Here is a 70,850-nt window from a genome sequence, read left to right as displayed (position 1 = left end):
GCAGTCCTCCCATCTCAGCTTCCTGAGTAGCTGGGACTATAGGTGTGCACCAACACCCAGCTTTGTGTGTGTGCATGTGTGTATGCATGTGTGTGTGTGTGTGTGTGTGTGTGTGTGCAGATACAGGGTTTTGCCATGTTGCTCAGGCTGGGCTGGTCTCTAACTCCTGGGCTCAATGATCTGCCCTCCTCAGCCTCCCAAAGTGCAGGAATTACAGGTGTGGGTCACTGTGCCCAGACATTCTACCCTCCTGACACCCCAAAGCCTACCTCCCACAGCCTCTGCTTATTCACTTGGTTCCCAAGTGCAACCCCCTGTGTGGCCCTGCCCAGGGTGACAATGCCTACAGTTTTGCTTGAACTTTTAAATTGATGTTTTGTTTAAATGTACTATGAAAATATCTCCTCTACACATGGAGACTAAAGGTCTCTGACACACTTAACAATGCAAAAATGACAGGACTGTGCGGGGAATGTACGTAACGTTCCCGCAAGGCAACAGTGAAGGCTTAAGAAGGATCAGCTGGGCCGGCACGGTGGCTCACACTTGTAATCCCAGTCCTTTGGGAGGCGGAGGAAGGAGAATGGTCTTGATCTCAGGAGTGTGAGACCAGCCTGGGCAACAGACGGAGACCTGGTCTCTACAGAATATAAAAATAAATTAACCAGATATGCTGGCTCATACCTGTGGTCCCAGCTACTCAGGAGGCTGAGGTGGGACGATGTCTTGAGCCTGGGAAGTCAGGCCTGCAGTGACCCGTGACCACACCATTGCGCTCCAGCCTGGGTCATAGAGACAGATCCTATCTCAAAAAATGAAAGAAAAAAAAAAAAAAAAAAACACATAAAAGTCAGCTGGATTTCCACCAATAAGGAGAAGATGCTCGTGTAAGTGATGAATGTCCTTCTCCTATGGAAAGACAGTGCAGGAGGCTAACGCACAAGGAGTGACACCCAACCAGCCCCTGAGCAGGTCCCATTAGAGGCCCCAGGAAAGGGGAGCTCTGAACCCGAGACACCATCAGAGCCTTAGCACCTAGAGTCGCTCCTGGCCCAGCCGAGTCCATGGGTGGGAAGGAACCTGCGTCTAGTCTCAGGCTGGGCCCCGGCCACCGCCCCTCCTCTCCTCCGTCACTGGAGGGTTATGCACTTCCGGTTCCTCTGGTCTCTTCCTCCTCGATCTTGGACACTGGGAAAGCTGGCTTCTAGCTTATTATTTCCCCAAAAATGAATTAAAACTCATATAGAAATAGAAAACTTAGAGATGAAACTGGAGAGACAAAACATTTTCCTACACTCAAAACAGGGAGCCTAAAAACGCTGAAGTAAACTACATTTGAGGAGGTCAAGTTTCACAAGCCCTCTTGTTCCACTGGCAATCTCACACTTTCATTCGATCACACGGGTTCCATAGCCATGCAGTCCCAGGGGTTGTCAGCCCAGGATATATACCCAAGGAACACGCCTGGGGGCAGGCACCACGCTGTTTATAAAGTTCTCCACGTGATTCTAATGCCGAGGCAGGGTGAGAACGCTGAGCTACTCTAAGCTTCCGTAATTACAGATGAAGCCAGAAAGACTCAGAGACCCCAATATGGGTGAGGCCGTGGCCCACAGTCATTTAGAATGGCGCTTGCAATGACTTAGATCCGTGTTTTCACTATTGCTCAGCATGCCATGGCTCTGTCACAGGCGGGTCGGAAAGAATGCCGGTACCTTTCATCTTCTCACTCTGCATCTCCTTAGGAGAAGGGCTGAAGCGTCCGTTGCCTAGAAAGGCCCATAAATTTCCAGGGGAAATTTTACCAGACATAAAGTATTTGGCAACAAAGTCACAGGGACAGTAAGAGTCGTTTAAAAGGAACTCAATTCTATCCCACTCCACGTGGATGGCACGGGGACAGAACATGTCGTTTTTTTTCCTTCTCCCCAGTCTACCAGGAATTGAGTTGACCTACAACTAAGACACACACAGAGATGTGATGTAATTTTAGGAAAGACAATATAACAACATAAAAATGAGGAATCAGAAACAGAGAAAACATTTTTAAGAATAAAAAGCAAAAAGATATAGACAGAAACATTGAATGAATCATGAAACATTACTTGTAGATGCTTAGGACTAAAGAAAATAACATCTCAATATTTATTAAAGGGAATTTAATTAAATATATCACGAGATGTCCATACTATGCAGTCATGAAAAATGAGGGGCTCTTATGTAATGACATGAAGTCATCTCCAAGGCAAATGAAGCCAATACACATTCAGACCACAGCCCGCACCCTGCTGCCACTCTTGGGAGAAGAGACCCCAGCAGCAGCGGAGGCTTCTGGGGAGGGAACCAGGGTAGGCAGAGATGCGAAGGAGCTGACACTCATGATACACCCCTTTGTGTGTGTGTGTGTGTGTGTGCGCGCGCGCGCGCGCGTGTGCACGCGTGCGCACGTATATGTCTATATGTATGTATGTATACACACACATACATATGTGTATATATATATAGACATACATATATATGTCTATATATACTAATTTCCAATTTCTAAAATAAAAATAACAATAGGGCTATTGTTTAAAAGAGGTATATATAATTTTTAGAAAAGTAGAAATCCAAGACTAAAAAAAAAACTCAAGTAACCTAGAGACCTTAGGCTCCCAGATAAATAATTTTAAAATTTCCTTCCTGGCCTATGAATATAAGGGTGGGAAAGGAATAGCTGAACTCAGGAAAAGCCATCTGAAGTGAACACTCGGGGGTAATGTCTCCAGCCCTCGTGTCTGGGCTGCTCAGGCAGCGGTGGAAACTGCACAGTTGTGTGAGTGACAGCATTCTCTCTGCACCCCCAGACACTGGCTTCTCCTTCAAGCTGCCATCTCTGGGCACTGCCCAGCTCCAGCGAGCACACTCTCTTAGGGCAAGGTCCACACCCACACAGCCCGCCCAGGAATTCCACCTCCTCCAGTGTCTGCCAGGATAGACTGCCTCCTCTTTGGTCGGGGGCCCACATGGTGGTGACGACAAACAGTACTTTGATGTAAGAGCTATTTCCTGAAGATAAAGAATGTTCTAATGCTGGAGATAAAGTTCTAATGCTGAATATGTTAGGCAGAACGGCACTAAGAATGATTCTAAACTATAGAATCTTCCAGCAGAGACCCTCAAATCATGGCGTCTAAGTAAACTCCGAAGTCTCCCCCTTGGGTTTGTTCGGCCGGCCCTCTGTCATGATCAGTCTGAGACCACTGACTGCTGTGTTTTCCCCTGGCCTGTCTCTCTTTGACTCTCCCTGTTTAAGCCGATAGATGAGCTGCAAGCTTCATTACCTTGGAGGAGGCTGAAGAACTTGTCTGCAACAAACTTCACTTTGTTTGATTTGTGTTTTCCCAAAGCCTGCGCATGTTGAGGATTGCAGCCGGGGGCTGGAAGAGGGTGGGCAGAGCTGTCAGGACAGTGCCCTGAGCGGCTGGAAAGGTGATGGGCAGTGTGAGTCCTGGGGTGGAAGGCCGGTTACATGCTCAAATGTGGGACACCCAGATGGGTGGCAAGCCCTGAGAGGGGAGCTCAAGGCTGGCAGAGATCAGACACCTTCTTCCTGAGGCCCTGAAGGGAGGCACCCCTCCTAATGCTGAAGATGGCAGTTCACAGGAATTTAGTTGGGTGAGGGGAGTTATGGGTCAGAATGACATTGATTTAAGGACACAGAGATAAGTTTATTCCTTGCATACCTGAGTATGTGGGCTGTAAGTCCTGGACAGCCACTCATAACTTCTCGAGAACTGTTTCAGAACAAATCTGATATCCTCTTGTACACTTATGCTCATGAAGCAGAATTAGGGAAAAAAGAGATTTTGGAAGTGAGTCCTCTTCAGCCTCTCAGCAAGTTTCCCAAGGGGGCAGAGCCACAGTCTTTTCTAAGCCCTCACATCTGCTGTTGTCCAGGGTTTGATCACTCTCACTATAACCTTTTGTTTTGATCTGTTTCTTTTTTAATTTCTATTTTTAAATAGAAGAGGCTTGGTCAGGTGTAATCCCAGCACTTTGGGAGGCCAAGGCCAGTGAATTGCTTAAGGCCAGGAGTTCAAGACCAGCCTGGTCAATGTGGCAGAAGCCTCTGTCTACAAAAAGTACAAAAATTAGCTGAGCATGGTGGTGCACTCCTGTAATCACAGCTACTCAGGAGGCTGAGGCAAGAGAATCCCTTGGACCTGAGAAGCAGAGGTTGCTGTGAGCTGAGATCATGCCACTGCACTCCAGCCTGGGCAACAGAGTGAGACCTGGTCTCAAAAAATTTAATAAGTAGGCAGGATTCTGGGGGGAGCTGGATGGGGGAGGAGGTGGGCTCAGAGACAAGGAACTTCGTGCATCTGTCTGCCAGGTTAATGGGATTAACTGTCATCATATTTAACTTTCCCTTCAAGGGAAGTGTGACTAGAAAGCCCTTCCCCAGCTCCATAACCCAGACTCTGCAGAACAAATGGGACAGGCTTGCTACTGAGAACACAGGCACAAACCACTGCCAGGGCCCCTCCCAGGCCCACTCTGCAGCATCCAACCCTCTTCTACAGAGGCTCCGGGTGGAAGAACAAATACCACCATCTCTGGGCTAAATATCATCTAAAAATATGTTTTCTTTAGCCTGGAAGCTTTTTAAAAAAGCAATTGCAAGTAATTTCTCATCAAATAAGAATTTTTTTTAAATGGTAAATTTTGGTAAAACCAGATGTAGCAAAATAGGCCCCATAATCCTACATGCCCATGATACGATAGGGCTAAAGTACAGGTCTTCTTTTAGTTGGGGAATAGCACCCCGCCTGGCCGTGGTCCTCACCACTCCCTATTGCCCCACCACCTTGGTCCACTTTATTAACTTTTATGATTGCCTGGCCCCTATAGGCGATTGGGACTGTGACCTCTGGGGTTCTGGAAGCAGAAAACCTTTCAAGACCCAGCTCTGTTGTGATGTGGCAACACGGCTCTCCAGCAAGCATTTAACCATCAACGGCAGGCTTCCCAGCTCTAACAGCAGCCATGATTTCTCCTGCTGATACCACTCAAGGCAGTAGTGACAGTAACTGGGATGGTGCTTGAAATGGTTTTTGAAGGTCACACACAAGGTGATTCTGGAAGTAGGCAGGCAAGCACCTTCTGCCACCTTCCATTGAGCGTCCTGTGGATGTGGCCCCAGGGCACCTTCTTCTGATGAAAAAGGCTGTTCCATTCCTCCAGATTCACACACAGAATGGCCTGGGACACACGCAGGTAAGTCAGCCCCTCCCTCACAGGCCTTTATGCCAATGGTCTCTGCTCAGAGAATTTAAAGTGCTCATTTGAAGCCTGCTGGGTATGAAATTGATAACTTCCTTTTCTATTTGAGTTCATAGACTATGACTCTTTTATGTGAAACTCTGAAGTGGATTCTGAGAAAGCTTTCCAATTATTTTTTTTTCTCAAAAAAAATTCTGAAACTTACTTTGAAAGGATATAAGTTTCCAAAGACAAGGCAATGATGTTCTGAGAGTAATTGAGGCTGGCAAACATCTCCATTTGAGACAGCTGTCTGCCTCTCACACTCATGTGAGGTATACCAAGCTCCGCTAACCCTCCATTTCATCATCACAAAATCAACACCTTAAGAAATAAATATACAACAGCTCTCCCCTCAAGCCCTCTCCAACAACCATCCTGGTCCAGGGCAAAGGTCAGCAGAAGCTGAGAGTGAAATGATGGCTGATGATAGCAGTTGGGCTGACACTGTCAGTGAAGCTACTAGGTCCTACCCACTAGTTGATGGGCATGGCTTTCATTGCTGATAAGAAGGTTTACTGTAGCTGATGTCTACACCACTCCCATTTGGACTTAACAGTGCTGCTCTTGAAGTGGTACAGCATATAATTAATTGAAAATTCCAGACTGTGGGGTATCAATGTGCCGTATATAAAAATGTATATAACCTGTATATAAACAAAATCTCAGTTTAGCAAACATATCATTTTATTTAAAATTCCAAAATGAGTTAGGAAAACAAGATTCATTTGATCCTTAATTTATGTATCTAGGATTGTTAGCTTTTCCTAGGAATGATTTTAGAGAAGGAGGAGGGAATTAAGAAAATAACAAGGACATTGAAAGCTAGTAGCTGCTCCCTTGCCGACCACATATGTGACAAAGCAGTTTATGTTCATCCCCGGAGACAGAGCAGTGTACAAGTAGAGGAAGTGTCTGCTGTCCCAGAGCCAGAGACAAAAACAGGTCAGTAAATAATTGCACGGCTATTAGTATAGTGCAGAGTCATCCTAATAAAATGACCAAAAGTTGGGTCCAGCCTCGTCTGAAAGGTGGGAAAGGTGGTCAGACCAAGAAACACACTGATGGCTTGTCAAATCAGCAGAAATTGCCAGGTGAAAATCAGGAATTGAGAGTAACACCCAGATGTGAGTTAAAGAAAGTACCGGCCAGGCACGGTTGCTCATGCCTGTAATCCCAGCACTTTGGGAGGGTGAGGCAGGCAGATCACCTGAGGTCAGGAGTTTGAGACCAGCCTGGCCAACATGGTGAAACTCCATCTCTACCAAAAATACAAAAATTAGCCGGGCTGGGTGGCAGGTATCTGTGATCTCCACTACTCGGGAGGCTGAGGCAGGGGAATTGCTTGAACCCAGGAGGCAGAGTTTGCAGTGAGCCAAAATCGTGCCAACGCACTCCATCCTGAGCAGCAGAGTGAAACACCATCAGAAAGAAAGAAAGAAAAAGGAAAGAAGGAAAGAAGGAAAGAAGGAAAGAAAGAAAGAAAGAAGAAAGAAAGAAAGAAAGAAGAAAGAAAGAAAGAAAGAAAGAAAGAAAGAAAGAAAGAAAGAAAGAAAGAAAGAAAGAAAGAAAGAAAGAAAGAAAGACAAACAAACAAACAAACCAGGTATAGGAAACTGTGTGTAAAGGCCCTGAGGTAGGAATTGTGCTGGATTGGTTAGCAGAAACTGCAATTTATCAGTGAGCCTGAGACAGGGCTAGCAAGAGTTCAGTAGGCAAAAGATAAGGCTGAAGAGCTAAGCAAGGTTTCACAGGTCAAGGTGAGGCGCCAGGATGGTGTTGCCTCAGCCTTGAAGAACCCGGAGGCTCTGAGCTAGAGTGGCTTCTCTAATCTCTCTCTCTTCTTTTTTGTTTCGGAGATGGGGTTTTGCTCTTGTCATCTAGGCTGGAGAGCAATGGCATGATCTCAGCTCACTGCAACTTTGCCTCCTCTGTTCAAGCAATTCTCCTGCCTCATCCTCCCAAATAGCTGAGATTACAGGTGCCTGCCACTACACCCAGATAATTTTTGTATTTTTAGCAGAGACAGGGTTTCACCATGTTGGCCTGGCTGGTCTTGAACTCCTGACCTCAGGTGATCCAACTGCCTTGGCCTTTTAAAGTGCTGGGATCACAGGCGTGAGCTACTGCACCCGGCCACTAGTCTCTTCTAAAAGCTGAAATGTTACCACCTGAATATTTTTATTTTGGTCTTTGTTTCTAATTCTTCTGATGTTATGGCAAAAATATTTTAAAAATATGCCTTGCATCCATTACTAACCCTTCTTTCCTGCTCTCTTGCCAGGGACTGGAAAACAGTGGAGAAATAGAAAGGGAGAAAATGTTCCCTTCCCTTCTCCATGGCCCCACCAGCCACGTGGGGCAGCATTCACTCCCAGAGTGGGGAACACAGTGAGCATGACAGGTGGTCCTAAATCTGCAGAGCGTGGAGGTGGCAAGGAGGTACAGCCACCTGGGGGGAGCCATCTGGGCTGCTGTCAGAATACAGAGAAGGTTAATAACCTGCTCTGGTGACACAAGGCAGGCAAGGCCCCAAATTGGGGCTTAGCCTGAGAGGGTTGTTGGCTTCAGCAGGAAAGAATTCAAGGGCCAGCCTATGATGTTAAATGGAAGCTTTTCTTGAAGAGGCTGTGCGTGGCAGCATCAGAGGCTCTGCTGCTCGTGGAGAGGGGCTACCCGCAGGCAGTGTGCCCAGAGCAGCAGCTCAGAGGCAGGTCGACACTCACATTCATACCCACTTTTAATTACATGCATGGCTAGTGCCCTCCCCTTTGTCTGATAAGGTTCATCCTATGAGTGGCCTCTCCAGAATCTGCTGTCAGGCTCCCTTTCCTCAGGCCTCAGGTGTGTGGCCCTCTAGCTGAGGCTGCCCATGGCAAGTCCTGCAAGGTCCTGCCAGGTCCTGGGCTGATCTTGGTGCCCAGCAAAGCACCTCCTGCAAATGGAGGCCTAAAGGTCCCTCCACCCATCAATCTGTGTGTGGTGCTTCTAACTTCCTGTGGAGACCCAGCTGAAGTTCAGCCAGGGGCCGACTACAAAATTCCCAAGGAACTGAGACATTCAGGAAAGTGTTGAATTTGACAGACACAGAGGAGGAGATATGATATACCAGGCTCATACTAGAATAAATGTTCACATTAAATCCTTATAACAAGGCTACAAGCACAGCTTCTAAAATATCTACTTTCTTTTTGTTTGTTTGTTTGTTTGAGATGAAGTCTCACTCTGTTACCCAGGCTGGAGTGCAATGGCACAATCTTGGCTCTGCAACCTCCGCCTCTCGAGTTCAAGTGATTCTCCTGCCTCAGCCTCCCGAGTAGCTGGGACTACAGGCATGCGCCACCATGCCCGGCTACTTTTTGTATTTTTAATAGAGATGGGGTTTCACCATGTTGACCAGGATGGTCTCGATCTCCTGACCTCATGATCTAACCACCTCGGCCTCCCAAAGTGCTGGGATTACAGGCGTGAGCCACCACACCTGGCCTAAAATATCTACATTATAGATTAAAACAAACAATAACAACAACAAAATCACAGGCACAAATATACAGACTGTGTAGGTCAGAGTCATGGAGCTGGTAAAAACACCCAGGATTTGCATCAGCATCACGTTCCATCGCTTCCCAAAGTCTGTGTTCTTTCTCTACCATGCTTCCACAAAACCCACAAACTTTTAGATTAATCACAACCCCCTCCACCCACCCCTACCTAGACCTCCTGTTCAGTGAGGGAGCAGGCTTCAAGTGCAGCTCAGTATGGCTCAATTGCTGAGAGTGTTCTGTCAAAAACAGTTCAGGAGAAACTCAGTTTCACAAAGACAGGCTTCCTCATAATCAATGATGTCTGAATAACTTATTTTTATCCAAAAGTATGCTATATTCTGCTGTAGTTCCCTTCTGATAAAACTGAGCATGTCTTCCATTCTACATTGCTTTGACATCTACCTATTTATTGAGTGCCTGCCATTATTCTAAGAACTTTACTCCAGGCATTGTATTTTTAAATTTCTCCAATTTCCATTTTTTAATAGTTTCTCTCTCTCCACTGAGAATTCCCATCTTTTCATTTATTATAAGCATGTCTTCCTTTACTTCATTGAGCATACAGCCAATAGTTACTTTAAAATCCTCACCTGCTGATTCCAATGTCTGTGTTCGCTCTCCTCTGTTGTCATTTTCCTGGTGCTTCGTGTACTGGGTAATTCCGTATTGTCTCCTGCAACTGTGGTCAGAATGCTGTGGAGTGAATTATCGTCTGAGAATGCTAATGGTTGTTTATTGGCTTGCTTGTTTGTTTCAACTGGGCTCAAACTGGAAACACTCTTTTTCAGGGAAGAGAGCAAATGCAGTCAGCTCCCTGATCTTCAGCCTGGGTGCCTGGCGCCTGATCTGCCCCTGAGTGGCTGAGGGGTAGCAAGGGAGGCGAACAGAGTTTCTGCACCCCCTCTCTGGACTCCCCTTCTCAGGATTCTCCCTCTTTAGCAGCTGCGGTACTCTCAACTTTGACCTCTGGCTCTTCAGGCCAGTGAAGAGGCAAATCATTGATCAGGGTGTTAGCTTCCCAGAGTGGCAGAGACAGCGGCCTGCCCTTGGCTGAAAGCCTGAAAAAACTGAGCAGTTGACAGCAGGCTATTCCAAGTGTTGTCTCTTCCAGAACCAAAAGCTCCTTTCCAGAGCCTTCTGCGGGTTCCTGCTGACCACTTAAACATATCCCTCATTTCTAATTTCAGCCTCATTGCTGCCCTGCAAGGAGGGGCATGCCTTAATGATCATACCCATTTTACTGAAAGGGAAACATAGCTCAGAGAGGAGAAGTTATGACTTCAAGATCAAGATAACAGCTGGCAAATGTCAGCCAGGAATCAGACCTGGGGGAGCTGGACTCACACATCCACATTCTCGTTCTTTCGGCTGTGAAACCATCCTTAGTTGGTATCATAGTTGCCTTTGCCCAGCGATGATTTTGAGCAAGCCATCAACAGCAGCTGTGCTCTGGGCTGCAAAGTTAAGAGAGGTGCTGAGACATGGGGCGGGGGCGGGTGCTCGGAAGGCTGTGAGCTGTCTTCGTTCAGAAGGGAACACGGCTGCAGCTCCAATTAGTTCTAACTGGAGAGCAAGGCAGAGACACTTAGCAGGGGCTGAGAGGGCTGGGAGGGCTGGCCAGGCCACCAGTGACCTTTTTAGACTTGCAGAAAGCAGGAACAGAGAACATTATTCAGAGAGCTTGGAGGAAGAATGCAAACCTCCTTAACCGGTAAGTGTTGAAGGAACCTGGGTCTGAGTACTAGAGACTCCCACACTTCCCTGGCCAGAGCGAGCCTCTTCCAGCACCAGAGGGAAAACCAGCAGCACCTGGAACAAACCCAGAGCCCAGGGAGAGGGCCAGACAGGGAGCCACAGAAGAGGCTGGCCGTACTGGTGCTCATGACGAGCTTAGATTAATTTCCCAAGAGACAATAGAGAGGAGGAGTGCCTGCATTATAAGTGGGTCAGGATTAGGACCAAAAACTGGCCACGCCGCAGACAGAAGGGGTCAACTCCCTGCCCAACCCCATTCACTCCAAAACGCTTCCCAGGCCTTGGTCAGGAAACAATTTCACTTTTCTGGAAAATGCATGCAATCCGACTTTCCTAAGAGACTGCACGAACCCTGGTTTGTCTGAGTTTGAAGCCCACCTGCTATCAGCTGTGTGGCCTTGGAAAAATCACTTCACCTCTTAGGGCTTCCATTGTGTCATCTGTAAAATGTGGATCATAATAGTCCCCACGTCACAGCGGAAGGGGGACGTTGGAGGATTAAATCAGTTAATATGTGTAACACTCTCAGAACACTGCCTGAAATAGAGCATGCACTAAATACATGCTAGCTTCTACGACTGTAAGTACTTAACACTATTACTGCGCTGTTAATACACCTGCTCTTGCTATTACCACGACTGCTGCTGCCATTATTACTGCTACTATTACTACTGCTGCTGTTGCTATTACGATTATCACTATTGCTACTGCTGCTGTTGCTATAATTTTAACTAGTACTATTACTATTGCTGGTATTGCTATTGCTACTACTGTAATTATTATTCATGAGGAGAAGCCGAGTGGCTGCAAATGCTTTCTTAAGCTCTGCATCAATTCAAAATAGACACAGACTCAAAAAGCACAGTGGTACAGTTGTCAGATTTAGCAAATACAAACACAGAATGCCCAGTTAAATTTGAGTTTTATATAAGAAGTGGTTTTTTAGTTTATGCAATAAACTAAAAATAAGTAAGCTCCAAATATTGTCTCATCCAATATTTGGGGCTTATTTATCCTAGAATATTATTCATTGTTTATCTGAAATTTAAATTCAACCAAGTATCTGGTAGTTTGACAACCCCCTACTTGGGAAGCGGGCAGTGACTTGTTCCTTGAATGCCATTGGCCTGGTGTTCTCAGCACACACACACACACGCATGCACGCACGCACGCACACAAGCACACACACACTGGCATGAGGCTTTGCTGGACTCATCTTTATAAGGTCAGCGTTCTGGGCTGGGTTTCTAGAACCATAGAATCAGAACCTGGGCAGCGTTCTTGTTCATTGGACAGTAAGGGAAGAAGGTGGGGAAGGGGAACAGAGCTGAGCCAGGATGAGCCCTACTGCATGACTATAGCATAAATGACACCCAGAGTGGGTCTCTCTAGGAGACAGGAGAAAAGGACTCACTGTGGGTCCACGTCAGTCGTTGCAGGGAGCTGGGGAGTCTCTCTGGGAAGGCGGCTTTCCTTGGTCTGAAGCATTGTGGTACCTGCAAGCTGGCTCCCTCATCTACCCTAGTAACATCCAAAGGGACCCCCAGAGCTGTGGGGTGCTCGGGAGCCAGGAACCACACCATGAGTGCCCCGCAGTGGCTGTGAGTGCAAATACCCAGCAAGACCTTCTGGGACGGGACACAGCAGCTGCAGTCTGGAGCCTGCTTCCTCATGTGACAAGGGGCAGCCTGCATGGAGGAAACAGCCCCAGCGACAGTCAGTCCCCAGAGCTGGCTGAGACAGTCGTTCCATGCAGGGATTTGGCTGAGGCAATGCTGACTCAGGTAAAAGGGCTTCACGCTGTTCAAGGGCTCTTGACAAATCGCCTGTATCTTTTCTAAATTCCTACAATTCATCAGCACAGGTTGTTTTGACAAAATTGTCTTAGTGTCTTGGTTGTCAGATTCAAGAGAAAAAGCACAAAACTAAGGTTTATTGAAATCTGCAGAAAGACACATTGTCCAAGGCCTGATCACTGCCAGCCACAAGATGCCTGTGACAGATGAGAAAGCACCTGGCATTTTATGTTTGATTTTTGAGGGAGGCTTATTTCAATGGGTTAACTCTTTTTTTTTAAAAAAAAAAAAAAAGAAGAAAAAGATGCTTATATTTTGCAGTAAAAAACACTAGACTTTACCTGCAGTAAAACACTAGACTCTAAAGCTTCTCCCTCTCCTGACCCACACCATGGCAGTCAGATGATCAGATGTTCAGAGACAGGTTCCTGCAGTCCCACAGTCCACATCTATTCTATCCACAGCCCTCATGGCACCCTCCTACCCAGGAGCACCTGGAGAATGTCCTGATGCTGTATGGGGCTGAGGGAAGTACCTGCAGAAAAAGAACACATTTCCCCAGAAAGCTGCAGAGGTCTCTGCTATTCCATGAAATCCTGGAACCCCAGCTCTGCGAAAGGAACTGAGGCCTGTGAACAACTCACAGGAGCCAGTTAGGCACACAAGGATTTACTTAAACAGTTATTTAGTGAACAGATGGGCTATTGTCAGAAGCACTCAAACCAGAGTGACTCCATCTTGAATAGGGGCTGGGTAAAAGAAGGCTGAGACCCACTGGGCTGCATTCCCAAGAGTGTTAAGGCATTAATCGTCAGGGGGTGAGATAGGAGGTTGACACGCGATACAGGTCACATAGACCTCGATGATAAAGCAGCATGCGGTAAAGAAGCCGGCCAAATTCCACCAAAGCCAAGATGGTGACAAAAGTGAACTTTGATTGTCCTCACTTCTCATTATGTGCTGATTATAATGTGTTAGCATGGTAACAGACATTCCCACCAGTGCCATGACAGTTTCCTACAGATGCCGTGGCAGTGTCTGGAAGTTGCCCTTTATGATCTAAAAAAGGAGGAACCCTTAGTTCTGGGAATTGCCCACCCCTTTCCAAGAAAACTTATGAATGATCCACCCCTTGTTTAGCATATAATTGAGAAATAACCATAAAAACAACCAACCAGAAGCCTTCGGGGCTGTTCTGCTTATGGAACAGGCATTCTTTATGCCTTCACTTTCCTAATAAACTTGCTTTTACTTTATGGATTCATCTTGAATTCTTTCTTGCATGAGATCCAAGAACCCTCTCTTAGGGTCTGGATCAGGACCCCCTTTCCGGTAACACTATGGGCCAAGCAAGGTTTTAGACATCAAGTCTGTCATTACAGAAAGATCTCGGGTTTATTAAACAGAGTGTGGTTTGCAGTTAGCATTACTGAGAGTCTTCTCTTGAACATGGTCACAGAGTTCTAGAAACTTACCACAGGTGTTTTTAAGAAATTGTGTTATTTCCAGCAACTAGCAAAGAAGTAGTAAACATATTTCAAAAAAAGTAGACATGAGAGAAGTCAAATGCGGACCAGGAGGGCTTCTACTGCGTACTGTGGCCCTTTAAGGCAAGGACAGGGTGTTCTGGCGCAGCAGTAGGCTTTTCTGGAAGCATTTCCTTCAGGCTCACCACCCATTGTTTGGAAGGAAAAGTGAGCACTTTTGCCACCCCTGGCAGAGATCTGAGGTCCTGATTTCAGCCCACAGCACTTCAAGCTAATCAAGAGTCTCTGGTATACTGCACTGTTTACATATCCAAAGCCACACCCATTGTAGTGAGGCCCTCTGTATTATCTTAGTAACTGTATTTGCAGAGGAGAAAGATCCTTAAAATAACAGCCATTATCTTGTGTATTTGGCATCTCCAGAGTATTGTCCAGGTCTGCACATTGTAACAATGCTAAAATTACCAGGAAAACTAGGCCTCTCGGCAACATCTCGGAGTTACTCAGTGAGGCAGGCAAAGAAAAGGAAATTTAGTGCCTCCCCTAAGTCCAGGCAGCCTCACCCACGGCAAGACAGAGGAGAAAGCACCCTGCCTGACAGAAGAAAGAACATCTTTCTGATGGTGTAACTCTACTGGAACATGCTAATTGTACATGTGGATTAGACACTATTGTTACCCCCAGAACAATCCAGGTTTGTTTACCTGGTGAGTAATAAATGAATCTCCTTGAGTGCAGGTTTGATCAATGGGAGTTTTATTACTTAGCACAAATAAAGATGCTGTTAAGAGTATTCTCCAACACAATGTCTCCCTGAGGGGAAGTGACAGGAGGGCTTCATGGGGAGATGGAGAGAGGAGAGGATGCGTCATGGCATGTGGAGGAGGGGCCCCAGTGGCACAGACTTTAGATTTTCCAGGAACTCATTGGGAGTGTCTGTGCTGGCCACAGAGGTTAATATAGAGTCCATGAGGCCGTCAATCAGTCTGAAAGATCTTACAACCAACCAGTTTGAAGACCCCCAAGAGGAACAGGATCAGGATCAGCAAGAAAAACAGTCTCATCATCTCCCCATCCCAAGACTTCACCCTGCGCTTGTCAGCCAACCAACCATCTCCACACTTCAGCCCACTCCAAAACCATTAATACATCCTTAATCCCAAACTCCTTGAGAGATGGAGTTAAGATTCCCTCCCATCTTCTAGATCGGGCGCTAGGATTCCCTCCCATCTTCCAGATCGCGCGCTAGGATTCATCTTCTAGATCGGGCGCTAGGATTCTTCTTCTAGATCGGGCGCTAGGATTCCCTCCCATCTTCTAGATCGGGCGCTAGATCGGGCGCTAGGATTCTCCATTGTGACCTGGCGTCTTGGCGGATTGACGTGCCCTGTGCCTTGGTCATGGACTTATATCAGTTACACTGGCAATGTAAGTGTGCAAACCAGGAAGAGACTGTCTCCAGCATATGCCAATGGTTCTGTCTCTTTGAACAGGGAAAGGGCAGACTGGATTTTATGTCTCACAGAGCCTATCTCACACAATAGAGTTACATGTATTCAGCGGGTTTTGGGGAAAAGCTATACATGTGGAGCGGGGAGGCGAGGATATGCACGGTGAGCACAGATGTATTAACATGCATTCCATGCTCACTTTGGGGTGAGGTTTCAGCATCAAAACAAGATGGAATGTAGCTGTTTCCATCAAAAAGTGAACTACAGGACGCAGTGTGTGAATGTGTGCACAGTATTTGTAAGCTGCTGGAACCAATTCCCCCATCTTCAGCTGCTTATCAGAAAAGAATGTTTCTAAGGTCCTGTCCAACCAGAGTCGTGGTGTTCTGGGTTGTAAATCAGAGGTAGGAATTTGCCTGATAGCTCCTATTGTTAGGGAGTTTAGCAAGAGTGCGCTTTGCTTGTAGCACCAGGAATTTAAGGAGTTGCTCCACCCATAAGTAACTTTTCTGTTTCCTCAACGTTAGGGTCCACCTTATTGATAAAGGGCATCTATCCTGGTCTCTCAGATCTCAGTGTTATATGGAAGTATGTATGAAAAGAAATAATTGTCTTTATCATTTCATTTTTTTTCCTGTTCTGATTTCAGGTATAGTTCATGCTTGTTACAGAATATTTGGGGAAAGCAGATTTTTTTTTCTAGTAGTGAGATGATCTCACTACTAGAAAATAATTATGTTAGTAATGTCAATATTCTTCTTATATGTCTATACACACTTTTGCAAAGTCCACAGAAAAGCTGTAACAATAGGTCAAAGACTTTCATATAATCCTTTCTCAAATTCACTTGTTTACATTTTCCCTTATGTGATTCTACTTCTGTCTAAAATACTTGAGAGTAAGTTACAGACATCCTGCAAACTTACTCTCTGAATATTTCAGTTGGCTTTTCTCAAGAACAAGGGCATCCATAGCACAATAATCAAAATCAGGAAATTTCACGTTGAACGGTACCACTGTGAAATCCGCAGGCCACTTTTGAACGTTGCCAATTGTTCCGACTAGGACCTTCCTAGACTCTCTCCCTTTTGCTCAGCTCCTGTTCCTTGACCTACGTGATTCTGAAGAGTAGAGGTCATTTATTTTGTAGAACATCCCTCAGCTTGGGTTTCCCCGATGTCCCCTAGAGAATCGATTCAGGCATGCATCTGGGGCAGTGATGCCGCAAACAGGACCGGGTGCTCCTGTCAGAGCATCCCATCCACTGTTACTTGATGCAGGTTTGTTCCAATGTTGCTGATTTCGGCTATCATCACTTGGTTTAAAGTGTTGCTCACTAGGTCTCTCCACCAGAACTGTTACTATTTTTCCCTTTAATATACCTATTTTCAAAAATGAAATTCCCAGTCATTTTATCTTGCATTGACTGAGAAGGTACTATGACTTTAGAAAACATCTCTGTCCCATAAAAGACAAAGAACTTCACTTTACTCTTCCAAAGATGGTGACAGGTGGCTGTCAAAGAAATGTGGGCGTGGAGATTGTGAGGTTTGCGCTGGTACCATTGGTGCCAGTAGGAAGGGAAAGAGGGCATGTTGAGTTTCCATCCCAGGGGGCAGCAGTGAGAGAAGGAACATGCCTGGGCGCAGTGGAGACCCTCTTCAGACAGACACCAACTGCCAACCTAAGTCAGGAGCACTGGTTCTCAAACTGGAGCAACAGCAGAATCCTCTGGAGGGTTTGCTAGATGCAGATTCCTGTGACCCAAGATTATTTGATTCAGAGCATGGCAGGTGTTGTACTGGCCTGAGCATAGAAAGTCAACACCAAGACAAAAGTATGCCAAATTGCAAGGTCTTTATTGCCAGCGGCCACAGAGGATTCACATCTCTCCAACCCGTGACCCTGAAAGGAGGCTGTCAAGACCTTTTATGCCTGTAAACCACCTTGGGTGTGAGGGTGAGGGGCGGGGGTGGGGGTGAGGGGCTCCGGACATTCCGAGGGCCAAGGGACTTTGGATATTCTGATTGTTACTTAAGTGGTTTACAGAAGTCAAGATAAGCGTAAGTTTTCACATTGTCTGGGTATGGGTGGAAATTACAGACCTTAGTTACTTATTACAAGTCGCAGGGGCCAAGATGGCGTGGGTTTGGACTGCTTGTCTGTCACATTTAGGGTTACAGAGAGCAGTTTGAACAGAAAGGCGAGGTATGGTTGAGATATGCAGTTTTATGGGGCTTTTACCATGTCACACAGGCCCAGAATGTGCATTTCTAGGCCGACCCAAGAGAACACTGAGGCTTCTGGCCTAAGGATCTCAATGTGAGAACCAGAGGCCTGAAAGAACAACACTTGGGCTGTTCTTGGGTCTCTGCAAGATGAGTCAAATCAGTCACTCAGCAAATAATTAATTTTAGCTTGAATTTTGTTACTAAAACATAAGAGTTGGAACCTGCTGGTGTAATTGCATTTAATGCTGTGAAAACACATCTCCCAGAGCTACTCCAGATTCGGTCTTTGAAGAGGATTGCCCCCCACTCATCTTGCAGTCAAGCTTCCAGGGGGCTGGCTGAGAGCGTGTACATTTAAACCTTAAGCACGCCTTCTTTTACTCAGCACATGGCTCTATCCACAGTTTTCCAGCCGTATTGAACTGTGTGAACAGTGTCAATAAAGATTCTCCAGTCCAGGCGCCCATGCAGAACCCAACTCTTGGTGCCAAGTGAAACTACTGGGGGCTAGAACAGGCAGGAGTGGGGAGGTCAAGAGAAGCAAAGGCAAGGAGCCCTCTGCTCCAGCCTCACAGAAAAAAAAAAAGAGGCCTTGGATTGTCCCCCATCCACCCATGCTCATGGTTCCATCCTGCCCGCCTTCTCTGATCTAGAGGAGAAGGCTGAGTAATTCTCCAAATTCTCTCCTAACATGAAGTCTGCCCCAGGCCCCAAGCTGGAGGGGATTCCTTTTCTCTGCTCCCTGAGTCACTGACCCAGGCTTGGGTCTGGCTGTCATCTCATTGGGAGAGCTCTATTTCCCTGCCTGTCTCTCCTCCCACAGTGGAGTGGGTTCTCAAGAGTAAAGACCAGGATTTTGTTTTCATTCTGTCCTTCAAAATGCTTTATCCAATGTCTGGAGCTTACCAAAATCTAGATGGATGAATGAATTAGTGAATAAACTAACAGGTAGCCAAGAACTCCAGCCCTGGAAAGCCAGCAGGATTACAAGGCAGAAATCCCCTGTCTCAGGAGCCAAGGTGCCAGCCCAGGAGCAGCATGGCAGAAGAGAGAGAAAAGCTACATGCCGGAGTATGGGGTGGAGACTCGAGTTAAAGGACAAAGCAAGAAGTCAGTCTTCACCTGTGTTAGGAAAAAGGCATGCCCGGTGCTCGGTGTGTGCTTGACTTGAGGACAATCAGTCCCAGAGCTGGGGAAGAGGTCCACTAGTCGGCAGGGGTTATGGAATGTATAACTCTTCAGTTATGGAAGCGGCAGGGCAGGGAGCCAGATGGCTCAACATAACCCCAAAGGCACACGGAATAGGTCCCACCTCCCACACTGTCAAACTTCCCCATTAGATACTCAACTACAGACGGGCTCTTACCAAGCTCTCACAGCCGTCCACTTCCTATCATCTGCTTTGTCTTGACAAAACTTGAGTCAGGCTTTTCTTTTCTCTGACTCTTTTATATAAAAGAATAATTAAAATGCAAATAAATCCATGAAGTATCATGCAGGATGAAAATCATTCAATATGGAGCATCGATTCATGAAATCAGCCCCTCTTCTTTCTGAGAGGTCAGGATTAAAAAACTGAAGCTATTTCCTGGAGGAAGAAGAGAAGAGAGAGAAACCATGTAGACAGTCCCAGATGGCCAGTTCTGACTCCTGCATTTCCACTCAAAACAGCACTGGAAGAAGCTTCCGGTCCTTGGAGGAACTGTTGAGACAACCTTCATTTTCTACAAAGTCACAATTTTTTACTAAGGAACGAGGCTTTCTCCCATTGATCTTTCTTCGCTGGACTGCCCTTTCTTGAGCTATCGGAATGGTTTTGCAATTGCTGTTCCGTTTTTCTGAGTAGAATTCACATGAACAGCACATTTCCGTGACAGTACTAATGATTCTGGCACTTTCTGAAGGACGTAAACCCTGTGAGACGTTAGCAATAAAAGGAGCTGTCAAGCATCGATCTGGATACACTCAGCTGGGTGGCACAATGCACTTCTCTGAATATTCAGAATTTACAGACGTATATAATTAAATGATTTTATTAGGGTGACTATTTTCTGCTGAAGTTATTTGAGTCATACTTGATGACTTTTGTCAATATAAGTGATCTATACAATTTCTAAAGAGACTACTGCTACTAACAATGATGAAAGCAGTCAGGCAATCAACGCTTGTTAAATGAGCCTTTGCTAAGGTGGTCTCCCTGTCCTTACCCTACAGGACTCTGCTCGCTCCCGCCCATTCACAGAGGTGGGCAAAGTGCATCAAATGGCACTGACCCCTGGTGACACTAATTGAACCAGGCATGGATACTGGACCCAAACTGGATCAGTCTGATTCCCTTCCCTGGTAATCTGAAATTACCACTGAATATAATTTACTCAGAAAGCAGTGGACAACCAAGAGGGAACCCTTAGGGGTGGGGTCAGCTCAGAGCCCAATGCAAATATAGCAAGCAGCTCTGCTAAGCAAAAATAGGGTACACTAAATGAGCGCAGTAGAGGTGAGTGAGACTGGGCAGTTTCCAAGCGTTGGAAGACAATCCTCCATGGCCTCTCCATTTCTGCACATCTTGTGAGCTGAGACTCCGACAGCATCTCCTCTGAACTATCCTTTCAAAGATGTTTGTACAGCAAGAGCCTTAGGAAACAGAGATACTGTCTCCTTCTGCAGAGGGAAGATTAGTATTCAGAACAGGATGACAAAGACAATATTTCTCTTTGGGACAAGGGTCGGGGAAGTTTGCTATCAGCCCCTTGTAAAATTAAGACTTCTTAAATGCAGGGTTCCTCAAGTCTGTGCAGTGTCCATGTGGAACCACCCCCATACCATGAGCTGTGGGAGTGGGAGGAGGGGTAAGGGGAATTGGGGCCCACGCTGACTGCTGGGCCTTAGTAATGAAACCCTAGGTCTCTGACCAAGGAGTGTCCTGTCTTTTGCCAGAGTCCATGAAATTGTGGGAGGCTGCCTCGTTCCTTCTCAAGTAGAGTAAATCTTCAACCCTTCGTAGTCTTTGGCACAGGCTTAAGCAATTGACTGTGCAGGAAAGAATAACAGGTAGAGAACATGGTGTACTGACACAACAAAAACCCAATTTCTAAACGAGAAGTTTGGAATCCATCTAGAACCACTCTTATAATGGGCTTTTTTAGCTTCCAAATAGATTTGCAATAACGTTTATTGAGTCTATTTTTAAAAATACGCGTTATACTCTGAACATTGAAAAGGCGGAGTTTTGTAAGTATTGATTCCTGTGTCACTCAATTGTGAGAACATTTGGGTTTCAAAACCGTTTTCAAATGCTCCTGTAATTTTCCTTGTCAGGTGGTGGGAGGAGTGAAAGGTTGCTTTCACTGTTAGTAAAATGTCTAGGAACAGAAGGTCTGAATTAATAGCCTAGTTCCTGCAATCACGATGATTATAAGGATAAGTTTGAGAACATAAAAGGTTCGGGATCCTAAGCTAAGCATGTTACGTATGTTAAATGAGTAAACTGTTTTGAATAGAGTTGAGCACATAGAAAGTGCAGCATAAATGTTTGCTATTCTTATCGCCACCTGATCTCATTCAATGAAATACCAACTCTTGTGTTCATCTCTCAGAGGTGAGAAAATCAAGGATTAAAGAGGTCAGTAATTTGCCCAAGGCCAGTGGTGAGAGTATTTTTGGCAGGTTGGCTGCTTTATCAGCTCTCACTATGATCAGGTAGCCTGGTTCCTTTCTGCTGTCTTCCTCGCCATCTTCAGTGAATCGGCTGTCACACCGGACAAGCTTCTCACCTCATAGTCACAGGGTGGCTGCAAAAGTCAAACCTGTCCTAGAAGTTGCCTCTGCAAATTTCCCCGCAGATCTCATCATTCGCCATTGAGCCACGTGCCCACCCTGAAGTGATCCCAGGTTCCAGAGAGAAAACCAATGTGAGCGCACAAGTACATTTAAAGTGCAGTCCTAAAAAAATCAGAGATCTGCCCACAAGGAAGAAGAGGTGGTGGGGCTTGGAAGGCATGCAACCATGGCTGAGACAGCAGGAGCCAGGCTGGAACTCCAGGCTCTAAAGGTTCTACTCTTAACCTCGAAGGTTCCACTTTCCATTGCGATGGAAGCATTTCAGGTCTTCACTGCCCAGCTTGGCAGCCACAGCCTCACATGACCACTGAGCACCTGAAATATAGTTCATATGCTAAGAAAGTCCATTTAATTTTTTTAACTTCAATTTACTTAAATTCAAAGAGCCACAGGGTCAACACGGTGGCTCCTGTATTGACAGCACAGGGCCAGCTTGTTAGTGGCATCATTTATTACCTTGGGCAGCATTTCTACGGAATAGCCATATCCTGTAGGTCTATAATGCTGTAGAAATAGAATGTGTGGTGTAAACGGAACTTAAAATTTTAAGTAGCCATGATTACAAAAAAGAGAGAGAAACAAGTAAAATTCATTTTATAATGTGCTTTATCTCTATTTCCAAAACATTATCTCAACATGTAAGAAATATAAGAAGTATGAATGAGATATGTTGCATTCTTTTGTTCATCATAAGTGTTTGAAATCCCTTATGCGTCTGACAGAGCACCTGACTATTTGAACTCACCATATTTCCAGCGCCGCATAGCCCATGTGGCCAGTACTGGTTTAGAGATTTCAGAAAGCATTCATGGAAAATTCTCTTTCCTGATCTTCATTCACTACCCTGGGAAGTGGCCAGACGAAGAAGCAAGGCCTAGAAGGGCCCAGCCGGTGGCTCTCACACTCTGTTCATCGGAGTCCCTCCAGGGCAGGTTCACTCACAGATGGCTGGGCCCTGCCCCTGCATTTGCCATCCAGCAGGTCTGGGCAGGCGCCAGGATGTGCATTCCTAACACGGGAGGTTGATGCTGCCAGTGGAGGGCCATGTTTTGAGAAGCATTGCTCCAAGGGTTTCACCCACGCTCACACCCCAGTAACAAGATGGCTCAGAATTGAAATCCTCGCTTTCCACCTTCCATCTCATTCTCTATATGCACAGACATAAGGCCAGGTTGCTAAGACAGTCTGAAAACAGCTACCAAAGGAAAGAGGTGCCACTCACAGTTACCCCAATGTGCCGCAGCCCCTGTGCTCCAGACCATGACAGCAGAGTCTACCTAACTTGGATACTTTGTAAGCACTGGACCAAAGTGACCTATCCCAGACCTGTGCCTTTCTCTGGCTGACTTTTGTTTTTTAATCTCTCATGATTTTGGGTTCAATTTCTTTAAAAAAAATCATTTAATGAAATCTTAAGGAAGCCCTCACCTTGATATTTGGTGTAACAGTTGAGTCTTTGAGGTAGAGCTGGGGGCTCTGTCATTGCAATGTCTAGGATGTCCCTGGAGTTCAGGTGGAAATCCGAAGACACTTGTCCAATACACAGAAGTGACTTCAGACAATGTCCTGCACTTAGCCCTGAGTAAATCATGCTTTTAATATACTCAATGGCAGAACTGCTCAAAGCCATTCTGAGCTGCTGAGAGCACTTCAGATTATTTTTCCACACCAGCAGGTGACAGAAGTGGCTCTCAGGGACTGTTGTCATTCTGCTGAGAGCCAAGACTCCTCTTGGTGCACTGTGATTTGCAAGGAAAGCTGTGACCTGTGGGCCGGAGGCGCTGAAAGGTTGCCTGAGGTTGCAGGTACCTCCAAGCTTGAGCAGCAGTTTTGAAGTGTGGAGATGGGAGGCGAGTTATTCACACATTTAACAAAGGAGCTGCTGCTTCTGGCTTTGAGAGGAGCTGAGAGGCCGCTGGTTCACCATCTCATCACTGGGCTAGAAGCTGCACAGGGACCAGCCCGGCCTGCAGGCAGTGCTTTCGGCACCTGGAGGAGCAGGTCCCTTACACTCAGCCTATCTTTGGCTCCATACCACTCTCGACAATGTGCAGGAGAGCCACTTGGGTCTGACGCTGGAATTTAATCAGCAGATAAGGAACAGGCCCCAGTGTGTCCTGGGCAAAAGGACGAGCTGGGTGTGCTAAAAAGCATCTCAAAAACAGACTTCGTTTTCCTGTGTTTTAACTCAGCGTGAACATTTCTGTAGGCCTCCTCTCCTGTGGGAGAAAGGTAGCGGCTGCCTTCCTGTTCCCGTGCTTCTTTAGTGTCCTGGGCAAGAACAGTTATGGGCACCCCGCTGCCCCAGCCTCTTCCTGTCCCGGGACCCCCAGGCCGCCCTTCAGCGGTCTCCAGCTTCCGGCCTCTGAGCAGGGGGCTCTTTTTGGCTTTCCTGATGTTTCTCCTGACCTCTTCCGCTGGCGCTTCTGAAGGCACAGTAATATCTGTACATTGTAATTGGTCCCCAGGCTGCTGCCTCTCTGTCTCTCCATCGAATTAAATGTTGCATCTGTGCACTTTAGAAGTACCAGGGACCCTTCAAAATATACAGATGCCTGGGCACCACTCCAGATGATTAAGTCAGAGTCCCTGAAGACAGAGCTCAGGCGTCCATGTGTGAGGCTTTCAGGTAATCCCAGCATGCAGCCTGTCCTGGAAAGCTCTGGATCGAGGTTGAGGCCCCCATGCTGCAGAGGGGCCCTAGAGCACAGGGAACTGAGTTCCTGGAAGCACTAGCTGTGTACCACATAGGGCTAATAACCATAGGGACAGTCGTGCCTGCTTCTCTTCTTAGATACTAGCTTATGGAGGTATACACATGCGTACAGGGAGAGGAGGGCAGAATTGGGAAGCGTTAGGAGAAAAACCTAAAGTAGACATGGGAAAGATTCCAGGGACTCACACCTGAGTCAGGAGAAGAAGAAATACTTTCTCAGGAAAGGGAAGGGGCTGAGTGTTCAATGGGCAGAGAGGACAGCAGAAGAGAAGAGACTAAAAAGACAAGATCGCCCTCAGCACCTCCACACTGGGCCCTGGAAGGGCTCTCAGCAGAGGAGCCACCTAAGGGTCTTACCAAGACCGGGATTAAAGGTAAAAGCTCCTATACGCCTCTTCCCTCCTAAATCTGAGGTTGCCCTTGTTCCTTTCCACCAAAGGATGGTGCCATGTAGAATGACAAAGGTGTCATCTCCTTCCTCTTTCTGAGGGAAGGCACTCTCTCTTAGGGACAAAGAGGAAAGGACAGACCAACCTATGGAGTGGAGGAGTGCTAGACCGTATCCTCCTAACACAGTTATTTCTGGGGACAGCTGTTGAGGTCAGCTATGGGGCTGCACTGGTGCTGATTGGGCCCATGCTCCCAGTCCACACCTGGATAAACAGCAGTCAGCAGCACCCTCCACCCCACCCTTGGAAAGGCCTCCTCCAGTTGCATCCTGACTCCCTCCTCTCCGTCGCTGTCCTAGCCACCCAGCTGAAAGCTGAGACCTCACCCCCGCAGGTGGCCAATTCTAGACCCACCAAAGGCCTTTCTGGGCTGGCTGGGGATTAAAAGGGGCCACCACCCCACAGACATGGGGCCAAAGACAGCCAGGCTCCTAAAAGTCAGTGCCACTTTGAGAATAACTTTCCCAGGCCAATCCCCACTTCAGGACCTTGCTGTGCCCTGTGCCAGCTAGTGGGACTAGGGCTGGAGTTGTCAGCTGCTCCTGGGTGTCTTGCCAGGGGCAAGTGAAGTCCCTGTCTCTTGAGTTTAGAGGGAGAAGGGGAATCCCAGGCTGGAACTCCTTTCTTTCCCGACCTCTCGACCACTGTCCTCCCCAGGCACATTTCAGAGGCCAAGGATAGAGACCCGTGAACAATGGCTGAACCAGGGTGCAGGGTGAGGGTTCTGAGAAGTCCGCTCCTGCAGCTGCTGCCAGTTCCCGAGGGAGCTAGCACAACAGGCTTGGCCTTCTTTGGTGGCATCTCTGCCCCTACCTGTCCGTTTCCATTCCCTGCACCCACCCAACTTAACTGCTCAAAGATAGAAGTTACAAGGTTCGTCATCTGCAGTTGTCCAGGGTGGATGGGGGAGGGGGAAAGAAGTGGGGATCGGTGGGGAAAATTGGACATCCTGACAGACCTGGAATTCACCAAGACGTCAGTGGAAGCCTCAGGTTCTGCCTCTATAAAATGGACTTAGCCACTGGCCAGGATTAAAGGGCAGGGTGAGAGGACGCCAAGACAAGGCTAGTGGCTCCGAGCTTCCGGGTGGTCCCTGGCCAATGCCGGCTACCTCTTTATCCAAAGAGAGGACTCCAGGACCTTCAGCCCCGCTGCCTCAGTCCCCCTATAACAGAACGGGGAACTGGACCTTAAAGGGCTGATGGGGAAAACGGGATCTGAATAGAGGCGCAAAGGAAAGAGGTCAGGCGGGTGACCCCGGGAGGGCTGGGCAGGGCGGGGCTACCGGTGACCCTGGAGCGGGACTGGAAACCTAGGAACCTGGGGCGGAGTTGCCAGCGGGGAGGGGACGGCGGAGGTGGGAAAACGGGGCGGGGCCGGAGAGGACTCTAGGGCGGGGTGAGGCCAGGCGCCTACACACAGGAGCTGGGGCGCTGAGGGGCTCCGGCCCCAGGGGCGCGAGCCGGCCGGGTGCCCGCAGCGGTGGGGCGCGCGGCTCGGGGATTGGCGGGCGCTCCGCGGTTCCCGCAGCTCTTCAGCGGAGCCGGGAAGAGCCGCGCGTCTGCGCGTCAGCCCCCGCCCCGGGCCCGCCGCCTGCGCTCTCTCGCGCAGCGCTCGCTTCGCCGCGCTCCGCAGCCCCGCACCGACACCCCTGGGAATGAGCGCCCCCTCGACGCTGCCCCCTGGGGGCGAGGAAGGGCTGGAGACTGCCTGGCCCCTCGCAGCCAACACCAGCAGCGCCCCGGCGGAGGAGGAAGAGGCGGTGGCGGGGCGCGGGGGCGCGGGGGCGGCGGGCATGGTCGCCATCCAGTGCATCTACGCGCTGGTTTGCCTGGTGGGGCTGGTGGGTAACGCCCTGGTTATTTTCGTGATCCTTCGCTATGCCAAGATGAAGACGGCTACCAACATCTACCTGCTCAACCTGGCCGTCGCCGACGAGCTCTTCATGCTGAGCGTGCCCTTCGTGGCCTCGTCGGCCGCCCTGCGCCACTGGCCCTTCGGCTCCGTGCTGTGCCGCGCGGTGCTCAGCGTCGACGGCCTCAACATGTTCACGAGCGTCTTCTGTCTCACCGTGCTCAGCGTGGACCGCTACGTAGCCGTGGTGCACCCTCTGCGGGCAGCGACTTATCGGCGGCCCAGTGTGGCCAAGCTCATCAACCTGGGCGTGTGGCTGGCGTCCCTGCTGGTCACTCTCCCCATCGCCATCTTCGCAGACACCAGACCGGCTCGCGGAGGCCAGGCCGTGGCTTGCAACCTGCACTGGCCACACCCCGCCTGGTCGGCAGTCTTCGTGGTCTACACTTTCCTGCTGGGCTTCCTGCTGCCCGTGCTGGCCATCGGCCTGTGCTACCTGCTCATCGTGGGCAAGATGCGCGCCGTGGCCCTGCGCGCTGGCTGGCAGCAGCGCAGGCGCTCTGAGAAGAAGATCACCAGGCTGGTGCTGATGGTCGTGGCCGTCTTTGTGCTCTGCTGGATGCCTTTCTATGTGGTGCAGCTGCTGAACCTCTTCGTGACCAGCCTTGATGCCACCGTCAACCACGTGTCCCTCATCCTCAGCTATGCCAACAGCTGCGCCAACCCCATTCTCTACGGTTTCCTCTCCGACAACTTCCGCCGATCCTTCCAGCGAGTTCTCTGCCTGCGCTGCTGCCTCCTGGAAGGTGCTGGCGGGGCTGAGGAGGAGCCCCTGGACTACTATGCCACTGCTCTCAAGAGCAGAGGTGGGGCAGGGTGCATATGCCCCCCGCTTCCCTGCCAGCAGGAGCCCCTGCAACCAGAACCCAGCCGCAAGCGTATTCCCTTCACCAGGACCACCACCTTCTGAAGAGTCCTTCCCCAACCCGCCCTGCGTGGCCACCTCTCAAGGGGCCCGCACTATTCCTACAGCCCCGAAAGCTGCATTTCCTGGATGCTCACCTAAGCTCCACCACCTGTTCCTTCCAGCAGCGCATGTGCCGGCTGGAGAGTGTCAAGTCTGCTGCTGCTCTCCTCTCCCCAGCACTCTGGCTTTCAGAAGGATGCTTTGGGTAGGACTCCCTGGGAACTGGGCTAGGATATTAATAATTCCTGAACCTCTGGCTGTTCTTCAAGGGCTGGGAAGCAGGAGGTGGTGAGAAATGAATGGCCCCTGTGTGTGACTCGTCACAGCTGCTGCTTTGGAGAGGACTTAAGAGGGTGAAGGCAGGTAGCACCCTTCCTCTCTGCAGACTCTCTGCCTTGGGTGGGAGAACAGCTTGCACAGAAAAGAGGAGGAAGGAAGATGCCCGCAAGTACCTGCCCTCTGTCTCTCTTCCTGGGCTCTTGTTGCTAAGTGAGACTTACGTCAACAGCCTGGGACACTTGCTTCTCTTCCCCCTCACTCCCCACCTGGGGAAAATACCTGCTTGCTGTCACAAGTGTCTCCTTGGGGTGTCCTGGGCTGGGAGCAGTCTACCCGTGAGTAGAAAATGTTTGGAGAGGCATGGCATGGGGTTTATTGCAGGGCATAAAACCGGGTCAGTAATAATAAAGCAGAGAAGATGAAAACCTCGTCTAGCTCCTATGATATAATTTTCGTGCCCGATCCTTTGATGTGGGAAAATGAGAACTCATTAAGGCAGCAATTTATACTGTGGTGGTGAGTGGGAGGGGAGCCATGGGCGGCGAAAGAGCAGAGAGCAGCGAGGGATGGGAACGGGCCCAGGTTTTGCATAGAGGAGGCAGCTTCATCACCCACTATTTCAGAATGTCATCGTTCAGGAAAACATCAGCCACATTAAATATTAACACGTAAGTTGAACACAATAAAAGGCCGTAACTTTGTTGCCTGATGTGTTAACCAAAGGATAAATTATCTTTCCCAAGGGGAAAGAGCTTAAGAGGAGCTTTAATTCTGCTTTCTGGTAAAAGCAGGGGAGGGGCAAAGGAGAACTTCAACACTAATGTTAACATCTGGTGTGACAACACAGAAACATGTATGATGTGCTGTTTGTGGGGCCACACCTGGCTTAACACGCAGAGACAACCTCTGGGTTTAGCCGCCGGCCTGATTCTGGATGACCATTCTGATGGTATGGGGAAGATGGTGTGGGGAGGGGGAGACACAGCGAAAGGGCAACACCCTATACTATTTCGAGTGGTCAGCCTCACAGACCACTCAGAGAATGCACAGCCATGTCTGTACTACAAACTAGAGGCATGACTATAAAATGGAAGTTTCAAAACTAAGTCACAGAACCCTGTGATCTTGCAAACACAAGGGAACACACACAGAGACATCAACCATCCCTGATTTCTCAGGACCCACGAGGGTTACCTTGGGCATTTGGAGTAAGTCAGTCCCATGACTGTGGGTCTTGTGTAACCACAACTACTTGGAGGTTTTTAAAATGCAGTTTTTCTTTGTTCCTCAGTGTCTGACAATGCCTGCCAGGATGAGCACATGATAAATGTGGTTGAACGGAACTGCAAGGACCGCCCAGGGAGGTAGTGGTGAGGTGAGGGGTTCACGGCACTGGCAATGGTTCCTAGGGCTTCTTCCCAGCTTGTGTGTGGGGATGGGGGTCCTTTCTTTAGTCTCCCAGTGATCAGACTGGGCAAACTCTCTGATAAGCAAGGGAGGGCGCTGACCAGGAGTCTTAGCAACACCAGTGCTTGGCTGCCCAGGTTAGCACGAAATAAGACACATTCTATTTAGAAACTTCAACCTTTTTAACGTAGCTGATGAAAGTTGAAGGTGAGGCAGCTTCAGGTGATGGAAAGAAAAGTCTCTGAGAGGCAGGAGATCTCAGTCTCAGCTACCTTGTGAGCAGTGATGTAACCTCTCTAAGCCTCAGTTTCACACTTGAAATAGGCACCAAGGGAGGTTTCAAGTTTTAAGCTCTTCCCAGCTGTAAACTCTGTTTTGGCAGAGACGCTGGGGAGACACGTGAGTCAGACGGTGGAAGGGTAGGAGGCAGCACACTCTCTGCCTAGTCCGCTTTCCATCACTGCTGATAAATGAGTGTGAACCTGCCCTTGATCCTGCAATCATGTCATGCAGGTGGTGGTGGGGTGGGGGTGGGGGTTGATCCGATCGACTGCTCTGTTCTTCAACTTCAGGGCCTTTTCAATTCCTGGCAGCAGCAAGGCACCCCGAGCACTCGTCAGGGCTGCGTTTGGAGCCCGTCAACAGTGCTGCCAGCTTTACTTCCATCAAACCCAGGTTTTTGTAGCAACCAGCTGCGTGAAACCCTCCCTTGTAGTTTGTGTGCAGAAGATTGCAGTGAACTGAAGTCATGAGCCATACAGCCAAGGTCCTGAGAGCCATTGACCTATGTCACCTGCTTGGGAGACTTGCTTCGATGGTCATCTCGTTCTGCCTGCTAAGACCAGGAGTCACAGCTTTTGACATCAATGTGAATTGAAACGTTTCCTGCCAAAGGTAGAAACAGCCTTTGCTCATCCCTCCATCCATCAGAGATCTTGTTTTTTCTTTTAAAATTGCTTTTAATTTACTGTTCCACGACAAGCCAGGTGTTACATGTTCCCAGATGATCAGGAAGATGGTAATTGGACGTGACAAGCTGTCACTGAACAGGATAATTGCCCAGTTTGCTCCCATCTGTGAGCAAAGATGCACATGCCTTTCACACTTGTCTGTGAAGTCTTGGCTTCACTTTTGTTAAAGTCATCATAGCTGGCATTCCTTAGGTGCTAGAGGTGGATGCAAAAGATCGACTGACTGCCACATGTTTTGGTGGCACTGCCTCAGAAACCAGACACGAATCCTAGCAAAGGTGGCCACTGACACTCTTCTCTGAGAGGTTGGAGGTAGTGATCACCCCCATCTCCCACATTCTCATGCCGTAAGTAGATGACAGCACAGCCTCAGATTCCTTAAGGACAAATGTCAGAATCCTAGGGCTGCGTTTTCTGAGACAGCTCCGCTATGGTGTACACCATCAGCCAGCAGCACACCCCGGAAACTGTCCTGCTGACCTGTGTGCAGTTGGGGATACATGCAGACAGTTCGCTGAGTGCTTCTCTCGGGTGGTGCAGCCGGTTTTGAGACAACACAGAGAGTCTACACAGGCAGCTTCTGCCTTCATGGAGCTCAGATGCGAGTGGCAAAAGATAGGCATTCATCAAACAAGCACAGAAATGAGGGTGCAGTTCTAAACCTAAGTAAGCACTCTACAATAAAGGAATCTGCTTTCTAAGAGATGACGATAAAAGAAGCTGCCCTTGACTCAGAGCAGGCTTCCCCCGGGAAAGTGGCTAGAGATGACCTTTTCTGAAGGATACCTATGCATTAACTAGGAGAGGAAGGGGCGGGGCACGGGGTGCTCCTGTAGGCTGTAAGCAGCGGGAGCAGCATGTGCAAAGGGCGTGCAATAACAAAGCAGAGTGGTAACAGAGGCACAGAAGGGCTCAGTGTGATCAGAACACAGACCGCGGGGGTGTGTGAGACGCTGGCAGGCATTTAAGCAGGAGCTCAGCATCTTCTATGCCACCTAAAAGATGAGGACTTTGTCCTAAGAGCCATGTGTCAGCAGTGGCAGGCTCTAATGAGGGGCTTGGGTCTGCCTGGTGAGAGAAGCCCATCAAAAGCTCTGGGGTCCTTGTGAAATTGAGGCTCGCACGCCTCCATCTTCAGGGAGGGACTGGCAGGATGATCGTGTCCTTCTTTCCAACTTTCATCAGCCTTGTATCAACTGAAAGGCAGGGTCCTGAATCCTGTGAAAGAATTGACTTGAGTGTCTAACAGTGGGGACGCTTTCTGGAATGGGGGAGAAACAATGTAAAAAAAAAAATCCAAGGTCATTAACAGTGTTGCCTAGAATGGGAATATTAACTTTCTACACATGAAAACATGTGGCTTCCTATTGTCAATAGACACCATGCGCATCCACCTGCTGCCACATGGGACTTGAAATGACTGGATTCCTGGGGCTCTATCTCTGCCTGGAGAGTGAGGCTGCCTAAGGTCAGCACTCACCCAGTGTGGACACGTGGCAAATGGGGAGAGAGAACAGACTGAGAGGCACACGGACCGGGCGGATAAGTCCCAGCTCTCCCACTTCCAGCCCACAGTGGCCCAGGGAGGGCTGCATGACTGTGGGGAGGGCAGAGCCACATTATCCACCTGCGGGCGTACAGTGACGCACAGGGGCTGCATTCCTGGCCCCGGGGAGGAAGGCTCACCATTCAGATGGTGACTGCTTCATGACACAGAAGGGGGAAGAGGGAGTTGGTGCAGAGTTGGGTGTCCTTTTTTTTTAAATCAGGCCTTCATTAGTATTCTGAGGAGGCTGTAATTTCTTTTTAATCTATTTTTAATTGAAGCATAATTTACTTATGTTAGAGTGTTCTCTTTTTAGTTGTACAGTTCTATGAATTTTGACATGCAAATTTTTACATTTGAGTAGCTGTTGCCCCAGTCATGATAGGGACTGTTTTGGTCACCATCTACTTCACTCTTGGTGGCTGTGATTTGTGGCTAAGCACAGAAATGAGGGTGCAGTTCTAAACCTAAATAGGCACTCTACAGTAAAGAAATCTTTACAGGACACAGATAGCATGGGGAGGACCTGAGGGCGTACAGAATTGGAGATGGTGCTATCCCATCTGGTGGTCCCAGGAAGGCCACCTGATTATACCATTTCTCGAGCTCCTCCCCCCAGACTAAGAGACCTCAACCAATTTACATAGGAAGGTGCCGCCCTCTCGACCTTCTGGATGTGAAAAGAAGTATCCTGGACTCCAAACACCATCTGGACAAACTATAGGGTTGAGTATCTTCCTGGGCAAGCTGCTAATTCCATAATGACTTCATGATCCTTTACTCCAAGCGCTGGAGAGAGGGTATAGATTCACTCCTAGCTCTCTTACAGTCAAAGAGAGCAGACTGCTCCTCAAGACCCAGCCCCTCCCGAAAACCACCATTTCCATTTGTTGCAGCCTCCAGGCAGCTTGCTGTTGGATTTGTGTTGCTCTCTTCATTTTAGTTCATGTTTATCATAACCTGTGAGGCCATATCCTGTGCTCTGGAGAGTCTCAGACAAATTAAACAGTGAAACCAGGAATGCCCCGTGTGCTCCTCAGAACTTCCATTCTCCTGGCACTAACATTGGGTTGCTGCAGTGCTACCTTTTAGGACGTGAAGAAAGACTACAGTCAAACCCTGGCAAAGGCTCACTAAACATGGTGATTTGGGATCATATGAGCATTTCAGAACAGATTTGTTAAAAGAGGAGGACAATGAACAGGGCTTCAGATCTCCAAAGAGTTTGTGGAAAATTTAATTCGATGTTCTCAAAGGAATTAAATCAAAGTAAGGCAGGAGTCAGAGGGAAAAGGGGAGGAATTAGGGAGAATGTTGAAAAGCCCCTCTCCTCCTTACCAAGTCGAACACAGGTTTGCCGGACAACAGTGGGGTGAGTTCGCATTTAGGGACGGCATCAGCGAGAAGCCAGAAAGCTTTGAGACGGGCAGTCACAGAGGCTGTGCTGCCAGGCATTGAATATGCGGAAGATAAGTGAGTTTTGTCTCAGGGTAAGATCTGTATAAAATTTCCTATTTTAACAGAAGATTTCCGTCAGGAAGAGATTCAAAAAAACATCTGGCCTGTGGCCCAGGTGGCATAATTGTCACAGACCCCAGCTTTGACTCTTAATGCTTCTCACTGGATCCCTGAAACCCTCTGCTGTCTGTGTGTTTTGCACTGTCTCCATTGGGCGTGACCTTGAATTAACCCATCCCCAGGGTTCGTCTTTCACAATCACACTTTCAAAACACTCTGAAAACGATTTCGATTCTGTTAGAGTCTCTTGTTAAAACAATATTTAGTTTCTCTTGTGAGAGGAAATCAGTTGTTTGCCTATATCTGAACCTGATAACTGAAAAAAAAAAGAAAGGGAACACTGAAAACAAAGAGATAGCACTGAACCCAGGGCATTCATGCCGGAAAAGAAAGAAAGAACTGGGTGTCGCCTGTATTGTTTCATGAAGAAGTGCCTCTAAAGGTCAGGTGATGTATTTTGGGTACCCCCCACGGAGCTATAACCATGAAGAAAATGTGTTTTCATGTATTCTTTGCAACCTCAGTTTTCCTTGAATAGATGATATAATAAGGAATTGCATTCAACAGACAACAGAAGGCATCTCCAGAAGGTAGAAGGTGGGGCTGTTCTGTCCCCTGGCCCCATCCGCAACCATAATGTCACCCGAAGGACCGTCACACCAGGAACCTCCCTGCATAGCCTCCAATAGGAGGCCTGGCTCTGCCAGGGCCAGAGCTGTGTTTCTCTTTCTCCTTTGGGCCGTAAGAAATGGCGAAGAGCACTCTGGAGCACGTTCTTTCTCCTCCGAGCCTCCCTGGGATACCAGCGGACAGAGTCTCTGCCCCCTGTACTTGACTAGGCCTTGGAGTAGGGAAAATAGGCTGGAGCCTTTGAAGCTGGATTTTACAGTGACTGGGTATTGCAGGTCACTTCTCACCTGGTACAAAAATCTCCCATTTAAGCTATGATGGATGCCTGCAAATCCAACATTACGGATCCACCAGCATTGACAACATCACTTCCAAGTGACTGCATCTTCCCCTGATGGGACAGTTTCCATTTTATACAAACTTGAGTTTACCCCTAAGACACTCATGATTCCAACACAGCTTTTTTCTGTACTCATTTATGCATCTACCAGTTCATGGGCACAGTTACTGGGCATCTACTGGGGGCCAGAAACTGAGCTTACTGCCTCATCTAATTTCTTTGGAAACTTTGTGAGGTAGCTTGCACCCCTCTCACAGTCCTCAAAGGGTGACGTGGTGCCCATGGCCATGTGACCAGCAGGTGTCAGGCTGGGATCACATCCAGGTGGTATTAGCCCTGTGGGGTGCTTACAGCAGAAATTGCGCAGTTTCTGCCCAAGGGGACATGTAAATATGTCTAGAAGTAGTTGTCATCTTCCCAAACAATGCAGTACATAAATTGAATCTCCGCATGCTCTTATCCAAACTCCTTGAGTGCCCCCATTTGTACCTAGAACATTTTTCAATGTCATTCTTTCAAAGTCTTCCTTTCAGTGTCTTTGACCTACAACCCCTACAGTCCTCTCCTGCTGCTTGTATCTTTCCACCTCTCAGCCTCCCTTGCAGCCAGCAGCACCTAGTTCACTATGACCAGTGCGCTTAGGTCTTCCTGGTGCAGCGCCTTCTCACACGCAGCCCTTCCAGCCTGGACTGCTCCCTCTCCAGTCTGCAATTGACAAACCCGTCCTTCCCCTTCAGGTCTGGTGTTAAGTGTCATCTTGTCCAGGAAGCGCCCTGCAGTCATTCACTCTAAATCATGTCTCCCTCTTGCACCGTTTCAGAGTATGCTGTGCCTTTCTTCCCCTGCACTTATCACTGCTTCTAAGTGAAGTACAATTTGGGGGTGATCAGTTGTTTCATATCTTTCTCTCCTGCCACAGTCTATTTTATATGGCAGGGGCTTCTCATTGTGCCTTTCACCGTGAAAGGCACAGAGTAAGTGCTCAGTAAACAGCTGCTGAACCAATCCAAGAAAAGAGGTGAGAACTGGAAAAAAAGAACAAGTCATTTGACTTAAAAATTGAATTCTGTTTACTTTATAACCAAAGACTAGAAAACATTTAAAAAAAAAAAAAAAAAACTTGAATGCTGGCTTATCCAGAAATACTACCTTGGCTTTCTTGCCCCGGCCTCTCGTGCTGTGAAATATCACAGCAACTGGTCTCTGGGAGTCTCCCTCGGACCTGTATGTCCGATGATGTGAACAGAAAGCAGAGACGGCACAGGTTGATCCCATGGCTCTGGTTTCATAAAGTCTACGCTGATTGTACATGCAGGGGGATAGTTTTTAAAGCTAACTGATGTGATGTGTTTATATGGTCCTGGTGTCTTTCTCTGAGAGGCACTGTGGCTATTTAGCTGTTTTGAGAATCTCAAGTTCAGAGGAGACTGTAAACAGAACCATTGATCCCTCAGGCAGCAGGAAGTGAGGCAGACAGGGAAGCTCAGGGCCTAAAACAACTAATGTCCTAGGTTTTTGCTCAGGACATGAAGGGTTTTTGCCTCTGGGTTTTGAAAGTGTGTTTTGGTCTTCCAGTGTCCCTTAAGAAGATGCCCTCTTCTGGAATAAGAAGAAATCCTAACGCAATGAGCCCTTGCAAGTCAATTTGACAGTGACTGGGAGCTGACCCTCTTGAAAAACAGAAGGCTAGGTATCTGGAGCAAATTGTAAGGTGTCACTGTCTCCTCTGGTCTCCCAGCCCCATTTATCTGCACCTTTCCTGTCCCCGCTTGTGTAGCTCTTCCTTCACAAAGACTTAGTCTACTCCTTAGGGGGAGCTTGGCTCAGCTTGCTATCCCCATAGGGCACTGCGCGTGGCAGCTGCACCAGCACACACACACACACACACACACACACACACACAGTCATCACTGCATCTCCAACCCTGTTCTCACAATAACCACTCAAACTAAAACTCACAAATGTGGCATTATCCAGACACATAAAGTGTTTGAATGTTCGCCTGGGCTTTGCTTTCTTTTAATTTTGTCTTTAAAAACTCTTTCCGAGCCCTGCATGTTGCACTGAGCCGGCACTACCATCCTAGGAAAGTGAGCCCAAGAAATGTGTGTGTTGAAAAGGCAAAGTTTTTAATCTCCAACAGAGATGGGAATGATTTCATGCCTTTAGAAATGAATACTTGAACTAGAGCCACCGACTGAGATCCTTCTTGACTACATTGAATTTGTCATTACATTATCTCGCAGAGCAGATAATGCCAAACCATACACAGGACACACAGCTGGGATTCGCCAGATGCCCCAGGGAGGGTTTATTTAATTCATTCCAACAAATGATCCTGTAATGTACTAAAAAGCACAGAAAACAAGTCTTCATATATGAAGTTGTTATGGTTACAGAAGGAAATAAATAAATCTTTGTGCATACGGAGATCGCATGAAGTCATTCTACAGTGAAAGTAATAGCCTCTGGAAAGAGCTTTGAAAATCAGAGAGGGTGCCATCATCAGACAACATGAGTGCTGGGGTGCAGGGCAGCCCTTCATGCATCTCATAGCATTTGCATGGCTTAAAATGAGGGAACTGGGGGAGGAAAAGTGAACAGACACACAACCTGAGAGCACACTGTAATTTGTTTATTTTGTACAAGTGATGTCATAAGCAAAGGTTTTGCCTGTGTTCTAGTTTATTTCCAACAAATAAATAACTATGTACAAATATGTTGAGTTTACAAAAAAGAAGACGAAAATCTTTGTCTTACGAAAGATACATTTCTATGATACATTTGTTTCCATGCACTGAAGCAGGATTTCATTCCTAGCTTAGTTGAACCAAAGACCTTGCAGATCCTGTGTGGCAGTGTCTAGAGATGTGTACCTAGTCTTTTCTACCAGAGAGCAAAGCTACACAATAAAAATTCCTCAGTTTCTTGAAAATAAGGGCCTGACTTGGCCTGCTACTTATAACTGATCCATATTTAATGTATTCCAGAAAATTGGAAGCAGTCAGGAACCATTGACCTCAAATTACTGACCAGACTCATCCGCTGCTGATCTTGTTAAATATAGATTCTCATGAACTGGATGGGGTGGGGCCTAGGATTCTGCATCTCTAACCAGCTTCCATGGGCAGCTTCCAATTCTTGTTCAGGGGCCACATTCCAAAAGGCCCCTCTGAAATGGTAGAAATTCTCTGAGGACCTGATTAAGGCTAAGCCGTAATTGGGCATCCTCCAGGATCTATTCCCAAGCTCCCTTCCAAAGACCAGTAGAGCTGGTTTTATTTAGGTCTACCAGTGACAAGAACAGTGAGAGACAATTACCAACTGGCATGAATCATGAAGCTCAAAACTTTCTTAAACTGTCTCCTGGAAGGTGCCTGCCTCTTCTCTCAATCAAGAGCAACCTTCTGAACATTTTCAACACTGTCAAAAGTAAGTAATAATAACAAAAAAGGAAACTGCATAAGAAAATTAGTAACAATTACCATTTTCAGTACAAATCAAAGCAACCACAAAGTTCAGGCTCACTGTTTAAAAAAATAAAGATAAAAACCTCTTTGGGTGTAATTTCTATGACAGTCCAGCAATATTAATTTAATGCATTTTACATCTCAACCTTTGTTTAAAAATATTTTGCTCTGAGAACCTGAAATTTCAGGATAAATTAGCAAATCTGGTGAAAAAGCAAGCGGCCATTGTTATTTTTAGTGTTTTTGTTTCTGTTTCATGTAGGATTTCTGTCTGAGCAGACAGCTAAGGGCAAAAGAAATAGGGTCAGGCACAGTTAGGATGACACAGGTAGGGCGACTCAGGTGAGCTGGCCCAGTTCCTGAGAGGAGAAAACTAGGAAGAATGGCGAATAAATGGGGCTTGCTTCATAAATGTGAGAGGGCTAGGAAAAAGAATTCACTAAGATAGTTTATCTGCCACATGGCAAGTGGGAGTTTGTAGAGAGAGACGGGAGAGGTGTGCAAAGTGGATACTGGAGACATACAACTAGGAAAAAAGGAAACAAACAAAAGCCTAAATACTTTTAAAAAAATAAATATTTTGCTCATCCCTAGCCCACGAGGTCAAGGTCTGCCCAAAGGGCCGCCAACCAATAAAGCTCACCCTCCTGTGCCCAGTGGTGAGGAGCTGGGACACTTCGCAGTCTTTGTCTTCGTCGTAAAATCATCATCTCTGCCCAGCGGTCCAGTGACGTCATGGAAGAGGCTGAGGCTCATTCTCCTCCCTCTAATCACCCCCTCCCCATTTGGACATGGAATCAGAGAACGCAGCTTGGTGGGGGCGGGGCGGGCCTTCTCCAGCTGTAATCCAGCTAAGGTGCTTTGGGTAGCAGTGGAGTACAGCTGAGGGTGAGGAGGCACAGGAGCGAGAGAAAGGCCACGCCAAAGCCGGGCTCCTGGACTGAGGTCGCTCAGAGTCCCTGCGGCGTCTGCTCGGTCCGCACGTGCTGCAGCACTACCTCCTTGGAGGGGGCTGCGGACTTGTACTCCATCTTGGCCCTGGTGGCGCCCTGCTTCTTGAGGAGGTGGCGGAGGAGAGCCAAAAGTGCCACCACCAGGGACAGGCTCGCGATGGAGATGCCTATGAGCACGCCCGAATGCACGCTCCCCGCGGCCGGGGGATTGGAGGTGGAGCCCGGTGTCGGGCTGACGGGAGGCTCTCCAGAGCCGCCGTCGCCTCCGTCCACCTTGTCGGTGTCACAGTCGGTGCCAATCTGGACGATAAGGGCCGAGTCGGGCCCGCAGACGCACTCGTAGGTACCGGGCAGGTTGCGGCACTCCCCGGAGCAGAAGCCGCCGTTGTCGCACTCGTCGATGTCGGTGCACATGAAACCTTCGTCCAGGATGTAGCCTTCAGGGCACTCACAGTTAGACTTGGTGTTGGGGTCGCAGTCGGCTGGACAGGCAGTCTGGTTGCAAAACATCTGGCACCTGTGCGGCGCCTGGGGCACGGGCGCGAAGCCTTCGGCGCAGATGCAGCGGTAGCTAGTTTGGCCTAAGGGCTGGCACTGGTACTCGCAGTTGGTTCCGAAGCACGGGTCCACGGGTTCCACGCACTCGCCGTCCACCAGGTCGTAGCCAGAGTAGCAGTGGCATTCGAAGCCACCCTGAGTGTTGACACAGCGCTGCGGGCACAGATTGGACACCAGCATGCAGTCATCCACGTCCACGCACCGGTGCAGGTCGTCTGCCAGCTGGTAGCCGGTCTCGCACATGCACGAATAGGAGCCGGGCTCGTCGGGGTTTCGAACGCAGAAGTGCTCGCAGAGGTCTTCGCAGGACTGCTTCGCGGGTGCGGTGCAGGAGCGCCCGTCTGCCTGCAGGGCGGCGCCGGCTGGGCAGAGGCAGCGGGGCTCCCCAGCGCTCGCATTGCACGCGTGCTCGCAGCCGCCGTTCTCCACGCTGCAGTCCCAAGCGCCGGGCGCATCCCTAGTCCAGTGTCCCTGGACCTCCCCAGGCGGCGCGGCGCACTTCAGCTCCAAGCCGAGGGGCGCCACCGCGGCGGAGCTGCCCACCGGCAGCGCCTGAAAGTCCGCTCCGCGGGCCGCGAATGGGGTGCCATAGGTGATCCGGACGGCGGCAGCCGCGGCGCCGGGCTCCACCACCAGGGGCCTGCAGGTGGCTGGGAAGTGGAACTCGCACAGGAAGCCATCGGCCTTCACATCGCACGGCTGCTCCTCCCAGACCGGCTCGCCGGGGACAGGGGCCCCAGCAGCAGAGACCGCGACGCACAACGGGCCGCAGAGGGGAGCCCCACTGAGGTCGAGCTCCGCCCACCTGCTGTAGCTGGTGTGGTTGTCTCCCGTAACCCACTGGAAGCCGCGCAGGGGCCCGAGCCTCTTGGGGTCGCCACAGCCTGGTGGCAGCTGCAGGCCGATCCAGAGGCGCCGGCCAACGTCGCCGTCGCCGCTCAGTAGCAAGGAAATGACATCGGCAGCCACTGAGGAGCGCACTGTCATTAGGTGGCCCTGCAGTCTAACGCAGATCTGGCTGGCAGCGAGGAAGGTCGTGGGGCCCGGGTAGAGCGCGAAGCAATCGTGCTCGACGCACTGGCTGCCACCAGGCTGTGGCTCTGCGGGTGCGGGGAGCCCCAGGCCGGCCAGAGCCAGCACGCCAAGGAGGCTGGCCCCGAGCATGTCACCCAGGCGCGCCGTTTGCAGGCGCCGGGGAAAGCGCAGGCACTGAGACGGGGCCGTGCCGGAGCAGAGGGGCGCAGGACGCCGCTGGCGACAGCCTCTCCTGTCCATCTCAGTCCAGACGCCTCTGGCCGCGGCGCGCAGCCCCTGCGAGACAGCCTCTGACATGCGGATCGGCCGGGGCTCGAGTTTATAAGTGCGCGGCCCTCCCTCCCTGGACGTTCGGGAAAAGGAAGTGCCTGGTGGGAAGGGCTGAGGCCGCATACTCGGATTGCTGGGTTCTCTGGCCGCCCTGAGCCCGCCCTCGCGCATGGGATCACCTCGCCGGGATGAGTAAAACCGGCCCTGGCGCAGGGAGGTTCTCGGGCGGGGCCGGCAGGGGCAGGCGCCAGGAAAGGCCAGCACCCCTGTAGCCAGACGACTGTCCCCGCCCCCACCACTCTGGCCCCCACACGTGCAGCCCTCCTTCATCTCTTGGACCTCCTTCCTTTCTTTTCATACACGTTGCCGCCACTTCCAAAGAAAGCCCGCATTGCAGAGCTCTGGGAATCGGAGACGTCAGAGAAGAGGGCTTTGAATGGGGCGTGGGGGAGATGGTGCACAAAACATGCAGGACACTGGGAGGGGTGACCGGCACGAAGGGGACTTTGGGAGGGACTGTCTAGGACGTGGACTTCCCCAAAGACAGGCTCGCAAGGAGAGAAAGCTGGATCCCGTCCCCTGCCAGGGTGCCTGGCTCAGGGAACCGGCGGAGCGCTTGCAGAGGACAGTGGGTGTGGCTGGGGTGACGGGACAGGGCGGGGAAGACTGGTCCAACAGCAGCGCCCCCTGCCCCAAGGTTGGTCAGGGACCCGAGAGTCCCTGGGCAACCCCATCTCTCCGCGTGAGGAAGGCGCGGGGACACTATCAGGGCGCCTGAGGTCCTGACCTCGCTCAGAGGCCGTGGCAGGTGAATTGCTGCGGCGCCGGGTAGGGGCGGGCGCGTGGGAGCGAATCAGCCTGGCCGGTTTCCCTCCAGCTTCCGAGGGACTGCGCATCTCGCACCCCAACAGGGTGGCTGGCAGCCCCCCGGGGAGGCGCTGCGGGCTTCCAGCGGATCCCACCCAGGTCAGCAAGGGAAGTTTCCATTTCGTCCAGAGGCCACATTGATACCGAAGTGCACAGAAATGCCACTTGCTTGGCAAAGGGCGCTGAGGAGCCACGGTCCTGTGGATGGGCGCGGTGAGGAGGGCTGGAGGCGGAGATAGGAATCTGTCACTTTCGACCTCATCCGGTAGTTTCCTTACTGGGAATGCGGAGGAGTGGGCCGCCTCCTCGGGTCGCCCCCATAACAGTGAGAGGCAAAAGGTTCGAAAACACCCTTGCGTCTCTCCTCCACCGTCCTCACAACGAGCGCCAGGCGGCGGCGCTGTCGAGCTCTAAACAAAGCCAAGGAAGTTGGAGAAGTTTCGGGCTAAAAAGGGTTAAAGTCTGGGATCGCAGAGGCCTCCCCCTGGGGTAGGAAGCTCCGTACCCCCGCAGCTCCGTGTGGATTCCGCGGCGTTTACCTCTTGCCTCCAGGGTCGCGTAAATCCCGGACATTAAACGAGAACAGAGAGTATGGCGTCTGCACGTGCGAAAGACACGCACTGGTGGGGTGGGCCGGGCTGGACTGGACTGACCCGCAGTGACCAAGTGGGTGGAGCGTGGACACTCCGAAAGTGAAAGGGGCTAGCACGACTGTCCCACTCCACACCCTCCAGCGCCTTGGGGCAGAGAGCCTCAAAACATCCCGCTAAGCTGAGCTCTGCCCTGGGAAGGCCGCCCCAGCTCCCGGAAACCGAGGAGCTGCCAGACACAGGGGTCTGAAGCTCCCAGAATGCGCACAGCTGCACCTCACCTGACCCGGACCCCTGGGAAGAGGAAGGGAAGGGCAGCAGATAGGACAGTAGGGCTGTCCCCGGCGGGAGCAGGCAGCTGGTGGCTGAATCAGGGGTCGTGACTCCGGTGCACAGCCTGCCCATGCGGGACCCAGAAGCAGGGCTGCCTGGGGTGCCGCCATGGGGTTGAGGGTGAAGCTTCAGATAGGGGCAGGAACCTCTTGGGGACACTGCTGAAGGGTCTTAGAATGTGGGGACAATTTGCGGAGTGGATGAGACAAGAGAGGGGACAGGATCAGTTACAGAATCAGAGACCAGTGCAAAGTGAAAATGTGGGGTCCCGTGTTCAATTACAAGGATTTCAAGACTGTGATAGCAAAGCATTAAACAAGGAATGGGGCCCTGGGGGTGATAAGCAGGTCCCTTCTGAGCCTGCCAGCCCTAAAAGGGACTGAGGGACATTAAAGGATCAGGTCTCACCCCACACACCCGGCTGGTTGCGTTCTTGGATGGGATTCCAGCTGATGCACCATGTTTCACTGGACGTCCTATGTGGGTCTGCTTGCACCTATTACTGATTCTTGCAAAGAAAAAGAAAAAAAAAGAAAAATGTGAGAACAGCCCCAGTAACTGAGTCCACTGAGAACTCAGTGATGTCTGTGAAACTTGAATCAACCTATCCGAGGAGGTGCAGACTTTGGCTGTTTCTATGTTAGAAAGAAGCTAGAGCAACAACAGTTAGAAGCAGAGCACTGCCCCATGGGTGGTACCACAGTGTCTGGGTTGCCCTGTAGAAGGAGGAGTGGGCATGACCCATTTGGCTTTCCCACCCGTCAGGGCTTTACCCCTGGTGCTCAGGATACCTTTGCCTTCCAGGACATGCCCTCAGCAGCTTCATTTTTCCTCTCCAGACAATACCTTGGAGGCTTTGCATATTTTAAACTACCTTCTGGTGAGTGAAGGTCCCCTGTCTCTGTTCTTGCCTCACCCCATCTTCCTATCTGTGCCCCCTGCACACCAGGGTGTGCCACTCCCTCCTATCTCTTTGCAGATGACACTTGCACTTCCCACTCCTTAACCCAGTTCCTGGCTCAGCATCCTCACTGTGGGTCATCAGCGAAGACTTGCTTTACTCCTGAAACAGCTTCCTTGAAGGACCCCATCAGGTCCTAAATACTGTGGCCAAAATCTTGTTTTCGGCCATCCTTCTAGAAGCCTTGGTGCCATTTGCACTTGTGACCCTTCACCATTCTCAAGGCTCCTCTTCCAGTAACTTTTGAGACACGTATTTTCCTCCCCTCCTCTCCTATGAGCTTGGGGAGGCCCCTGGCACCCTCTTGCCCCACCCACTAGAGTGGCCATTCTCAAGGTTCTGCTGGTGGTCTTCTTCATCTATCTCTACAACCCACCTTTTGTGAACTTACCCATTCCCCCGGCAGTGATAGCAGTGCCCAAGGAGATTGGGGAGGGTGTGTTTTAAAAGGGACCCCCACCACATCTTTCCCAGTATCGATAGTTGGTCTACTGAGGTTTGAAGCCACGCATTTGCCCTTGACTTTCTACTCTCCTTCATCCTGTCCAGTTTTTGTGTCTTGTTTCCCCTGATCACTGCTCCTGCCTTCTCAATTTATGCTGAGACAGTTGGGTCCCCAGCTCTTTTCCTTGCTTCTTTTCTCTCCACCGTGGCTGAGGCCACTCTGATCCTCATATTCCCTCAGTGTGCTCCCGCCTACTGGGAGATCCCATGCTCTTTCCCTTCCACACTGAAGATGCTCGCAATAGTGCCTCTACTCTGTGGCCACAGATGAGGAAATTTGCACTCAAGGGGCTGTGCTGGGATTTGGACCCAGAGCCTGCACCTCTTCCACCTCACAAGGCTTCAAGGACCCGTGTCTTATTGGTCTCCATGAATGTGGAAACATCCTGGCAAGAGAGGCTCCTGCTCGCTGTCAGAGAAGCACCTTATCGGCTCACCACCGCCCGCGTCTCTTCCTCTGCCAGCAGCATTCTCGTCTTTGCCAGGCTCTTCACCCACTGAAATCTTTCCCTTCTTTCAAGTCCCAGTTCAAGCTTCCCCATCAGCAAGTGCTTCTGCATAAGCAAACCAGAACTGATCTGTCCGTGACTTCCCATACACAGGACGTTCTGTCAGCTCCCTAGTACTCCCCACTCCCTCCCTGCTCTGTACCTCATCATGCATATACCACACGGTTTGCTGCACTTAGAGTCCAGATTCCCACACATCTTAGCAACCCCTTACACTTAGCAGCACACTTTGTAACTAGACAGTGCCCGGGACTTATCGGAGCAACTGTGGTGGATGTTTCTTTGTCCTCTCCAGGGTGATTTTCTCCCATTCACCTGCAAAGACAAGGGTGGAGGTCCTCCGACCTCAGGGTTAATTAAAAGGGTGGGCTTCGGAGACAACTTGGCTGCCTTGGAGAGCCAGCTCCAGCATTTACAAGTTTCTGTTTGTTTGTTTTAAGATTTGACTAATAACCCCTCCCCTCTGTGCCTCAGTTTCCTCAACTGTGTGATGGGAATAGTCCCTCCTTCAAAGTGTTAGGATGAAGATTAAACGGGTTATACATGTAAAGCACTTAGAACGGAGGAGACATGTCAACTCTTAAGAAATTTTAGCAAAAAAGAAAACACTCAAGTTCCTAGAATTCGGATTCGGCCTCTGATTGTATTCGGCCTCCAGCATGGTTTCCTGTCCGTGGTAGAGACTCACCAAATGTCTGTTGGATTAAATTTGTTCCAGCCAAGCGTTTTTACCGCTAATAACAATAAGTAATTGTGAAAAAATCAGGGACGGAGGCATAGGGAAGAACTTGAAGCAGGTCCTGTCTCAGGCTTCCCATCTGCCCTGGAGACATCCATCGTGACTGCCCTCCTTGCCTCAGCTGTGGAAGCTGAAGGCCAGGGAGAATCAGTGACTCTCCAAGGCCACACAGCTAGCACGTGGTGAAACAAGGCTTCACTATCCTTACGTGAGAAGGATGAAAAAACTGCAAACTACAATGTGGAGTGTGTCTGAGTCCCTGTTTTGTCACATACCAGCCGACTTGGCTAAGTTATTTCACTCTCTGGTGTTCCTTCCCTAAAACTGGAGAGATAATATCTAGTATGTAGCATTAGTGTAAAATCAAAACAGAGAATGTACATACAGTGACTGTTACCTTTCTTGGAACACAGCAGCTGTTTAACAAATACAGTTGTTACTACCAGTAAAAAAGCTTTATCAAGGCTCCTGTGGTCACTGGTATCCATCCAGGAAGTCTGGGTTTTTATTTATTTATTGACTGATTGATTGATTTTTGAGACAGAGTCTCAAAATCTGTAGCCCAGGCTAGAGTGCAGTAGTTTAATCATGGCTCACTGCAGCCTTGACCTCCCAGCTCAAGTGATCCTCCCACCTCAGCCTCCAGAGTAGCTGGGACTACAGGTATGTGCACCACACCCAGCTGGTTTTTTTCTTTTGTGCGTGTATCTAGAAACGGGGTCTCACTATGTTGTCCAGGCTTGTCTCGAACTCCTGGGCTCAAACAATCCTCTATCTCAGCTTCCCAGAGTGCTGGGATCACATGCATGAGCCACCATGCCCAGCCAAGCCTAGAATTTTAGATTGGAGTTTCTGCTTGATGTCTGTGAAGGAGGCTGGACAGACTACCTGGGCAGTGAACAGATGTCCACTGGTTTTATTGAAAGCTAGTGTGTGAATGTTAGAACAGAGATGAAAAGGAGCCCAGAGACAGAAGGGGGCCCCAATGGCATTCTGCTGACCCCATACATACCTTAGCCATATTTATAATACACTAAGAATACTGAAATGCAAACATAAAAATTAAGTTTGTATGGCTACATAGCAATATGTAAATTCAAGGATGGAAAGATGAATGTCTGTTAAGCAAATGTTATCTAATAACTGCAGCATGTCAGAATAGCAAAACAAATATTTTGCTAAATGTTGGCTCTTACCCAGGCTTTATTAAAGAAACAGGATAAAAGTGGTCAATTCTTTGTTGATCCATTCTTTAGAATAGACTTTGTTGGTCTATTATTTGTAAAATAAAATGTGTTGCCTATTAAAAAAAAAAACATACCGCTAATATCACACACAGTGGGGAAACACTGAAAGCCTCCTCCCTGAGGTCAGGAGCGGAACACGAATGTCTGCTTAGATCTACCACTTCCATTCAACATCGCAGTTAGCTATGGAAAGGCAATTTAAAGTGCAGGCCGGAAAGGGACAAATACAACCATCTCTATTTGCAGATGATATTATCGTTTTTGTATATACAAAATCCTAAGGAAAACACTTTTTTACAAAACTAAGAACTAATAAAGGAGTTCCACATTGGCAAAATACAAGATCAATACATAAAAATCAATTATATTTCTTTCTTTTTTTTTTTATAGTCCAGAGGTCTTTTATTTATTTATTTATTTTTTTGACACCTATTATGCCATGAATTCATAGGGAATAGTTTCCAGCAGCTCAGGCTCCTTCCCATCGGCTCTCACACAGTGCACTTCTCTGGGTGGAGCAGGCTGGCTCTTCAGTCGAACCCAGGTACCTTTCTCTTTGGCTTCTTTCTATTTCTGATCATTTTCCTTCGTGTGTTTCAGGAAGCGATCTCGGCTCTTAGAGTGCTTGATGTGCTCAATACGCATATTATTTCTCTTGGCAAGAATCTTGCCCTTAACTTGTTGTTCACAACAATGCCAACAGCATGCTGCGTAACACTGTAGGCTCTTCCAGTTTTGACATGGTAACACTTGTGGGCATTCCTTTTTAAACAGCACCCTTTCCCTTGATGTCTACAATATCACCTTTCTTACAGATTCGCATATACGTGGCCAAAGGAACGACTCCATGCTTTCTAAAAGGCCTAGAGAACATACATCAAGTGCCTCTCCTCTTTCCCTTTGTGTTCGTCACTTTGGCAAATTATTGGAAGATGGCAGTTCCATCTGAAAGGCAAAAATCAATTGTATTTCTATAAGATAATAATGAACAAAATGAAAATTATGAAAACAATTCCATTTATAATAGCATCAAAAAGAATAATATACTTGGGGATACATTTAACAAAAGAAATGCAAAACATATACTCTTAAAACTACAAAACATTGCTGAAAGAAACTTTAAAAGACTTAAATAAACGTAAAGACACCCTATGCTTGTGGACTGGAAGACTTAATATGATTAAGGTGGAAATACTCCCCAAATTTATCTACAAATTTGATGCAATACCTTATCAAAATCTCAGCTTATTTCTTTGCAGAAATTTGCATATTGATCCTAGCATTTGCATGGAAGTTCAAATGACTCTAAAAAGCCAAAGCAATCTTGGAAAAGAACAAAATATGAACACTTACTTCCTGATTTCAAAACTTACCATGAAGCTACAGAACTAAAACAATATGGTTTTGGGATAAAGAGGGACACAAATCAGCGGACTAGAATTGAGAATCTAAAAGTAACCCTCACATTCGTGGTCAGTTGATTTCCACGAGGGTGCCAAGATGACTGAAAGAATAGTCCGTCCACAAGCGATTCCAGAACAACTGTATATCCACATGGAGTAGGGAGGAACCTCTACCTCACAGCAAATAAAAATGAACTCAGTATGGTCAAAACACCTAAATATAAGACTAACACTAGAAAATCCTTAGAAGAAAATATAGCTGTATATCTTCTTCTTTTCTGTTTTTTGAGACCGAGTTTCACTCTGTCACCCAGGCTGGAGTGCAGTAGCACGATCTCAGTTTACTGCAACCTCTGCCTCCCGGGTTCAAACGATTCTCCCGCCTCAGCCTGCTGAGTAGCTGGCACTACAGCCACCTGCCACTACACCCAGCTAATTTTTATATTTTTAGTAGAGACAGGGTTTCACCATGTTGGCCAGAATGGTCTCAATCACTTGACCTTGTGATCCACTGGCCTCAGCCTCCTAAAGTGCTGAGATTACAGGCGTGAGCCACTGCGCCTGGCCCCAGTAGCATTATTCTTAATAGCCAAAGAATAGAAAGAACCCAAATATCAATCAGCTGTTGAATGAATGAATGAATGACATGTGGCATGTCCTGTCCATATAATGAAATGTTACTTGGCAATAAAAAGACATGAAGTACAGATTCATGCACAACCTTGAAAACATTATGCTAAACAAAACAAGCCAGTCCCAAAAAGCCACTCCATACATGGAGTGTATGATTCCATTTCCATGAAGTGTCCAGAATTACAAATCTAGAGAGATGAAGCTTTCATTAGTGGTTGCCTAGGGATTGGGAGTAACGGCAAACTAGGAAAAGACTACAAATGATTGCAGCATTTCTTTTTGGGTTGATTAAAAGGTTCTAGAATTAATTTACATAACTATGCAAACACTAAAAGCCATTGAACTGTACAGTTTAAATGGGTAAACTGTATGATGTGTGGATTATATCTCAGTAAAGCTGTTTTTAAGAAGAAGAACATATGTTGCCCCAATGAATGAAGCATGAGAGCTTAAATCACAGGACATGAAAACTGCTGGTGTACCTCTAAGCCTTTTCCTGCAGCCAGGGGCTTATTGCACGAGGCATGATAGAGCACCAATGACTGTCAACCTTGACACAGAGCTTTGGATCCACATCTAGTGGATTTCCACGGGGCCAAAGGAAGTTCAGGAATGCCCAGTGATCTGTTCAGGGTCAGTCATCCAAGATGGCCCACTTTGGGACTAAAGAGACTTTTGTGTCTAACAGATTCATAGGACACTACCTCGGTCTTCTCACTCAGTGCCCTGATATATCTCCTCGTCTAAAGAGGTGTTTTCTGGCCGGGCACGGTGGCTAACGCCTGTAATCCCAGCACTTTGGGAGGCCGAGGCGGGTGGATCACGAGGTCAAGAGATCGAGACCATCTTGGCCAAATGGTGAAACCCCGTCTCTACTAAAAATACAAAAATTAGCCAGGCGTTTGGCAGGCGCCTGTAGTCCCAGCTACTCGGGAGGCTGAGGCGGAAGAATCGCTTGAACCCCGGAGGCGGAGGTTGCAGTGAGTCGAGACTGCGCCTGCTGTGCTCCAGCCTGGCAACAGAGCAAGACTCCGTTTAAAAAAAAAAAAAAAAAAAAAAAGAGGTGTTTTCTGAGAAAAGTGGAGGACCAGCGAAAATAGCAAGAGAGCCCTAGAGGTTGCCTGCTGGGCAATGTCTCTTTCTGGAACATGTATCTGGTAGTTTCTGCTTAGGCCAATAGGTGGTGAGCAAGAGATGAACAGGCATTTGGGACACGGGTCCTCTGGCAGTTGGTTGAAGCCCACGGTCCCCTTTCCAGAATACTACTTTAAATAAATGTATCAAATGAAACACACAGCACTACAAAGGAATCCAGTCATATTGAAATGAAATATCAAAATCTCAAAAAAAGCCAGTATGTGATATCAAATGTAAGTGCTTCTTGTGGGATATTTTAAAACACAAGTTCTCACGGTGCATCACTTAAACGCTGTAATTTCGAAGTGGTGAGCAGTGTAGACAGCATTTAGACAGACCTGCAACAGCAGTAGTGTGGGACGAAGTGTCCGTGACTCACCTTGGTCGCAGCCTCAGGTCCTGCTAACACTGCTCTTGGTATTTGCCTTGGCTTTGCTTTCCTTTCCTCCTAGAAGGAAGGGATATGCTGTTTCAGTTGCGATTAGTGACAATACAGAAGTCATGCTTTCCCCATTCAAGTTGATGAAACCCCTGAATTAAGAAGTATTCACTTAAAAAGAACACAGAACTGTCTCAGTCAGTCAAGTAGAAGCTTCTGGAATGTTGTTTTGTCAAGGTGCATTTGTGCCATGTTAGACTCTCCCTTCATTTTCTTTCTTTTTTTTTTTTTTTTTTTGGAGACGGAGTTTCGCTCCACCCAGGCTGGAGTGCAATGGCGCGATCTCGGCTCACCGCAACCTCCGCCTCCTGGGTTCAGGCAATTCTCCTGCCTCAGCCTCCTGAGTAGCTGGGATTACAGGCACGCACCACCATGCCCGGCTAATTTTTTGTATTAATAGAGAGGGGGTTTCACCATGTTGACCAGGATGGTCTCGATCTCTTGACCTCGTGATCCACCCGCCTCGGCCTCCCAAAGTGCTGGAATTACAGGCTTGAGCCACCGTGCCCGGCGGACTCTCCCTTCATTTTCTACAAAATATTTATTCACAGCCGATTATATTCTTATTGAAAACAATGCATATTTGAAAGGAATGCTCTTACACTCGGAAACTCTGTCCTTGAAGACCTCACAAGGAAGCCAAGAAATCCACAAGCGCTATTTGAGACATGTCAGCTCTGCTTCGGCTGCTGGCACACATTTCCTGTGGGATAAGTTCAGGCCTCAAAGGCATGCAGGACAAGAGGCTTAAAAGTGAGCATGTGCAGAGAACGAAACTTATTGAGGCAGGAGAGTAAGATCATTGGAACTATATATTCTAATGTTGTTTTGCAGAAGTATATTTTAATATATTTTTTAAGTGTATTAAATGTGAGAAATTCAGCAATGAAAATATCTATCATTACTATAACTGTGCATATTTAGTGCTTGCCTTTAATCTTTAGTAAAAATTAGAGATCTGAACATTTTGTTAGCGCAATAAGTATATTTGATATTCTTATTATCAAAGTATAACTGATAGAGCCAGTAGATGGAAAGCTATGAAAGTAAATACACCTAATATAGAAAGAAATACTATATATGATATAGGATATATATATATTTATATATGAAGTTGTTGCCGTAGGTAGCTAGTCAGGCACGAGCAGGGCAAGAGAGGGCTCCTTCACCACCAGAAATGTCAGGCAACCATCAGGTGATGGTCAGCAGTTGTTAACTGTCTTTCTAAAATAATAATTTGTTGCAGCCAGTCCCCGGGAAAGGCAGTCTCCCTATCAATAGAAAAAACCTTAAACTGGAGATCGGCAGTTTCCAGATAAGATCTCAGGAGTTGGGGGAGTGGGCTCAAGCTTGTGCATTAAGAGGCAAAACGGCAGAGTTTAATTGGTATATGACCCTCTAGGGACATTTGACTGGCAAGGGAAGAATGCCTGAAGTGAGCATACATACAACTCCAGGAAACAAATTGTGCATGCTCCCCTCCCAAGCACTGGCAGGCCACTGCGGATGTGGACAGCCCAACCCAAGGGAAGAATCAGGGGAGAAACGACGCAGGACCCCAGAAGTATGCCAACATATAAAACCAAAGTCAAAAAGTCAAAACACGCACTTGTGTTTCAAGTAGCCCACTTGGCCCTCTTCCTTTCATTCCTGCTCTAAAGCTTTGTAATAAACTTTCACTCCTGCTCTGAAGCTTGCCTCAGTCTCTCCTACTGCCTCTCAGCTTAATTCTTTCTTCTGAGGAGCCAAGGATTGAGGTTGCTGCAGACCTGTATGGAGTTGCCGCTGGTAACGTAATTACCTCTGGTTTGAAGCAGAAGGATTTTCACTTGGTTCTGTTTCTTATATTTTCTACCAACATTTATTTCATAAGTTAAAGACTCCACTCCTTAATTAAAAAAAGGTAAAACTATTTTTTGATAAGTAAAACTAGTAAGTTCAATGTAATTTGGCTGGTAAGACACTCTCATTTTTGCAGTCTCTTGCAAAACAGAAGCTATTCTGACTCCCTCGTAACTCACTGATTTTCAAGAATTTAATAAAAGGCTGCCGCCTGAAAGAGCCACTCCTGTCATCTTGAGAAGGCTGGGGTCTTTGCACCCTCTGAGCTCAGCGAGTGTTTCCCGAAAAAACACATTTCATAAGAGGAAAGACTTTATCACATGGATTCAGCCGGGCTGTGTCTTAGAGACCCATTCCAACTCACTCCATGTTATTACCAGTGGACTACTGAGTTGCTAAATGTTTGACTTCTTGGTTTGAGTTGTAGAAGGACAGATAAACAAAAGTACTTGCTAAGACCCAGATATCTGGAGGAATTCTGTGGATGCCCTAGAGCAAAGTTGGCATGCGGTGTCTGTCAAGGGCCAGAGAGTAAACATTTCAGCTGCAGGCCTTTCAGCCTGTGTGATAACCACTGAACTCTGCCTTTGTTGTGTGAAAGCAGCAGGCCTGGTGGAGCCCCACACAATCGGTTATCTACTGCCAGTAGCAAACCTCTCCAAAACTCAGTGATGAGAACAATGAATATTTGAAACCCTCATTGTCTGACCAAGTCGTTATTGGGTAAGTTTGAACAAAGGTCTTTTAGGAATTTGCAGAAGCTGGTGCAGGCAGATGTCTTATTTTCATCAATATCTAGCTCCATCAGGACTGAAAACTGCAGACTAGCTACTCCAGTCTTCTGGTGGCTGAGAGTAAGCCTGCAGGATGGCTTGATAGCTCTGGGTGAACAGACTGGGGACATCTTCAGCTTGGGTGGAATAGCCTTCCAGAGTGAAGATGTCACAGAGAGGAGGGTGCTGGAGAGGGCTTTACTCTGAGATAGGGGCTGCCAATATTTGATCCCATCATCCAGAAATCCCTCTTCTACTCGCAGGCCTGGCAGTGACTGAGGCTCCATCCAGCTCTGGGAGAAGAGGATGGGAGTGGCTTCCCACTAGGGGTGCTGCAGACCCTGCTTACCTCCACCCAGAGCTGGCCCACCCACCACGGGTGCTCAAAAGTGGAAGGAATGATCGGGAAACATTCAGTCTACATCCAAATCATAGAGAAGACTTTTCAGATCGGGAACAATTCTGAAGCCAGATCCCAGCGAGGCACTAGCAAAAATGCCTCTTTCGTGTTTATTTTCCTTTGGAAAGGACTTTTGGGACATATGGCAAGAGGGAGCCTTCCGGGTCCCTTAAAGGACCCTGCAGGAAAGAAGGGCAGTGGGACGCATTGTCTGTTCTCCATAGACAATAGGGCAGGCGGCTTCCTCCTTGGGACTGGTAGTTAAGTTTATGTTTCTGACAACCAGCTGGCCACTGAAGAAGCATGGAGCCAACAGCTGCAAGGGATAATCTTGGCAGCATCACCCACGGTGCAAATTTAAAACTCCAGCTGGTTCTACTGCGAACAGGATAAACACCAACAGCTGATAATAAGTGAATTCAGAACTTGAAATATGCCAGAGACAGTTTGCAGCCCTCTGTTCTCTGCTAGTGGGCACTCTTTCTACTGTCATCCTGTGGTCTTGAGCGTGAAAATCATTTTCATGTATTATCCTGCTATCTAACGTTTTATTTCTTTGGAAAATAAGCAGGCTGTGAATCAGGGGGAAAATAGTTGTCGAGAACAAAATAGTTGGCTTCCTGTTTCCCAGAAAGTGTTTGCTGCTGTTTCCATTTCTGGCCCAGCATTTTTCCAAAGAATTGAAAATGTCATTTAAATAAGTCAGTCCCCCAGGGCTCAGTTGAAATGATAAAGATGTGGACATGGTCCCAGAATGCTGGAGCACCGCTGCCTCTGGTGGAAGGAAGGACAGCTGGCAGTGGAGAGGATGCTCCTGCTGTGATGCAGGCTGAGGAAGAGGAAGGGTATGCAAACCAAGGCAGTGCCCAGCAGCCTTGCCCCTCAGTGTGTGGTCCCAGACCAGCAGCATCACTGGAAGCCCGTTAGAAATGCAGACCCTCTGGCCCACCCCTGACCTCCTGCATCAGAATCTGCCTGTTGACAAGGTCTTGGGGCGAACGGTGTTGGGGAATTTGCTGCACACACACTCCCCTGGGCAACCCAACGGCCTCATTGAGACCAGCCTGCACAGAATTCCACCTCCCTTCCCCTACCTTCCTCCACGGTTTCAATGATCCTCTTGAGGAGTATGGAAAAGAAGTGGCCAACATTGTCAGCATCAGCTTTTATCTTCTCTCTGTGAACACATCTATCACTTACCAACTTGTCAGAAAGGCAGATTCCTAAGCCCTAATTCAAACCTCCTGAATCGGAAACTCTGGGGCTTGAGCCCTGCCATCCGGGTGTTAGCAAGCTTTCCAGGGCATTCTGATGCACAGGTTTGAGAAACACTGGCTCATTGTATGTGAAGCATGAATGACGTGGCCTCTGAGGCCCTGCTCATATCCCCACTAACCCATCTCTTCCTCCTGGCCTTTCTACCTTGGGCCCTGGCCCCACCGACTCTTCCTTGACCCTGCAGCCACAGTGTCTACCTGCAAGGGCACAGGTTTCACAAACCTTATCCCGATGGGGTACTGGAACTCTACCTTCAAGCCAAGATAAATGTAATTTGTCAAAGTTTTGCGCAGAGACAGGAGGTGCAGAAGGCATTGTTATCACGAAGCTGAAAGTCACGCCATACGATGGAAAAGAGGAAGAATGAAGGAATCCAAGATGCTAAAATTATTAAGAATTCATAGCCCCAGCCAGACTGCCAACCTCATACTGTTGTATGTAAAGAAGCAGAGATAATAGGTACTTTAGAGTTTGCAGGCCAGCTGGTCTCTGCCGCTGTGACAGGAGAGCGGCCACAGACCATATGTAAATGAATGAATGTGGCTGTCGCCCAACAAAACTTTGTTTACAGACGTTGAAATTTTCATAATTTTACATGCCATGAAATCTTTTTCTTCTTTTGATTTTTTCCAACCATTAAAAAATGCAAAAAAAAAAAGAACCATTTTTAGCTCATGGGTCATAGAGAAACAGGCAGTTGACCAGACTGGGCCTGCTACATGAATAAAGACAAACCCTACACACATGAATAAAGACAAAATCTTAGAAGATGCAGGCTTTGCTTATGAAAACGTTCTCTACTTCAAAGACGGTATATAGACCGAGGAAAAAAGCCCAGCGGCTGAGAAGCCTTGTATTCAAATGCAAGCGACAATGGTGGGAAGAACCCTTTCTGTCTCGTTTCTGTTCATTGTGGATGTTTCTCATCACTATTGTGCAATTATGGTGAGTGAAAGAGAGGGTGTTAAGGAGGAAGAGGGCAAAATGGAGAAGCGAAATACAGTAAGTATTTAGGAAGTTGTAGAAGGCAGAATAAGGACTGAGATGACCACAGTTTTGTATTGCAAGAAGAGAGAAAAATGTGGTTCTATTCCTTCAGTTAAAAAGGAAAAAACCCTCCTCCCGACTCCCAGTAGAACCACAGATCTCAGAGCTGGCGTGGCTGAAACCAGGCCTCTTGGATTCTTGGCATCCTGTATCGTGTGGCTTCTGATAAGCCCTAAGTCTCTGTTTGACATTCCTCCACGCTCAGGCTCCCAGCTCCTAAGGCAAAAACAAGACCTTTCCTCTCTGTTGAGTTAACCAGATCATTTTGTTCTGCTATGAAGGTGTTTCCATCTCAAAAATTAGCTCATACCAAGCTGGCAAATGGACGCCGTGGTCACTGTCCTACAGATACTGCACTCATTCACACACTCTTCTGCATATGCTTGTTCTGACTGCCCTTCAGTGAGCACTTCATTACTTTTATATTACAGAACTGTTATTTTTAAAAAAACTTTAAATGTCTGTCATTTGTACCGAGCAGCTTAGTATTTTCCATGATGGAGTATTGTAGTTTTCCATTGCTTCTGTCACCTATTATACAGATTAGTGGTTAAAAATAACACAAACATATCGTCATAGAGCTCTGGAGGTAAGAAGTCCAAAATTGCGGCATCATCGGGGCTGCTCTCTTCCTGGAGAATCTAGGGGAGAATCCTTTCCTTATCTGTTCCAGAGGTCACTTTTATTTCTTGACCTGAGGCCCCTAGCTCCATCTTCAAAGTCAAGAGCATATGCAACATCTTATCACCTCTGTCTCTGACTTGTGATTGTGTGTCATATCTTTAACCCTTCTGCCTTGATATGCCATCTTTTAAGGACCCTGTGATTGCATCAGGCCAATCAGGCTGAAGCCCTAGAGTCAAAGAGCAATAAAGGATTAATAATAAAAGCAACGGGAAAAAAAATCCTTTGACAGAATTGCCCTAGCATTTCTGGTTTAGCACATGAGCAACTACAGAGTTTGGGCTGCATCTTATGAAATCTTAACGGCTTGTGAATAAAACGAGTTGAAACTATCAACCATCTCTCACTGAACTGAGTTTAGTGATTCCACTTAAGAGATTCATTTCTGAATTCCATTAAATTTTTTAAATCTCACTAAAACTATAGTCCTGTCTGCTGATTCCGAGGGGAGATGGCCCTGATGATGTAATAAATCCTCTTCATCAAGAACGTCTTGGTCTTTTGTGTTTCTGGCACTCTAGTCCTCATAGGAGAGCATCTGTTCTTTGTCATTTAAACAAAACTCACCTGGATTTAGCAGCAAGAACTTTAAGAAATCTGATTGTCAGGGCTATGAGCCTGAGCTTGAAAGGATCAGTTTATTAGCGATATCTCACACTCTTTTTCTTTCTTATTGAGCAGTAGAATATGAGAGAGGAGAATGAGGAAATGGAAATTAAAGACGTGTGCACGTGCCACTCCCTGCAGACTTGGTTTATTCCGTGCCTCCAGGAGGCACAGAGCCTGGGACACAGCAGAATGGGTGGTCTGATCCCAGCTGTTTACAGCCCACACAGTGATCAGGGGATTCTTTATTGATCACGTGTTTTCTTTCTCTCTACCAGTTAATGTTCCTTGTTCTCGATCCACCCCTTTCAGCCAAACCACCATTGAAAAAATGGAAACATCATTTTCCGTGAAAGTACGCATCTTGAACCCTGTTATAACCTGAAACAGAAAATGTGAAAAGCTGCTGTCAGTTCCTCCTTCAGTTTCAGAGTGCACACAAAGCCCTATTGTCAAGCTTAAACCATGTTTATGGTGAAAAGAAATGATTAGAAGCAGGAAAGCACTACAGGGAGTAACAATCCTTCATTTTTTGGAGGGATTTTATTTGATTTAGCAATCTAATGGAAGACAAAAAAAATTCCCATTATCAGGAACATCACCCATCAAAGTGCCTAGTAATAAAAGTGTCAGCACCAATAATGTTATTAAAAGGAAACATTTTCTCGGTTCTGCCATCCACATGTTGTATCCCTTTAAAGAAAGCACGGTGGATAACACAGTACCTGTGAAGCCTGAGCTGGACGTGGATTTGTTTGCCTGAAGCTTTGTATCAAGAGTATGGGCACCTAAGCTCTGAATTTTCTGGTAAAATGAGGTGTGTATGTGAAGTTCATGGCAATAGTGACCTTCAGACTCATTCTTCTTCAGATACTTCTTTTTGGCAAGGTCTACAATGGCAGTCCTTTTCCCAGGAATGCTGATTCCCAGGCTGGCCAAACGCATGTTGCCATGTCATTACACCAGCTTTCCTTGGATGAGTCATAAAACGTGCAAGCAGTTATTCTATAGATGTCTGATGGAGAACTCTAGAATCTCTACCACATTTCTTGGTGCCAGCATTTCCATTTTTTGGCTATTTATTGGACCTCAAGACTTGTCCACTGTTGCATATCATTTTTTGTTCATCCATCCCATTTTCCGATGACTTACTTTGTGCTAGGTACCACGTTAAGGACATTAAGCACATTACATGGAATCCTCACAGCAAATTACTTTTATTATCCCTATTTTATTCAAGATGAAATCAACTTGGGAAAATTAGCCTGGCCAAGGTCACGGAGCAGCAGTGAAGTCGGTATTTACCCGCAAGTCTGTGTAACTCTGACATCCAGCATGTAACTTCATCTCGACCCCTGAAATGATTTAAACAAAAGGAAGCAAGTGAGAAGAAATGTAAATGGACACACAAGTGTTAGTGAAGCTGAGACGGGGAATCGCAGGAGCAATTGAAAGTGAACATACATCATGGACAAATCTCAAAAACATTGCACTGTGTGAAAGCAGCTTTACATAAAACAGTATGTTCTGTCTGATTTGAATTATATCATATGTTAAATAGGCTAAATAATCCATGATGGGGAGAAATCAAAATAGTGGTTACCTCTAGCTGGGGAAGAAGTGAAAATTGACTGAGAAGGGGAATGGGGGAACTTCCTAGAGTGATGATCTGGGTCCTTTATCTTGACAGGATGTTGGTTACACAGATATCTGCATTTGCCAAAACTCATGGAATGATACACTTAAAATGTGTACATTTAACTGTGTGTAAATCTTATTTCAAAAGAAATCAGATTGAACTAAGGTGTATATGCAGAGAAAGGTGCTAATCCCAACTGTACAATTTAATGCATTTTCAGAAATGTATATGCCATTGTACCCATCACTTTGGTCAAGATGTGGAACCATCCATAACCCCTCGTAAGTTTCCTATGCAAGTCCCACTCCATAGACAAACACTGTTCTACTGTCTATCACCACAGATTCTTTGACCTGTTTTAGAAGTACTCGTAGATAGAATGAGTTTATTGGGGTTAGGCTTGTTATTCAGTTCCTTTTCTACCTTTACCACTTTCCTCCTCCTCCTCCTTCTCTTCCTTTCAGTTCTCTTTTCCTGTTTTCTTTGGGGGTTATTCAGTATTCTTTTTAAAATATAATTTCTTTGAGAAATTTTAGGTTTACAGATGAATTGAGTAGAAAGTACAGAAAATTCCCATATAAACTTCCTCCAACTCCACCCCGCAAGATGTTTTAAAAACTTGCAATTGTGGGAGAGAAAACATAATTTCCTTCTTTTTTTTTCATTTTTTTTTAATTGTACTTTAGGTTCTGGGGTACATGTGCAGATCATGCAGGATTGTTGCATAGGTACACACATGGCAATGTGGTTTGCTGTCTCCATCCCCCCGCACCTACATCTGGCATTTCTCCCCATGTTATCCCTCCCTGACCTCTCCACCACTCCTGCTGTCCCTCCCTTGGCCCCCCACAACAGACCCCAGTGTGTGATGCTCCCCTCCCTGTGTCCATGTGTTCTCACTGTTCAACACCTGCCTATGAGTGAGAAAATGCGGTGTTTGATTTTCTGTTCTTGTGTCAGTTTGCTGAGAATGATGGTTTCCAGATTCATCCATGGCCCTACAAAGGACACAAACTCATCATTTTTTATGGCTGCATAGTATTCCATGGTGTATATGTGCCACATTTTCCCTGTCCAGTCTATTGCTGATGGGCATTTGGGTTGGTTCCAGGTCTTTGCTATTGTAAACAGTGCCGCTATGAACATACGTGTGCATGTGTCTTTATAACAGGATGATTTATAATTCTTTGGGTATATACCCAGTAATGGGATTGCTGGGTCAAATGGAATTTCTATTTCTAGGTCCTTGAGGAATCGCCACACTGTCTTCCACAATGGTTGAACTAGTTTACACTCCTACCAGCAGTGTAAAAGTGTTCCTATTTCTCCACATCCTCTCCAGCATCTGTTGTCTCCAGATTTTTTAATGATTGCCATTCTAACTGGTGTGACATGGTACCTCAAAGTGGTTTTGATTTGCATTTCTTTAATAATCAGTGATGATGAGCATTTTTTCATATGTTTGTTGGCCTCATAGATGTCTTCTTTTGAAAAGTGTTTGTTCATATCCTTCTCCCACTTTTGGATGGGTGTGTTTGTTTTTTTCTTGTAAATCTGTTTTAGTTCTTTGTAGATTCTGGATATTAGTCCTTTGTCAGATGGGTAGATTGCAAACATTTTTCCCCATTCTGTTGGTTGTCAGTTCACTCTAATGATTGTTTCTTTTGCTGTACAGGAGCTCTGGGGTTTAATTAGGTCCCATTTGTCTATTTTGCCTTTTGTTGCCATTGCTTTTGGTGTTTTAGTGATGAAGTCTTTGCCTATGCCTATGTCCTGAATGGTTTTGCCTAGGTTTTCTTCTAGGGTTTTTATGGTCTTAGGTTTTATGTTTAAGTCTTTAATCCATCTGGAGTTAATTTTAGTGTAAGGTGTCAGGAAGGGATCCAGTTTCTGCTTCCTGCACATGGCTAGCCAGTTTTCCCAACACCATTTATTAAACAGGGAATCCTTTCCCCATTGCTTGTTTTTGTCAGGCTTGTCAAAGATCAGATGGTTGTAGATGTCTGGCATTGCCTCCAGGGCCTCTGTTCTGTTCCATTGGTCTATATCTCTGTACTATGCTGTTTTGATTACTGTAGCCTTGTAGTATAGTTTGATGTCCGGTAGCGTGATGCCTCCCACTTTGTTCTTTTTGCTTAGAATTGACTTGGCTATGCGGGCTCTCTTTTGGATCCATATGAATGTTAAGGTGTTTTTTTCCAGTTCTGTGAAGAAGGTCATTGGTAGCTTGATGGGGATAGTGTTGAATCTGTAAATTACTTTGGACGTATGGGCATTTTCACGATATTGATTCTTCCTAACCATGAACATGGAATGTTTCTCCATCTGTTTGTGTCCTCTCTTATTTTGTTGAGCAGTGGTTTGTAGTTCTCCTTGAAGTGGTCCTTTACATTCCTTTTTAGTTGTATTCCTAGGTATTTTATTCTCTTTGTAGCAATTGTGAATGGGAGTTTGTGCATGATTTGGCTCTGTTAGTCTGTTATTGGTGTATAGAAATGCTTGTGATTTCTGCACTTGATTTTGTATCCCGAGACTTTGCTGAAGTTGCTTATCAGTTTCAGGAGATTTTGGGCTGAGATGATAGGGTCTTCTGAGTATACAATCATGTCATCTGCAAATAGAGACAATTCGACTTCCTCTTTTCCTAATTGAATACCCTTTATTTTTTTTTCTTGCCTAATTGCTCTGGCTAGAACTTCCAATACTATATTGAATAGGAGTGGTGACAGAGGGCATCCTTGTCTCGTGTTGGGTTTCAAAGGGAATGCTTCCAGTTTTTGCCCATTCAGTATGATATTAGCTGTAGGTTTGTCATAAATAGCTTTTATTGTTTTGAGATATGTTCCTTTGATACCTAGTTTATTGAGCGTTTTTAGCATAAAGCGCTGTTGAATTTTTTCAAAGGCCTTCTCTTCATCTATTGAGATAATCATGTGGTTTTGTCTTTGGTTCTGTTTATGTGGAGGATTACGTTTATAGACTTATGTATGTTGAACCAGCCTTGCATCCCGGGAATGAAGCCTACTTGATAGTGATGGGTTTGCAATAGGTTTGTCAGCATTTTATTGAAGATTTTTGCATCTATGTTCATCATGGATATTGGCCTGTAGTTTTCTTTTTTTGTTGAGTCTCTGCCGGGTTTTGAAATCAGGATGATGTTGGTCTCATAAAATGATTTGGGAAGGATTCCCTCTTTTTGTATTGTTTGGAATAGTTTCAGAAGGAAAGGTACCAACTCCTCTTTGCACGTCTGGTAGAATTTGGCTGTGAACCCATCTGAACCTGGACTTGTTTTGGTTGGTAGGCTATTAATTGCTGCCTCAACTTCAGCCCTTGTTATTTGTCTGTTCAAGGTTTCAACTTCTTCCTGGTTTAGGCTTGGGAGCGTACAAGTGTCCAAGAATTTATCCATTTCTTCCAGGTTTACTGGTTTATGTGCATAGAGTTATTTGTAGTAATCTCTGATTGTAGTTTCTATTTCTGTGGAGTCAGTGGTGATATCCCCTTCTTCATTTTTTATTGCATCTATTTGATTCTTTTTCCTTTTCTTTTTTATTAATCTGGTTAGCATCTGTCTATTTTCAAAAAATTAGCTCCTGGATTTATTGATTTTTTTGAAGTATTTTTAGTGTCTCTATCTCCTTCAGTTCTCCTCTGATCTTAGTTATTTCTTGTCTTCTGCTAGTTTTTGAGTTTTTTTGATCTTGCTTCTCTAACTCCTTCAATTTTGGTGATAGAGTATTGATTTTAGATCTTTTCTTGCTTCTCATATGGGCATTTATTGCTATAAATTTCCCTCTAGACACTGCTTTGAATGTGTCCCAGAGATTCTGGTACGTTGTGTCTTCATTCCCGTTGGTTTCAAAGAACATCTTTATTTCTGCCTTCATTTCATTGTTTATCCAGTCGACATTCAGGAGCCAGTTGTTCAGTTGCCATGAAGCTGTGTGGTTCTGAGTTAGTTTCTTAATTCTGAGTTCTAATTTGATTGCCCTTGGTCTGAGAGACTGTTTGTTATGATTTCTGTTCTTTTGCATTTGTTATGGAGTGATTTACTTCCAATTACATGGTCGATTTTAGACAATGTGGTGCTGAGAAGAATGTATATTCTGTGGATTTGGGGTGGAGAGTTCTGTAGATGTCTAGTAGGTTTGCTTGGTCCAGGTCTGTGTTCAAGTCCTGGATATCCTTGTTAATTTTCTGTCTCGTTGATCTGTCTAATATTGACAGTGCAGTGTTAAAGTCTCCTACTATTTTTGTGTGGGAGTCCAAGTCTCTTTGTAGGTCATTAAGAATTTGCTTTATTTACCTGGGTGCTCCTGTATTGGGTGCGTATATATTTAGGATCATTAGCTCTTCTTGATGCATTGATTCCTTTACCATTATGTAATGCCCTTCTTTGTCTCTTTTGATCTGTGTTGGTTTGAAGTCCATTTTATCAAAGACTAGGATTGCAACTCCTGCTTTTTTTTGCTCTCCATTTGCTTGATAAATCTTCCTCTATCCCTTTATTTTGAGCCTATGTGTGTCCTTGCACATGAGATGGGTTCCCTGAATACAACACACTGGCAGTTCTTGACTTTTTATTCAATTTGCCTGTCTGTTTATTCTGGTTAGCATCTCATCTAACCTTATTTCAGGTTCTTAATTTCTTTGCATTGGGTTAGCACATGTTCTTTTAGCTCTGAGAAGTTTGTTATTACCCACCTTCTGAAGCCTGTTGCTGTCAATTCATCAGATTCATTCTCCATCCATTTTTGATCCCTAGATGGTGAGGAGTTGTGATCCTTTGGAGAAGTAGAGGCATTCTGGTTTTGGGTGTTTTCATCCTTTTTGTGCTGGTTTTTTCCATCTTTGTGGATTTATCTACCTGTGGTCTACTGTGGTCTACAACTACAAAAGTTGGTAATTTTCGGATGGGGTCTCTGAATGGAATTCCTTTTTGCTGATGATGAAGTTATTTCTTTCTGTTTCTTAGTTTTCCTTCTAACAGTCAGGTCTGTCTGCTGCAGGACTACTGGAGGTCCACTCCAGACCCTGCTTGCCTGGGGATCACCCACGGGGACTGCAGAACAGTAAGGGTTGCTGCTGGTTTCTTCTTCTGTTATCTTCGTCCCAGAAGGATACCTGCCAGATGTCAGCCTGAGCTCTCCTTTATGAGGTGTCTCTTTGGGTATAGGGGAGTTGGGGAGCTGCTTGAGGAGACAGTCTGTCCCTTATAAGAGCCAAGTGCTGTTCTGGGAGCTCTGTTGTTCCATGCAGAGATGCTGAGCAGGTACTTTTAAGTCTGCTGCAGCAAACTCATAACCGTCTCTTTTCCCAGGTGCTCTGTCCTAGGAAGGTCAGCTTTATTTATAAGTTCCTGTCATGCTGCTGCCTTTTTTCATAGATGCCCTGCCCTGCACAGAGTAGTCTAGTCACAGTCCGCCAGCAGAGGCATTGCTGAGCTGCCGCAGGCTCTGCCCAGCTGTTTTGTAAACTGCCTCGGTAGTGGTGGTCACCCTTCTGCCCACTGAGCTGGACCATCCTGGGTCCAGTTGCACTTGCTGTGAAACTCTCAGTCCAGAGTGTTTCAGATTGCTTGTTTTGTGGGGGTGGTACCCACTGAGCCAGATCACTTGGCTCCCTGTCTCTGCCCCCTCCCTTTCAGTTCAATGGTCAGCTCTGTCTCCCAGGTATTCCAGGTGCCAGTTGAAATGGCTTCCCAGATTTGTGTGAGTTTCTATGTGGCAACATGGCACCAACTGAAACTGCCATGCTGAAAACTTGTGGTGCTTTTTGGCACAGGAATCTCCTCGTCTGTGGGCAGTGAAAATTTGTTTGGAAATGCGGTGGGCACTCACCCTGCGCGTTGTTCTTGCTGGGAACTGCACTCCGGAGCAGTTCCTATTCGGCCATCTTGGATCCTTCCCCTCATAATTTCCTTTCTTTTCCTTTTTACATTATTAGGCCAGACATTCTCCTGAAAACAAAAGTCAAATTAGCATAGGAAAAACAAGCTGAAGTTTATTAATGGATGCTGTACCCATCACGCAGGAGAAGCCTTAGTCCAAAAGTATTTCTCAAGGCAGTGGTTTAGGGGTTCTTGGTTAAATAATATTTCAGCAAAAAGCCATAAATCCTATGTAGTGACAAAACAAAGGAGAGAGCAGTTCTTGTCTTTTAAAAGGCAGGAATTTCTGGGAAGATAGTAAAACCTGCTTCCAGGTGTTTCTTGTGCCTGCTGATGCCCTCTCTGGGCTGAGAAGCGAGTGCTATCTTCAGTAACGAAGGACTTACGTGCTGCTCTCAGCCAAACAGTGGCCAAGGTCAAGTGCTTCCCTGCACTCGAGGTGTTTTCAACTCAACAACCCTCAATATTTTGGGAAATATAATTTGGTTTCCCTCACATCGGTGTGGTACATTTGCTAAACTTGATGAGCCAATATTGACATATTATTATTAGCTAAAGCATACAATTTGCATTAGGGTTTGTTCTTAGTGTTGTACATTCCATGGATTTTGATGACTATGTAACGACTAATGATGTGTTCCACTGTCACAGTGTCATGCAGAATCGCTTCTCTGCCCGAAAAATCCTCTGTGCTCTGCCTCTTCTTCCCTCCCAACTCCTGTCAGCCATGACTTTTTACTGTCTCCATAGGTTTGCCTTTTCTGGAAGGTCATATAGTTGGAATCATAGAGTATGTAGCCTTTTCAGATTAGCTTCTTTCACTTAGTAATATGCATTTAAGTTTCCTCTAAGCATTTTCATGGCTTAATAGCTCATTCCTTTTCGTGGTGAATGTTACTCCATTGTCTGAGTAGAGCACAGTTTATTTATCCATTCACCTACCAAAGGACATATTGGTTGCTTCCAAATTTTGGCAATTATGAATAAAGCTGCTATAAATATTCATGTGCAGATGTTTGTATGGATATAATTTTTCCACTCATTTTGGTAAATACCTAGGAGTGCAATTTCTGGATGGTAAGAGTATGTTTAGATTTGTGGGAAACTGCCAGCCTGTCTTCCAAAGTGTCTGTATCATTTTGTATCCCTACCAGCAATGAATGAGTTCCTGCTGCTCTACTTCCTTGCCAACATTTGGAACTGTCAGTGTTCTGGATTGTAGCCATTCTAATAGGTATGGAGTAATATCTCATTGCTGTTTTGATTTTCAATTCCCTAATGACATGTGCTGTTGAGCATCTCTTCAATGCTCCTTTGCCATCTGTGCCTCTTTTTTGAGGAGGTTTTCATTTAAATTTTTGGCCAATTTTTTAATTGGGTTTTTTTTTATTGTTTAATTTGAGAGGTTCTTTGTATATTTTGGATATCAGCCCTTCATCAGATAAAATCACGCACTGCATAATTTCAGTGACATTTCAGTCAATGACATACCGTGTATATGAAGATGATCCCAGAAGATTATAATAGCATATTTTTACTACACTTTTTCTATGTTCAGATATGTTAAGATATATAAATACTTACCATTGTGTGACAATTGCCTTCACTGTTCAGTAGAGTAACATGCTGTCCAGGTTTAGGAGCAATAGACCATGCCACATAGCCTAGGTGCATAGTAGGCTATGCCTTCCTGCTTGTGTAAGCACTCTACGATGTTCACACAATGATGACATTGCCTAACGATATATTTCTCAGATGGTTGCCCCATCTGAGACTGTATACATTTCACAGATATTTTCCTCCAGTCTGTGGCATATCTTTTCATTGTCTCCAGAGTGTCTTTTGTAGAATAGCAGTCTTAAGTTTTATTTCTATTTTACTATTGCATTTTAATTCCTCTATTGGGTTCGGCTGAGCAGGAGAGAGAAGGCTGAGCTGTCAGGTGTTGGAGTAGCCAATTAAAGCAACAGTGAGCCAAAATGAAGGTGCTGGTGAAGGCTTTAATCACATACTGCAATGGTGAAAGCAAGAGTCTCAACCAGAGAAAACGCTCACCCCTCTTCTTTCACTTTGCCCATGGAACCGTAGTGCACCAATCCAGGGTCAGTTTGTTGGGGTCCTTTCACTATCGACCAAGCTCCAGACAAAAGGCTCCAATAGCTTTGCAAGCCCTGGGGTCAGAGAGAGGGTGAGTGGGGAAGGGCCAGGAGTAGATCAAGTGAGGGTGGGGAAAATGTCTTTAAGCCCCACCCCATAAGGAGGCCTTACAGAGGCCCCTGAAGAAGACCATCCTTGGACACCTCCAACATCGGGATGTAGGTTGTGTCTTCATTTTGAGAGACTTAACTACTGCAGACACAGAACTGAGAGTACTGGTAATTGCTTGGGCACATTCTATGGGCCTAGCATTGTGCTAAGGACTTTCCTCCGTCTTGTGCCAGCCACTATACATTGTGCTCATTTCACAGACAGAGAAATTGAGTTTCAAGGCTATTTCAGCAAATTGCTTAAGGTCATACAGCAAGCAGCTGTCAGAACCAGGAATGAAACTGAAGTCCGTCTGACTCCTCAGTATTGTGCTCTTATTCCAAACTTGCCTCCAGAGAGGACAGGGGTGCATATCAGCCTGCTGGGCAGGTTGGCTGTGGACGCCTCCACTGCTCCCCTCAAGGCTTCCTTTCGCCGGGCGCGGTGGCTCAAGCCTGTAATCCCAGCACTTTGGGAGGCCGAGGCAGGCGGATCACGAGGTCAAAAGATCGAGACCATCCTGGTCAACATGGTGAAACCCCATCTCTACTAAAAATACAAAAAATTAGCTGGGCATGGTGGTGCGTGCCTGTAGTCCCAGCTACTCAGGAGGCTGAAGCAGGAGAATTACCTGAACCCAGGAGGCGGAGGTTGCGGTGAGCCGAGATCGCGCCATTGCACTCTAGCCTGGGTAACAAGAGCGAAACTCCGTCTCAAAAAAAAAAAAAAAGGCTTCCTTTCACTATTCCCCAACTGTGACAGGGTGAATCACTGACTGGCACAGAACACCTGCAGCATTCACTCATTCACTGTGGCAGTGTCAAATCAAGGTCATTGCTTGTCCTTGACAGGGCAGGTAGGTATCCCCACATTTGGGGAAATGCAGCTGCACACAGGAAAGAGCCTGGAGCCCACAGGCAAAGTCTTTTTCCTAATATTTTGCTATGAAAATTTCCAAACACACAGTGGAGTTATGTGGATTCTACCTAGGTAGAATTCTAACAGGTAGATTCTAACGCCACCTAGATTCTATACTTCTAATATGTCACTCGACTTGCTCAGTCACATCTGTCCATCCACCCAGCCATCAATACAGCTTATTTGTGATGCATATGAGTAAGTTGTAGGCATCAGTCCACATCCCCCTAAACACATCAACCCATGTTATTAACTAGAGACCAATATTTGTTGTGTTTTCTTTTGAAATAAGCTTTTAAAAAGACTTCCGTGGTGGGCGGGACTTCTGTGTGAGGGCTGTAGGCACAGCAGCCACGCTGTAGGCAGGAAGGTGCAAGCCATGCAATTGCTGGAACTGGAGGACCGAAAGCAGAAATGCAGCCAAGAGCAGTGGCAGCAGCCCTGACTTTCCCGCCTCTGAATTTCTTGTCATGTGAGAAAAATAAGCATTATGTTAACCAGGCTTTATTACGCAGAGACAAATTTACTGCTAAATATTACAAGCTCATTAACATGTTTAGATGTAAGCAGGACCAGAATAAGATACCTAGAACAGATACTGATTTGCCTGCATTCATGGAAAAATTATTTAAAATTCCTATCTGTTTCACACAAATAGATATAAGCAAAGAGCTAAGTGCTCCTCCAAGATAAATTTTTAGTAGGCTAAACAGCACAGCTCAAATCTCTTATGAACCTCATTTCCCCAATATATCTTTTATCCCTCTCTCTTTTGGTTTGATTCTTGCTTGTTAAGCTAATGGAGGCCTTAATTCCATCCCAATGGGACTCCAAAATTTGAAATTAGAAGGCCCAAATGAATTATTATTATTTTTTTTGCTCAGAAAGGGTAAATACCTCATGCTGAAGACCATTCAACACACAGCAAAAGTTAATGAGCAGGATTCAGTGCAGCTGCAAACCCGTTAAGCATCAAATCCAGTCGCTGTGAGCATCAAAGAAGTCAAACTGGGCATCAGGCCTCTCCTGTGCAATGGAAAAACCTCCTAATGAAAGGCCGTGACTTTATTGTTGACATCGATTGCACTTCAAACTTGGAGCCCGCAGTCTCTGCCAGAAGATTTTCTGAGGCCGTTTTTACTCATAAAGTTAAATAACATGAAATGTTGTCTCCATAGTAAAAGATGCTTTCCTAAAACTGAAGGGCCTCTAGCCAAAAGGCCTACAGCCAAAAAGCAGGGCTTGACTGTGGCCATTTCTAAGAAGGAAACGTAGGCAGATGAGTTAAAGGAAGATGGGCAAAAGGAAAAACCAAAGCTGCAAGTTAAAAAAGTCAGTTCTCAGGATTGATGAGAGCAAAGTGGCCTTGGAACAGACAAGGGTGACAGCTCCCTTGTGATGTGTGTGAGTGTTTTGATGGAGGTCAGTATAACTAGGGACATTCACGATTGCTGTGATGCTTTGGTGGAAGATGGAGGCGGACGATCAGAGACAGATGCCTTTCCAGTCCCTGGTGCTGAGCAGAGGATTTGGTCAATCAACCTGCAGCAGGTAAAGTGTAGAAAGCACAAAGCTGACTCAGGCCCACAGTCGTCATTCACTTTTTAACTACCTCTGAAATAATGAGGTCCAAAGCAGTCATATTTCCCACTTCTAGAAAAATATACAGGTCACAATTTGTAAATCTTTTGTTTAATTCATAACTATGATTAGCAGCATTTAAAAATCAACTTTATTGAGGTTTAATTTAACAGGCAATAAAATGTACCCATTTTCTGTGTATGGTCTAAGGAGTTTTGACAAATGCAATCACCCGCATAACCAACACCCAGTCAAGTATTTCCATCGTTCCATGAACTTCCCTCAAGATCCTTTGCTCCCAACCCTAACCCCCACATTCACATAACCATTGAACTACCTTCCATCCCTGCAGATTAGTTTTGCCTCTCTAGAATGTCATAGAAATAGAATCATGCAGTGTCCAGCTAATTTCGTTCCTTTGTGTCTGGCTTTCCTGCTCATTGTGTATTTCAGACGCCTGCTCCTTTTCCTCGATAAGGGATAACCCATTGTGTGTGTGACCCACAGTCTTCACCCAGCTACCTGCTGATGAATATCTAGGTTGTTTCCAGATCGAAGCTGTATAAATAAACCTTGTGAATATCTGTGGCCAAGACCATGTAGATCACGGCTTCATTCCCTTAAATAAATATCTAAGAGCAGAATTGCTGGGTTGTATAGTAAGTGTATGTTTAACTTTTTAAGAAAGAAACCATCTGTTTTTGATGACGTTGTACTATTTACATTCCTATTACTGTATGCAAGAGTTCCAGTTGGGACGTGGCCTCTGAGCAGGTCGGGACCACGGGGCGATTTGCACATTCCCACTTCCCTTCCTCTCCCACTGCATTCAAACACGTCACTTCAATCAAGGCAGACTGGGGATGGCCACACGGGCGGGATGTGGGGGGCAGTCTGTGAGAGTGTGTTCCCTGGGATCTGCTCTCAGAGCAGACAAGGTGGGTCTTAGGATGGCCAGTCTCTCTGGGGATCAGAGAGCTTTTGAGTAGCTCTGCCCCAGTGTGTGTGCGTGTGTATGTGTTCATGTGTGTATGTGCATGTGTGTCTTTGGGGAGTATAAACATAAGCCCAAGTAAGTTCATTTGAACATATTATTAAAAATATCCTGTAATCTTAGCACTTTGGGAGGGTGAGGTGGGCAGATCACAAGGTCAGGAGTTCGAGACCAGCCTGATCAACATGGTGAAACCCTGTCTCGACTAAAATACAAAAATAATAATTATAATAATAATAAGTGGGCACGGTGGCGCTCTCCTGTAATCCCAGCTACTCAGGAGGCTGAGGCAGGAGAATCACTTGAACCCAGGAGGCAGAGGTCACAGTGAGCCGAGATCCTGCCATTGCACTTCAGCCTGGGCGACAGAGTGAGACTCCGTTACACACAAAAAAAATACCAAAAATATCCATTTTGCTTAACGCTCTGCTTTTCCTATCTGAAACTGGCTGAGGCCCACTCAACTCCCCGCTCTTTGCTGGCTGACACTTTGTCAGTTGCAGTTCCCACTCGTGTCTAACGGGAAGCAGGGGAGCTGGTGATTAAGAATGAGAGCGTAAGATTTTGTTCCTCTACCTCGCTACTCATCTTAACTTGTCTCTGCCTCAGTTCTCTTAACTATAAAATGCAGATAGTAACACTACCTATTTCTCGATAATAAATATTATTTTCCCATTTGGTACATAGTAAAAGGTCGGTGATTTTTTTTTCCTCTTCATTGCTTTTATAACATATGCAGTATAAAATAACATATTCAGGGGTCTTGTATTTAAAACCTCTTTGAGGCTTGACTGTGAGTAAGGCACAATACTGAGTGTCTTACAGTCGCTCAGGAAGATACAAATTGTATAGCCACTGTAAGGAATAAAGTGATGAAAGACAGCAGGAAAATCCTGGGGGAGAGCTCCATCTCCACAGATACAGCTCCCCCTGGGGAAGCGGAGGCATGGCTTGTGGAGGCAGGGAGGACTATCTGTGCTGCATTTAGAGGACAGCCGCATGCTAGAGGCTGCCAGTGCTCCACAAATAGCACTTTTCACCGTGTTCAGGTCAAGTACACCTGCCAGGGCCTGCATCTGTACCTGAAGACTTCCCCACCTTAAGTGTGTGGCCATCTGAAAGTGCTGGGAATTAATTATCCACCCACACCACCCAGAGCAGCCCCCTCGTCACTACTGATGAGTATTTACACCCCCGCTCCATGGCTCTCA

The 70,850-nt window shown here is 46.9% G+C and overlaps 2 protein-coding genes across 2 annotated transcripts; one reads left to right on the top strand and one right to left on the bottom strand.

The window, feature by feature from the left end:
* The first annotated feature begins 26,062 nt into the window (after positions 1–26,062).
* SSTR4 (somatostatin receptor 4) lies at positions 26,063–29,981 on the top strand. Its single transcript, XM_012463425.2, has one exon. It carries the CDS (start codon positions 26,235–26,237, stop codon positions 27,399–27,401), a length of 1,167 nt encoding a protein of 388 aa, XP_012318848.2. The 5' UTR covers positions 26,063–26,234; the 3' UTR covers positions 27,402–29,981.
* Positions 29,982–36,703: 6,722 nt separating this feature from the next.
* On the bottom strand, positions 36,704–40,402 carry THBD (thrombomodulin). Its single transcript, XM_012463434.3, has one exon. It carries the CDS (start codon positions 40,400–40,402, stop codon positions 38,510–38,512), a length of 1,893 nt encoding a protein of 630 aa, XP_012318857.2. The 3' UTR covers positions 36,704–38,509.
* Positions 40,403–70,850: the final 30,448 nt, after the last annotated feature.

This window comes from Aotus nancymaae, unplaced genomic scaffold, assembly GCF_030222135.1.
Source record: "Aotus nancymaae isolate 86718 unplaced genomic scaffold, 86718_ANA_hifiasm-v0.15.2.pri h1tg000001l, whole genome shotgun sequence".
NCBI lineage: Eukaryota > Metazoa > Chordata > Mammalia > Primates > Aotidae > Aotus > Aotus nancymaae.
This window is presented reverse-complemented; position numbering and strand designations above follow the sequence as displayed.

Bases quoted from the DNA above. Each gene is read 5' to 3' on its own strand.
- THBD (XM_012463434.3), bottom strand. From the start codon at position 40,402: ATGTCAGAGGCTGTCTCGCAGGGGCTGCGCGCCGCGGCCAGAGGCGTC.
- SSTR4 (XM_012463425.2), top strand. From the start codon at position 26,235: ATGAGCGCCCCCTCGACGCTGCCCCCTGGGGGCGAGGAAGGGCTGGAG.